This window comes from Salmo trutta, chromosome 12, assembly GCF_901001165.1.
Source record: "Salmo trutta chromosome 12, fSalTru1.1, whole genome shotgun sequence".
Lineage (NCBI taxonomy): Eukaryota > Metazoa > Chordata > Actinopteri > Salmoniformes > Salmonidae > Salmo > Salmo trutta.
The window spans coordinates 1,235,495-1,307,583 of NC_042968.1; the positions used below are offsets into that span (position 1 = coordinate 1,235,495).

Here is a 72,089-nt window from a genome sequence, read left to right on the forward strand (position 1 = left end):
CATTTTTGTAACCATGAGTACGCTGCATAGGGATGGGAGAATCTGTGGCCAGGAACATCAAAAAACAGAAATCATAATGGATTACAATGCCACAAAAGGAGAAGTGGACAATTTAGACCATCTGGGTGACTGGCTACAGTTGCAAAAGAATAACCCTACGCTGGCCACTTGTGATATTCTTCAACATCTTGGACATCTCAGAGTACAACGCGTTTGTCATCTGGATGGCATTGAACCCAGATTGGAACAGAGGGAAGCTCCAGAGGAGACGCCTCTTTCTCGAGGAGCTGGGAAAGGCATTGGTAAGACCTCAAATCCAGAGTAGGCAACATATCCCAAGGACCCCAGCTTCTGCAGCCATCGTGAGGAGGATTCAGAAGGAGGATGCCAGTGCCCCATCCGCCCAACCCACAGAACCAACAACTCCAATACTGGAAGTAAGTGTGAATGATGTTGTTGCATGTGTATATGTCTGACTCTCCTACCTTGGCCTGAGAAATACTGCACCAAACAGCTTTGTTTAATGTGAAAATATATTACTGATATTTTGATTTATCTTAGATTAATTTGGACGATTTTGAGGAAGTTTATACTGGCTATGTTGTTGCTACAGCATCTCAAGAGGGACAAACGGTAATATTGCAGTAAAAAAATAAAAAGGAAGCATGCGAGGCACAGACGTTCGCTTCGCCAAGCTGAGTTTTGCTGAGAGCAACTGAACCAAGTATGTGGTCGCCTTTATGATCAGCGGTGCTTAGTGGAGCCTTCTGAATAGATTTGTAGGCATGGTCAATTTTGTTGAAGCAAAGATCAATTGTTTTACTATGCCTTATAGCACATGTAACATATTGCTGATAAGAAGGCTGTCTTTTTGAGCTTACCAGTGATTTTGACTATGCGCTGCATGCACGATCATGTGATAAAATCTGCTGTTCGAGTGACATTGGCTGTGGGTGGAATATACACTAGAATGATAAAGAACTGACCGAATTCTTAAAGAGCTCCACATCTGATGAGCAGTGATATCTGCTCCACGCTTTCTCAAAATAAATGCAAAATCTGCCTCTGTGCTTTTTCCCATTGCTCGCATAGTCTCTGTCAAGCCTGTATGGTGTACCGAATGTCCAAACTAAGCTCGGAGTCAATGATTGTCTCATCTAACCATGTTTCAGAAAGTAAGACAGATAAGGCTGGCCTCTCGGTATGCCCATTGGAACATAACGTTGGCATGTAGCGTATCCATTTTATCACAGAGAGATCTTTGTTTGTAAAGAAGTATTCATACAAAAAGCTATGTTTTAAGTGAAATATTAGCACGTGTTGGGTGCTCTGGATTGATGTGTACAACAGCGTGTTCCAGTTCCCGCCAATATCCAGCAACTTCGCACAGCCATTGAAGGAGTGGGACAACATTCCACAGGCCACAATCAACAGCCTGATCAACTCTATGGGAAGGAGATGTTGCACTGCATGAGGCAAATGGTGGTCACACCAGATACTGACTGGTTTTATGATCCCCGCCCCTACCCTTGTTTTTAACGGTATCTGTGACCAACAGATATATCCGTATTCCCAGTCGTGAAATCCATAGATTAGGGCCTAATTTATTTATTTTGACTGATTTCCTTATATGAACTGTAACTCAGTAAAATCTTTGAAATTGTTACATGTTGTGTTTATATTTTTGTTCAATGTATGTAAATGCATTATTTATACATTCTGTCTGTATATTCTGTGTATTGTCTGTATTTTACGTTTATTGTGTACATTCTGTTAATTGTGTATATTCTATTTATTGTTGCAGCAACATTTGACCATGTCAAATTCCTGGTACATGCAAATGTACTTGGTGAATAAAGGTGTTTATGATTCTAAATATTATTTCCATTATACCCATTTTCACCAGATTTGACCTTTGACCATTGAAAATGCCCTTAAAAATCTAAATTTAACTGACAGCAGATCTATTATGGATGACAGCCTGTAACAAAAATAAATTCAAGCACTCCTTTCAGGCTGGTCTACTATTATACTGGGTTATATTTGTAACTATTTTAACTTGTGCATGCACTAAACTAGTAGGCTAAATGGTATTTAGTTGTACTATGCCTTCATCTTGTGGCAACATTAATAAACTAACTTCCAGCTGTCTTCATTATTCCATATATCACGGAAAAGTTACTGCATATTAATTAAAGGTTTTAATTATTTTATGAGCCGTGTTAATATAGCAAAGTCCAAATTAAACATACATTTGCATATGTATTGAACTGCGGTGCTTTACATTTCTGTACAGTCTTACATAATACGACGTGGGCAAAGATATGTATAACTAACCCAAGATAGTTCATCTGTGTAGTTTACAGTGGGAGCAAATTAAGCAGAGTGGGCAGAACAAGCAAGGACGTGGGCAAAGCCATGCACGAGCTAGAGATCCTATTGGCGAGTTGTAGCATATATTTGCATATTTCCGTTAGTGAACGCCTCTTCTGAAGTGCGCGTGTGCACAAACTCAATTCGACCTCGCACTCTTTCTAAACAACACCATTTTTTTAAACTTTGGCAAAGCGTCAAGTCTATAAAACTTAGTCCACTGTGTTCGTAATATATTATAGTTATGGGAACATAAAAATGTATTGAGATCAGATGTTTCATCGATGAGAGAATTTGCAGAATGTCGGCCCAGTCTCACTGAGTTCCATCCTCTCCCACTACCCGCGACTGGACTTTCTCTCACTACTCCCATATATGGTGGTGAGAACACGTTCTAAACGGTTGCTTAGCTGTTGAGCCCTGACTGACGTAGCTGGACGCTCCCAGTCGAGCAGTTTTTAGAGGTGGCTCTTTATTTCCTCACTTCAGTGGCCGTGCCTTGCTGCTCACCGCACACACCAACAACCTAGCACTCCTCGGTCTTCTAGAGGTAGATATCCAAGCAAAATGACCGACCAAGGGTTATCAGACGAGGCCGCGGCAGCAGCTTGCAAAGATGGAAACCCACTTACGAAGGTGAGTAGCTATATCTAGCAGTCCACACTTGAATTCTGCCCAAATGCAACTCGCAATACTAAAGTTAGGCACATAGGCCGGTTATGCAGTTTCATAGTTTTACAACTGGGCTCACGCGCAGGTGAACGTCTTATGCCAGTTGCAACGTTTGCGAAAGTGAAATTACTATTGCTGTTTGCGTCTTATTTATAGACTTAGTGCAGTCTACTGGTACACCGTCCGCAGTGCTACTGACTATGAAACTCTATACTTCGAAGTGACATTTGGACTTTGGAGGGGTACATCCGACCATGTATGTTTGTTGTGCCACTGCCAGCACTGATAGTGTATGCAACTGCAAAACAGGAACTCAGTGTAGATTTTTTTTGCACACTCTCCTATAGAAATTGGCACACACACTTATAGATAGGCTTTACATTTACTTACTTTACTATATTTCTGTTATGTAATGATGCTGTTAGTATTTTTGTTTATTTGCCAGCCAGACCTAGGTCTGTGATAAGCAAGTCCGTGTTGAGCGCTTGTGTAGGCCAGAGCGTCCCTGTATTACTGATACTTGACTATATATCATGCTATTACAAAATCGCATCTACAGTGTTTGCAGTTGCAACAGTTTTTTTTTTAAATAAAAACTTAAATGCTTCGTTCTCGTGCACATTTCCGGCCATTAAGGAACGACGTGCTACCTTTCTGTAGCATTTCTAAGTAATATAACACCAGATCGGTTGCTCAGCAACAACACAGCTGCTTGCACCACGCTGCCACCCATAAGAATTGAATGCGAACAAGCCTAGGCTATTGTGTATATAGCTAACTGGTCAATCAATAAATGCAAACAGGTATTTTGATTAGCTAGCTAACGTTAGCGTGCTTGGACAAAGTACAGCAGCTAGCCTCTGACTGTAACTAGCTAAAACCAGTCAGCTGAAAGCTAACCTAGCTAACGAACAGGCAAGTAGTTAAAGGTAGCTAGCCAATGAATGTGTTTTTTAAAAATTATCTAGCAAAGGTAACGTTATACCAGTCGGATGAGAGCTGACATTCCCTGTGGCTCAGTTGGTAGAGCATGGTGTTTGCAACGCCAGGGTTGTGGGTTCGATTCCCACGGGGGCCAGTAGGGAGAAAAAAGAAAAAAAATGTATGGATAAGAGCGTCTGCTAAATGACTAAAAAGGTAAATTGGCTAGATGTCGGCCCAGGCAGCATCCCTAGACGTGTCCTCAGAGCATGCGCAGACCAGCTGTTTCCTGACATATTCAATCTCTCCCTATCCCAGTCTGCTGTCCCCATTTGCTTCAATATGTCCACCATTGTTCCTGTACCAAAGAAAGCAAAGGTAACTGAATTAAATGACTATCGCCCCATAGGACTCATTTCTGTCATCATGATGTGCTTTTGAGGCTCCACCTTACCTGACACCCTAGACCCACTGAAATTTGCATACCGCCCCAATGGATGATGCCTGCACACTGCCCTATCCCATCTGGACAAGAGGAATACCAATGTAAGAATGCTTTTCATTCACTATAGCTCATCAACCCCGTCCTGTGCAACTAGGTCCTGGACTTCCTGACGGGCCGCTCCCAGGTGTTGAAGGTAGGAAACAACACCTCCACTTCGCTGATCCTCAACGCAGGGGCCCCACACGGGTGCGTGCTCAGCCCCCTCCTGTACTCCCTTTTCACCCATGACTGTGTGGCCACACATGCCTCCAACTCAATCAAGTTTGCAGACGACACAACAGTAGGCCTGATTACCAACAATTACGAAACAGTATACAGGGAGGAGGTGAGGGCCCTGGGTGAGTGGTACCAGGAAAATAATCTCATTCAACGTCAACAACGAAGGACCAGATTGTGGACTTCAGGAAACAGCAGAGGGAGCACGCCCCTATCCACATTGACGGGGCCGCAGTGGAGAAGGTGAAAGCTTCAAGTTCCTTGGCGTACACATCATTGACGATCTGAAATGGCCCACGCAGACAGTGTGGCAAAGAAGGCGCAACGGCGCCTCTTCAAACTCAGGAGACTGAAGAAATTGGGCTTGGCCCCTAAAACCCTCACAAACTTTTACAGATGCACAATTGAGAGCATCCTGTTGGGCTGTATCACCGCCTGGTAACCTACCTGCCCTCCAGGACACATACAGCACCCGATGTCACAGTAAGGTCAAACATATCAAGGACAACAACCACCTGAGCCACGGCCTGTTCACCCCGCTATCGTTCAGAAGGCAAGGTCGGTACAGGTGCATGAAAGCTGGGACAGAAGCTGTTTTTCGGTCTGTAACTCAAGGCCATCGCTAGCCAGCTTCCACACGGTTACTCAACCCTGCATCTTAGAGGCTGCTGCTGCAAAGACTTGGAATCACTGGCCACTTTAAATATGTTTACATACTGCTTTTCTCATCTCATATGCATTCTATTCTATTTGAGCAATGTTGGAGTGGCATTTACTAAATCTAATATTATTTTTCTTCCAGTCTTTTACTTAGATTTTTGTGTACTGTTGTAAATTGTTAGATACTACTGCACTGTTAAAGCTAGGAACACAAGCATTTTGCTACACCTGCATTTCGCTACACCAGCTATATATACATACATACATACATACATACATACATACATACATGCATACATACATACAGTTGAAGTCGGAAGTTTACATACACCTTAGCCAAATACATTTAAACTCAGTATTTCACAATTCACGACATTTAATCCAAGTAAAAATTCCCTGTCTTCGGTCAGTTAGGATCACCACTTTATTTTAAGAATGTGAAATGTCAGAATAAGAGTAGTGATTTATTTCAGCTTTTATTTCTTTCGTCACATACACTCAATTAGTATTTGGTAGCATTGCCTTTAAATTGTTTAACTTGGTTCAAATGTTTCAGGTAGCCTTTCACAAGCTTTCGACAATAAGTTGGGTGAATTTTGGCCCATTCCTCCTGACAGAGCTGGTGTAACTGAGTCAGGTTTGTAGGCCTACTTGCTCGCACACGCTTTTTCAGTTCTGCCCACACGTTTTCTGTACGATTGAGGTCAGGGCTTTGTGATGGCCACTCCAATACCTTGACTTTGTTGTCCTTAAACCAGTTTGCCACAACTTTGGAAGTATGCTTGGGGTCATTGTCCATTTGGAAGACCCATTTGCGACCAAGCTTTAACTTCCTGACTGATGTCTTGATGTTGCTTCAATATATCCACATCATTTTCCTGCCTCATGATGGCATCTTTTGTGAAGTGCACCAGTCCCTCCTGCAGCAAAGCACCCCCACAACATGATGCTGCCACCCCAATGCTTCACAGTTGGGATGGTGTTCTTCAGCTTGCAAGCCTCCCCCTTTTCCCTCCAAACATAAAGATGGTCATTATGGCCAAACAGTTATATTTTTGTTTCATCAGACCAGAAGACATTTCTCCAAAAAGTATTGTCTTTGTCTCCATGTGCAGTTGCAAACCGAAGTCTGGCTTTTTTTTATGGCGGTTTTGGAGCAGTGGCTTCTTCCTTGCTGAGTGGCTTTTCAGGTTATGTCGATTATAGGACTCGTTTTACTGTGGATATAGATAATTTTGTACCCGTTTCCTCCAGCATCTTCACAAGGTCCTTTGTTGTTGTTCTGGGATTGATTTGCACTTTTCACACCACAGTACGTTCATCTCTAGGAGACAGAACGCGTATACTTCCTGAGCGGTATGACGGCTACGTGGTCCCATGGTGTTTATAGTTGCGTCCTATTGTTTGTACAGATGAACGTGGTAGCTTCAGGCATTTGGAAATTGCTCCCAAGGATGAACCAGACTTGTGGAGGTCTGCACATTTTTTTTTTTCTGAGGTCTTGGCTGAGTTCTTTTGATTTTCCTGTGATGTCAAGCAAAGAGGCACTGAGTGTGAAGGTAGGCCTTGAAATACATCCACAGGTACACCTCCAATTGACTCAAATGATGTCAATTAGCCTATCAGAAGCTTCTAAAGCCATGACATCATTTTCTGGAATTTTCCAAGCTGTTTAAAGGCACAGTCAACTTAGTGAATTGTGTGATACAGTGAAATAATCTGTCTGTAAACAATTGTTGGAAAAATGACTTGTGTCATGCACAAAGTAGATGTCCTAACCGACTTGCCAAAACTATAGTTTGTTAACCTCTCTAGGGTAGGTGGCACCAAATCGTCCCACCTACGTAACAGCCAGTGGAATCCTGTGGCGCGTTATTCAAATACCTAAGAAATGCTATTACTTCAATTTCTCAAACATATGACTATTTTACAGCATTTTAAAGACAAGACTCTCGTTAATCTAACCACACTGTCCGATTTCGAAAAGGCTTTACAGCGAAAGCAAAACAGATTATGTCAGCAGAGTACCCAACCAGAAATAATCAGACACCCATTTTTCAAGCTAGCATATAATGTCACAAAAACCCAGAAGACAGCTAAATGCAGCACTAACCTTTGATGATCTTCATCAGATGACAACCCTAGGACATTATGTTATACAATGCATGCATGTTTTGTTCAATCAAGTTCATATTTGTATCAAAAACCAGCTTTTTTACATTAGCATGTGACGTTCAGAACTAGCAAACCTCCGGTGAATTTACTAAATTACTCACGATAAACGTTCACAAAAAACACAACAATTATTTTAAGAATTATAGATACAGTACTCCTCTGCACTCGATATGTCCGATTTTAAAATAGCTTTTTGGTGAAAGCACATTTTGCAATATTCTAAGTACATAGCCCGGCATCACAGGGCTAGCTATTTAGACACCCCGCAAGTTTAGCCTTCACCAAACTCCGATTTACTATTAGAAAGTTTGATTACCTTTGATGTTCTTCGTCAGAATGCACTCCCAGGACTTCTACTTCAATAACAAATGTTGGTTTGGTCCCAAATAATCCATAGTTATGTTCAAACAGCGGTGTTTTGTTCGTGCGTTCAAGACACTATCCAAATGGTAAATAAGGGTTACAAGCATGGCGCATTTTGTGACAAAACATTTCTAAATATTCCATTACCGTACTTCGAAGCATGTCAACCGCTGTTGACATAATTATATGCATATTCTAGTTACTGGGTAGGAGTAGTAACCAGATTACATCGGGTACGTTTTTTATCCGGCCGTGTAAATACTGCCCCCTAGCCCTAACAGGTTAACAAGACATTTGTGGAGTGGTTGAAACACTTAGGTTGAAGTCATTAAAACTTGTTTATGTAAACTTCCGACTTCAACTGTATATTTCACTGGTCATCCCCAAAGCCAACACCTCCGTTGGCCGCCGTTCCTTCCAGTTCTCTGCTGCCAATGACTGGAACAAATTGCAAAGATCACTGAAGTTGGAGACTTAGATCTCCCTCGCTAAGTTTAAGCTGCTCTGACAGCTGATGCTTACCGATCGCTACAGCTGTACGCAGCCCATCTGTAAATAGCCCATCCAACTACCTACCTCATTCCTGTTATTTTTGTCTTTTTTTTCTGCTGTTTTGCACACCAGTATTTCTACTTGCACATCCTCATCTGCACATATCACTCCAGTGTAAATTGCTAAGTTGTAATTACTTCGCCACTATTGGCCTATTTATTGCCTTACCTCCTTACTTCATTTGCACACTGTATACAGATTTTTCTATTGTGTTATTGACTGTATGTTTGTTTATCCCATGTGTAACTCTGGTGTTTTTGTCGCACTGCTTTGCTTTATCTTGGCCAGGCCGCAGTTGTAAATGAGAACTTGTTCTCAACTGGCCTACCTGGTTAAATCATTTTTTATATATTTTTTATAAATAACTGGTGAGTTGACTAATGTGCAACACCTGTTGAATATGGGAAGTGTCAGTGAAGTGTATCAAAAAAACGGAATTAAATTGTTGCTAGCAGCACAGTTGGTCTCATGCTCTGGATAACATGAAAACAGCCTAACTAGTAGCTAGGCAACTTTAGTCCGTTTATGCTCATGATTGCCTTCGTAAGGTCAGAACACTCGCATCAACCCGACTCCTCGGCCAGAGCGTCCAGTGTGCACTCTAAACACTCCGAGCAAAACGCTTTGAATTTACGAACGGAAAATCTGACTACGCTCTAAATTTCCGAACAGCGCACTCTGACACACTGAAGGCAATTTTAGGAACGCACCTTAAAGGCGCTACATGGCCATGCAGCATTTGCGTTGTTTTGGCCTCTGCAGAAGTCAGGGCTATCTGGCTATTCCTCCGGAGGCTTCGCAATTGCATCACACCATCCATACCAGATTTTCAGATCAAGAATAAATTCTTTTTGCCAATTCAAATGCTCGAGGTACACATGGTACTTTTGTACACTATCAATACTTAAAATGTATGTTATGTTCCAAATCTGAGTTCTCCCACCTGTTTTCATATTTATGCTGCCATTTATAAATGAGTCCATGTGCTCTTTTACTTGAGTTGGACAGCTGTGTACTACATTATTTAGGACAGTACTACATTATTTAGGACATTTTTGTAGCTGAAGTTCTTTATTCAAGGATTTAGAGCACTTGTCCAATTTCAGATTTGTAAATAAGTCTAATTGTTCAAAAGTGTTGTACACATTTAATTACTATTTTACAGGTGTTTCTCAGCAGTTTAGTTTTGTTGCAGTGTTTGTACCAGGAGTTAACAACATTGCTCTTGATGATCCACAGCGGTATGCAGGCTTTTCTGTTCAAGCCCAGTGCTACCGCACCTGATTCTACCACTCAGCTGTTCATCAAGACTTCAGCTCTTCAACGAGACCATCAATTTGGTGTGGTTAGAACTGGGCTTGAACAAAAAAGCATGTATAAACCTGTAGCTTGTCAAAAGCAATTGTGGCCATCCTTGAGTTATATTTCCAAAGTTGACTATATCTGATGAATGTACGTGTGGTTGTACATTTAAAAAAAAAATGTTTTTGTTCCAACTCGGTTTTGTTTACAGGTAATGTAGTACTAGTCTTTCTTCAGTAAACTATAAGGTACACTTTCATGTTTTTCGCTTCCCAGTGGAAAATCAGCTGTTAATATTAAATCAATACTATCTACATTATTTGACACATTTGTCATTATTGTTTAAGTCTACTTTTATTGCTGTATTATGTTGCATAATCACCAAGGTTTTCCAGCATACAGCTTTGCCCTACTACAGTAGCTGTGTTGGTATTGCACTTACAGCTATATGTAGGCAGGTTGCTTAGGATTCAAACCTTCTCAAACAGCCCAATTCATAATCTTCAGTGATAAAGGCCGTTACAGTGTCCTGCTGTTAAAAGGATGGGGGGGGGGGGGGTTGCCTGAGCTGCAGACGGCTGTATTGGCCATCTAATACAGGAGTATTTAAAGGCCCAGTGTACGAAACAAAAACATTATTTATTTAGGACAGTATGACAAATCCTGCAAAGCACGACTGTTTCGGAATGTACAACGTTAGACTCCCATTACTGTACTGAAACATAATGATTAATCTTAGATCATTGTTGTTAGGAGGATGTTTGCTCCAAAACACGTCAGCAAGCATGAATGATTATTGAAGGAAATCAAGTTGCCACCCTGAATTTACAGGTGTACCTGTTTTTTTTTTTTTTTTTTTCAATGCTCACTACTTTTTGAGGTGAAACATGAGTCCTAGAATTAAGAATCATTTCTAGAATTGGGAATTCTTGGTGTTCCAGGATTTCATGATGCAGCAGACCATGCTGAGGGTGAAGGATCCAGTGAAATCCTTGGACTTCTATACCCGGATCATGGGAATGACGTGAGTGCCAACCGTAGCCCCACCAATGTTGTCTGGTCATTGGATCACAAGAAATACAGTACCTCTACTTTAATAACTAGATTAATTTTATGCAAAAGTTTTAACCAAAGTAAATTGATTTAGGACGAGCAGTAATAGAAATAGAACGAGCTGGAGGCACTTATTTACTAACTTCACAGTTAATTAAATGCTACGATAAGCTAGCTTTGGTACCTGACTGGTCCTGCACTTCTTGGAATGAAGATGACAAGTTGGCTAAAGTATTAAACAAATGGCATAACCCTGAAACCAGCCTGAACTCTGTGCTCAACACGTGGCACATGTATTGAGCGCAGCTGTCAGGCTGGTTCATGAGACTACTGACTGGCAATAAGCAAATGGTAAAACACTACAATCCTCCTGACGCGTCAATAGAGCAGATACTTTGTCATTTTCCAATATGTAGTGCTGTGTCTCCTCAAATGCAGTCATGTAACACGGGTGACTTTTTTTTTTGTCCCTTCCCTCTAGGTTACTCCAAAAGTTTGACTTCCCCTCCATGCACTTCTCCCTTTACTTCCTGGGTTACGAGGACAAGAAGGAGATCCCTGGCGACGTGAAAGAAAGAACGGCCTGGACCTTCTCCAGACGAGCCACCATTGAGCTCACCCAGTAAGGCCGCTTTGGATTTTGGGCGATAGGCAATAGCGCTCCTCACTCTTCATAAGAGACCTGGGCATGATCAGAAGGTCTATGATAGGCTACTCTTACTCCAGTCCTAGAGATATCCTTGAAATGGTTGTTAGTGCTGGCATGGTGTGAATTATTAGAGGAGCCAGGGGGGCTCAACTACCCTGAAAGAGACATTGGCCCCCGTAAATGCAACAAAAGTAAAACTGGGGGATCTCCAAAATAATTCAAATTTAACCATTCTCCTATTTGTTGAAAATGCAGTGGTAAATATGAAAATTAACCGAACACCCCCACCTCTCTGTCATGGTTTAAAACGTTTTATTTATGTGGCGGCGATGTCCATTCAGTAGTGCAGATTATTTAATTTTTTTGCCTCGGCTGAGATTTCCATTTTCACCATTTGTTTGACATGCGTCCTTGATAAAAATAGCCTTTATTCCAATGCATTAGATGTACAGTGCATTCGGAAAGTATTCAGACCCCTTTACTTTTTCCACATTTTGTTATGTTACAGCCTTATATTAAAATGAAGTACATTTTTCCCTCGATCTACACATAATACCCCATATTGACAAAGCAAAAACTGGTCAAAAATCTGAAATATCACATTTACAGATGTATTCAGACCCTTTACTCAGTACTTTGTTGAAGCACCTTTTACATTTACATTTAAGTCATTTAGCAGACGCTCTTATCCAGAGTGACTTACAAATTGGTGCATTCACCTTAAGATATCCAGTGGAAAAACCACTTTACAATAGTGCATCTAAATCTTTTGGGGGGGGGGGGGGGGGGGAAGCAATTACAGCCTCGAGTCTTTTTGGGTATGACGCTACGAGCTTGGCACACCTGAATTTTGGGAGTTTGTCCCATTCTTCTCTGCAGATACCCTCAAGCTCTGTCAGGTTGGATGGGGAGCGTCGCTCCACAGATGTTTGATTGGGTTCAAGTCTGGGCTCTGGCTTGGCCACTCAAGAACATTTAGAGACTCGTCCCGAAGCCACTCCTGCGTTGTCTTGACTGTGTGCTTTGGGTCATTGTGTTGTTGGAAGGTTAACCTTTGCCCCAGTCTGAGGTTATGAGCAGATTTTCATCAAGAATCTCTCTGTACTTTGCTTCGTTCATTTTTTTCCCTCGATCCTGACTTGTCTCCCAGTCCCTGCCGCTGAAAAACAACCCCACAACATGTTGCCACCACCATGCATTACCGTAGGGTTGTTGCCAGGTTTCCTCTAGATGTGACGCTTGGCATTCAGGCCAAAGAGTTCAATCTTGTTTTCGTCAGACCAGAGAATCTTGTTTCTCATGGTCTGAGAGCCCTTTAGGCGCCTTTTGGCAAACTCCAAGCGGGCTGTCATGTGCCTTTTTTTAATTGGCTTCCGTCTGGCCACTCTACCATAAAGGCCTGAGATGCAGAGATGGGAGAACTTTCCAGAAGGACAACCGTCTCCACAGAGGAACTCTAGAGCTCGGTCAGTGACCATCTGGTTCTTGGTCACCTCCCTGACCAAGGCCCTTCTCCCCTGATTGCTCAGTTTGGCTGGGCGGCCAGCTCTAGGAAGAGTCTTGGTGGTTCGAAACATCTTCCATTTAAGAATGATGAAGGCCACTGTGTTCTTGGATCTTCAATGCTGCAGAAATGTTTTGGTACCCTTCCCCAGATCTGTGCCTCGACACAATCCTGTCTTGGAGCTCAACAGACAATTCCTTCAACCTCATGGCTTGGTTTTTGCTCTGACGTGCACTGTCAACTGTGGGACCTTTGTATAGCCAGGTGTGTACCTTTCCAAATCATATCCAATCAATTGAATTTACCACATGTGGAGTCCAGTCAAGTTGTAATAACATCTCAAGGGTCATCAATGGAAACAGGATGCACCTGAGCTCAATTTTGAGTCTTAGTAAAGGGTCTGAATACTTATGTAAACAAGGTATCTGTTTTTTGTTCTTAATACATTTGCAAACATTTCTAAAAAGCTGTTCGCTTTGTCATTATGGGGTATTGTGTGTAGATTGAGGAAAAAATGTATTTAATCCGTTTTAGATAAGGTTGTAACGTAACAATGCGGCAAAGGGGAAGGGGTCTGAATACTTTCCGAATGCACTGTATCTGTTGATTTATCGTTGTTAAATCAGCTGTTTATCAGGTGCGTGCAGGTGTTTTACTTGAATACCTGATGATCGACTATTACTAGACAACTAGCTACAGCTAGACAACTATGCATCCAATCCATCCAAGTATATATTGATGACATTAGGCCCATAGTTGACTCTTTCGGTCAGAAGCATTACATTTTGTAATGGCATTGGCATACATTATTTTGGATTTGTGTGCCCATGAGAATTGTTTTTACGGTGAAATGTAATTAAATGTTACACAGTGCATTTTTGAAATCTCCAAGATATATGATTCGTACAGGGTTTAAGTTCTCTTTAAATTACTAAATGCTTAATAATGACATTGTCGATAATGTAAGGAAAGGTCACACAATCTGAAGACGCCAAGCGTTAACTCATGAATTATGGACAACTCCTGAACTAGGGTGTAAAACATGTTTTGAATCAATTCTTGTATTATATTGAATGTGGGCTACCTATTCTGCGTGTGTTCGTGTTTAAAATTGCCTTGGCTGAGAGGGTAGGCTACCGGCAGTGGTGTAGGCCTAGTGGGGATTTTTGTTTTGTTGACTTAAAACGCAATTGAAAGCATGGTGAGTTACTTTTTTGACTGCGACAGGCAAATCAGTCAACACTACATCACTGGCGTCTGGTAGGCCTATTTGAAGTTTACAGTAATGCACATTGTAGCCTAGCCCAATAAGTTGACCTTGTGTTTAGGGTGACCATCCTGTTTTTCCCAGAACTGTTTCAGCCTCATTTCAGGTGTCCCAACTTCTCAGGCTACATTTGTTTTCAATTTGTCATCAAGACACACATGTCTATTACCATTCATCAAATGGCATGAGTAAACATGCAGTTTGGATGCTGGAATTGTTTTGAAATGGACGAACATGCTTACTTTTTAAAGTGATTTCTTTGACAATCGGATAAATGTAATGTGTTTTGTTCATGCCACATTAAAAGATCATTTATTTTTTTACAATTTCTAAATATCGGATTGAATGTCTTATCTTACATTCCTATAATTTGATAAAGTTGTATTGCATTGTTTTTTTTCTGTGCCTCCTAGTAACTGGGGCTCTGAGAGTGACGCTAGCCAGTCTTACCACAATGGCAACTCGGACCCTCGTGGCTTTGGTGAGTCTGTACTCTACACTGAAGCTCAGTAATCATCCCATAGTACCTTGCCGTACCACTGTACATAAAGTCTGCTGGAATAATCCATTATTTTTTTTCAGTTATAATGCATTGTAAGACTCCTCATTGACATGTTTGACCCACTTTTGTCTTATTGTAGATCTGTAAGAAGTACACTTTAAAAGGCCCATGCATGCTTATAACAAGTTATAAAGCATAATATCTGCAGGCTTCGTTGTTACCCACCCTGCCATTTATATGTTTTGGATTGTTAGTCATCCTAATGGATTAAGTTTTTGTTCAAGACTTGGATAACAGCTGGGGGTATATATATCTAAGTCGTTGCGTAACTGCATAAGTGGCGTAAACTAGTTAGTCAGCAATGTGTTATGTTCATTTTCACGCATCATAGGGCACATTGGAATTGCGGTGCCTGACGTCTATGCTGCCTGCAAGCTGTTTGAAGAGCAAGCAGTCACCTTTGTCAAGAAGCCTGATGATGGTAAGAGTAGCCCCACAGTACTACTCATACTTGGCTTTTTTTGTAAGCAAGATTTGGGTGTGTGTGTGAAACATTTGCTTGGTTTCATAAAATTTGAGACAAGATTGAGAAAGTGGGTTAAAAAAAAAGTGTGCGTGTGTTTGGACACCTACCGTAATTTCCGGACTATTGAGCGCACCTGAATACAAGCAGCACCCACTGAATTTAAAAAATATTACTTTGAACATAAATAAGCCGCACATGTCTATAAGCCGCATGTGCTGTTTCCAACGTCTTAAAATCGACTCATTAAGACCAAGCTCCCGTGCAGCAGCACTATTTCCTTTTCCAACAGCCAGATCAATCGCCTTCAACTTGAAAGCTGCATCATATGCATTTCTCCGTGTCTTTTCCATGAGGGTGACAAAATGACTACCGTAATCAGAATGATGGGAAGTTTGAGCGCGCTCGATTTAATCTAAACAGTAAACAAAAAAGTTGTTTGACCTTAACCCGTTCGGCAATTTCATTGGTCTAATGAAAGCTTCATGCCGCCAAAAAACTGAGCACGTCACAATGTGTTTTTTTTTGGAGAGAAATAAATTTGAAAGCGGGAAAAATCCATATATTAGCCGCGTCGTTGTTTAAGCTGCGAGGTTCAAAGCGTGGGGGAAAAAGTTGCGGCTTATAGTCCGGAAATTACAGTACTCATTAAAGGGTTTTTTATTTTTGTAGAATAATGTTGAAGACAACAAAACTATGAAATAACTCATATGGAGTCATGTAGCAACCAAAAAAGTGATTTGTTTAACTATCTATTTTTGATTCTTCAAAGTAGCCACCCTTTGCCTTTGACAGCTTTGCACACTCTTGGAATGAGTAGGTGTGTTCAAACTTTTGACTTGTACTGTATATGCAAAGGAAAAACCAAAGTTTGATAACATGACAATTCCCACTCTTCGCCTGACTCTGCCTTCTGGATACTTTCCTGATGGGTTCCACAAAAATGAAGGCCCTAAGAAACCTCATGCTTTCGCTGTCTTCCCCGTCAGACCCCAGGCTCCCAGAGGTGTTCCCAAGCCATTTTTTCACTTTGCTCTCGATCTCCTTCCTCCATAGCCACCTGATATATACGTGCGGGGGGCCTTAATCAACTTTACTTCAAGGTGAGGTAAAGTTGATTAATTCAGCACTGTATATCCGTTTCAAAATCAATGCCCTCAGAGGATGATATCCCAATTTTTTTTAATTTTTTTTATTTCACCTTTATTTAACCAGGTAGGCTAGTTGAGAACAAGTTCTCATTTTACAACTGCGACCTGGCCAAAATAAAGCAAAGCAGTGTGACAGACAACAGAGTTTGTTATTGGCTTGTTTATTCCATGTGTAACAAGTTAATGACACAGTAAGAAAAAAGTCTATATACAGTGTGTGCAAAAGGAATGAGAAGGTAGGCAATAAATAGGCTATAGTAGTGAATAATTACAATTTAGCAGATTAACAATGGAGTGATAAATGAGCAGATGATGATGTGCAAAAGAGCAGAAAAGTAATAGTGTGGGGATGAGGTAGGTAGATTGGGGGGCTATTTACAGATGGACTATGTACAGCTGCAGTGATCGGTTAGCTGCTCAGATAGCTCATGTTTAAAGTTAGTGAGGGAAATGTAAGTCTCCAGCTTCAGCGACTTTTGCAATTCGTTCCAGTCACTGGCAGCAGAGAACTGGAAGGCGGCCTAAGGAGGTGTTGGCTTTGGGCATGATCAGTGAGATATACCTGCTGGAATGTGTGCTACGGGTGGGTGTTGTTATCGTGACCAGTGAACTGAGATAAGGCGGCGCTTTACCAAGCATAGACTTATATATATGACCTGGAGCCAGTGGGTCTGGTGACGAATATGTAGCAAGGGCCAGCCGACTAGAGCATACAGGTCGCAGTGGTGGGTGGTATAAGGCGCTTTGGTAACAAAACGGATGGCACTGTGATAGACTGCATCCAATTTGCTGAGTAGAGTATTGGAAGCTATTTTGTAGATGACGTCAAGGATCGGCAGGGTAGTCAGTTTTATTAAGCTAAGTTTGGCGGCGTGAGTGAAGGATGCTTTGTTGCGAAATAGGAAGCCGATTTTGAATTGGAGATGCTTAATGTGAGTCTAGAAGGAGAGTTAACAGTCTAGCCAGACACCTAGGTATTTATAGTTGTCCACATATTCTAGGTCAGAACCGTCCAGGGTGGTGATGCTAGGCGGGCGGGTGCGGGCAGCGAATGGTTGAAAAGCATGCATTTGGTTTTACTGGCGTTTAAGAGCAGTTGGAGGCCACGGAAGGAGTGTTGTATGGCATTGAAGCTCGTTTGGAGGTTAGTTGGCACAGTGTCCAAGGAAGGGCCAGAAGTATACAGAATGGTGTCGTCTGCATAGAGGTGGATCAGGGAATCTCCCGCAGCAAGAGCGACATCATTGATATATACAGAGAAAAGAGTCGGCCCGAGAATTTAACCCTGTGGTACCCCCACAGACTGCCAGAGGTCCGGACAACATGCTTTCTGATTTGACACATTGAACTCTGTCTGCAAAGTAGTTGGTGAACCTGGCGAGGCAGTCATTAGAGAAACGAAGGCTATTGAGTCTGCCGATAAGAATACGGTGATTGACAGAGTTGAAAGACTTGGCCAGGTCAAGGAAGACGGCTGCACAGTACTGTCTTTTATCGATGGCGGTTATGATATCGTTTAGTACATTGAGCGTGGCTGAGGTGCACCCATGACCGGCTCGGAAACCGGATTGCACAGCGGAGAAGGTACGGTGGGATTCGAAATGGTCAGTGATCTGTTTATTAACCTGTTGGGGATAGGGGGCAGTATTTGCACGGAAACGTTGTTAAAAATTTAAGGGTGACGCGCCCGACGCGTTTCGTGACAAAAAAAATCTAAATATTCCATTACCGTACTTCGAAGCATGTCAAACGCTGTTTAAAATCAATTTTTATGCGATTTTTCTCGTAAAAAAGCGATAATATTCCGACCGGGAAACCCTGTTTTAGTTCAAACACGAAAAAATAAAAACATGGTGTCGCCTCGTGCACGCGCCTCAGTCTTATTGTCCTCAGATCGACCCCTATCTAAATGCGCTACTGTTTTTCAGCCATGGCCTGCAAAGTCACCATTCATCATTCTGGCGCCTTCTGAGAGCCTATGGGAGCGTTAGAAAATGTCACGTTATGCCAGAGATCCCCTGTTTTGGTTAGAGATGATCAAGAAGGCCAAGAAATAGTCAGAGCGCTTCCTGTTTGGAATCTTCTCAGGTTTTGGCCTGCCAAATGAGTTCTGTTATACTCAGACACCATTCAAACAGTTTTAGAAACGTTAGTGTTTTCTATCCAAATCTACTAATTATATGCATATTCTAGTTACTGGGCAGGAGTAGTAACCAGATTAAATTGGGTACGTTTTTTTTTTTATCCGGCCGTGCAAATACTGCCCCCTATCCCCAACAGGTTAAGAGAGGGTTCAGATTGTCTAGCCCAGTTGATTTGTACGGGTCCAGGTTTTGCAGCCCTTTCAGAACATCTGGAGTTAGAGCTACAGGATGCAAATTTCTGCTTGAAAAGGCTAGCCTTTGCTTTCCTGACTGACTGCGTGTATTGGTTCCTGACTTCCCTGAACAGTTGCATATCACGGGGACTATTTGATGCTATTGCAGTCCGCCATAGGATGTTTTTGTGCTGGTCAAGGGCCGTCAGGTCTGGAGTGAATCAAGGGCTATACAGTGGGGGAAAAAGGTATTTGATCCCCTGCTGATTTTGTACGTTTGCCCACTGACAAAGAAATGATCAGTCTATAATTTTAATGGAAGGTTTATTTGAACAGTGAGACACAGAATAACAACAAAAATCCAGAAAAACGCATGTCAAAAATATTATAAGGATTTGCATTTCAATGAGGGAAATAAGTATTTGACCCCTCTCAATCAGAAAGATTTTTTTTGTCAGTGGGCAAACGTACAAAATCAGCAGGGGATCAAATACTTTTTTCCCCCCCACTGTATCTGTTCTTAGTTCTGCATTTTCTGAAAGGGGCATGCCTATTTAAGATGGTGTGGAAAGCACTTTTAAAGAACAACCAGGCATCCTCTACTGATGGGATGAGGTCAATATCCTTCCAGGATACCCGAGCCAGGTCAATTAGAAAGGCCTGCTCGCGGAAGTGTTTTAGGGAGTGTTTGATAGTGATGAGGGGTGGTTGTGCATCCATAAAGGCTGCAGGCAATGAGGCAGTGATCGCTGAGATCCTGGTTGATAACAGCAGATGTGTATTTGGAGGTCAAGTTGGTCAGGATAATGTCTGAGGGTGCCCATGTTTACGGATTTAGGGTTGTACCTGGTGGGTTCCTTGATGATTTGTGTGAGATTGAGGGCATCTACTTTAGATTGTAGGACGGCCGGGGTGTTAAGCATATCCCAGTTTAGGTCACCTAACAGAACGAACTCTGAAGCGAGATGGGGAGCGATCAATTCCCATATGGTGTCCAGGGCACAGCTGGGAGCGGAGGGGGGTCGGTAACAGGCGGCAACAGTGAGAGACCTATATTTCTGGAGAGATTCATTTTTAAAATTATAAGTTCGAACTGTTAGGGTATAGACCTGGAATGTATGACAGAACTTTGCAAGCAATCTCTGCAGTAGATTGCAACTCCTCCCCCTTTGGCAGTTCTATCTTGATGGAAAATGTTGTAGTTATGTATGGAAATCTCAGAATTTTTGTTGGCCTTCCTAAGCCAGGATTCAGACACGGCAAGGACATCAGGGTTGGCGGAGTGTGCCAAAGCAGTGAGTAAAACAAACTTAGGGAGGAGGCTTCTGATGTTAACATGCATGAAACCAAGGCTTTTTTGATCACAGAAGTCAACAAATGAGGGTGCCAGAGGACCTGTAGGGCCTGGGTTTACCTCTGCATCACCCCAGGAACAGAGAAGTAGGGTGAGGGTAAGGCGAAAGGCTATAAGAACTGGTCGTCTAGAGTGTTGGGGACAAAGAATAAAAGGAGACGATTTCTGTGCGTGGTAGAATAGATTCAGGGCATAATGTGCAGACGGGTATGGTGGGGTGCGGGTACAGCGGCGGTAAACCCAGGCACTGAGTGATGATAAGAGGTTGCATCTCTGGACATGCTCGTTATAATGGGTGAGTTCACCGCATGTGTGGAGGTGGGACAAAGGAGGTATCAGCTGTACCAACTGTGGCTCAGTTGGTAGAGCATGGTGTTTGCAACGCCAGGGTTGTGGGTTCGATTCCCACGGGGGGCCAGTACAAAAAAAAAATGCATGAAATGTATGCATTCACTACTTTAAGTCGCTCTGGATAAGAGCGTCTGCTAAATGACAAATGTAATGTAAATGTATGATGAGTGGAACTAGGGGCTCCATTGTAAACTAAAACAATGATAACTAACCTAAACAACAGTATACAAGGCATATTGACATTTGAGTAAGACATAAAGCAATCACGTGTTGATTGGGAGAGCTTGCTAAGACAAAAGAGAGTAAGACAACAGCTAATCAGCTAAACAACAACAGGTAAAATGGCAATGAATGGGCAGAGAGGGTCGGTTAACTACACACAGAGCCTGAGTTCGCGGCTGGGCCGACAGACAGTCCAGCAGGCATCAGCTATGTAGCCAAGTGATCATAGGGTCCAGGGGACAGCAATAGATGGAAGCCGCGGAGTAGTTGGAAGCCGTTTAAAGTTAGCAGCCCGGGGCTAATAGAAGCGTCTGTGCCAACGTCCGGCGGCCGGTTGAAGCACAGCGGATGGAGTATTCATCAGCAGACCAGTCGTGGTGGTGCGGCGGGGCGCCGTGTCGACAAAGGATCCAAGCCAGGTGGTGAAAGAGGTGTTGTAGTCATTTAGTTTGCTAGCCGGGAGATGCGCCTGGCTCACGGCTAACTGGTGCTAGCTTCAGGGCAGGGGGGTTAGCCACTATAGCATCTCGGTAGCAGCGGTGATCCGGTGCCAAGGTCCAGAGCTTACGGCAAGGATCCGGTGGAGTAGTGGGTTCTAGCCGTGTTTGGGTGGAGTCCGGGTGAACAACTGAGTAGGCCGGGAGGTGGGCCTCAGGGATAGCTTCGGTACTGGGTCACTCGGTGGCAGCTAGCTAGCTGTGAAGATCAGGAATAATGGTTCAGGGTTTACGGCAGGAATCCGGCGTTGCAGTGGAGAAACAGTCTGATACTGGTAGGCTGGCGAGAATTATCCAGGGTAAAAAAAATAAAGGGCTGGTATCTGTGCAGAAGGCAAAGGCTGCTAGCAGTGACTAACAATGACTAAATAGCTTGTAGCTGGTTAGCTTCTGATGGCCAGGTGGTTCTGGCTATAAGGTCTAAAAAATAATAGCGGTTCCGTATCACATTGGGTGAGGCAGGTTACCGGAAGGTATAATTTAATTAAAATGGAAAAGAGATTGAATATGAAATGTATACAAAAGGATGAAAAATACAAAAGTACACGAGAGGACGAACAAAACACGTCTGCACTGCTACGCCATTTTGGATTTAGTGCTACCATTTTGGATTTAGTGCTACAATGCACTGCTACGCCATTTTGGATTTAGTGCTACAATGCTACTTCAAAATACTCATAATTTGCGCTGTAGTCCAGTTCATGCTGGACTATTTGTGGTTCACTGATAGGTCTCGGACTCGCCCGTTCAGACACTCCCTGCCTGTCTCCCAACTCATACCCGGTTCCCTAGCCACCAACATCTCCATTGACCTCTTGTACTCTGCTACAGTCGGTACCTGTGGATAATACTTTCCTGTGCTCAGGTTAGGTACACATCGCTCATCCCAAGGTCGATCTACACCCCACCCCTTTGAACACCCTCGTTATAGTGTGAATGTTGGGTCCCAACAGTTGATAAGCAGCCACCTTTGCCGTCACTCGGTCCCAATCTTCTGGGAGAAATGTCAAGTGTTATCTGGCTGTTATGAATGGGGGAGATATTAGTGGCGTTGGAAGTGTCCAACCTTACAAAACTCTGAGTCACATGTTTCTTAATCACACTCTGCAGGAGATGTGATGCTATTATTACAGCAAACTTCCCCTTCGGTGATGTGGCCTCCTGTATACAGGGATCTGTGACTATTATTTTAAGCTTTGTACCTTCTTTGACGAACCCCCCCATTGAAAGTTGACTATAGTGTCTGAAATGACAACACTATCGCTGCTACTCTCACCATGATCTGGGTATGTGTGACATTCAGTTTGACTTCATAGTAGTCTATATTGTGCACAGTTAGCTGTCCTTCCTCTCCTACGAGCTATCCCCTGTAACAATATACATAGCGAAGTGGTTTAGTTCCCCAGAGACTCTATTACCCACTTCCTTCATTTATTAGCCACACAGATCTCCGCCCCAGTCACATTCCATTTCGCTTTCCCACTTCCCTATAATGTTAATGCCTTGGTTTTTGGGACTCCACAGACATTTTCCCAGATTTTTCCAAGTACACGAGTCTCTCACCTGAGCCGCTACCACCATTCTGTACAGTCTATTCTGTCTGGTTATTTTTCCCACCAGTACATCAGCAGTATGAGAGGAGTTTGACCTTGATCTCACTCCACATGCACAGCCTCATGCCACACTCCTGCTGCTTGTACTTAGGTTGCTGGCTCAGACTCGGGTCACAGGTAGGAGTAGTGAGAAACAAGGTCGTAGTGAACGCCTTTGTCGCTATTCTTCAGCCAGTTAGGGAGGGTTGCGGTTCACAATGTTCTTGGTCAAATTATCCACTCTATGCATCAAGACACCATCTGTGGTCACCTTTGCCATCACACAGAGTTAGCTGGTCAGGGAGTTGGAGCTCTAACCCTTCGGGAGAAATCCCAACAATACAGCAGACCCAATCTGGTGAGATTTGTATCGAAACAATGAAAACAACAGCAATACACATCACAATCCATTTGGAGTAACTGTCAACCATTATTAACAAAAATTTTCCTTTTTATATGCAGACTGAAAAAAATAAATTTGCATATTTACCAATGGGCAGGGCCCCAGCGAACTGGTTATTTCCCCTTGAACACATGACCGTCATCGTGATTAAAAAAAACACTGCCTGTTAAATCAAAAATAAACTAATTCGAATAACAAATCACATTACAATTACAGCTCTTGATAGACTATAGACAGATGTCCCTCATTCATATTAAACTTCTCACCATTTCTAGTGAGGTTGATCAGGCCTCACCAGAAAGTCAGGACAACAGTCATTCAACACCATTAAGTGTTTTCTTTCCCTGTACTTCATAAACCTTTTAACAACATTTCAAACATTTTCCTTCATTCTGCATACCCAGTTCACAACCAATTTTTAAGAAGACCCCATACAATAATTCAAACACGATATTAACACCACTAACACATAGTCATAACCGATGAGGTGTGTGTGTGTGTGTGTGCATGGTAAACCCTAGGGCTAAAGCACACAAATGGCCAGGCCTTACTTATCTGGGAGCTCCCTTTTATAGCCTAATCCGGATACCTTTTATACTAATAAAACTGCAGAATTTCACTAACTGTTCTCCCAAGACCACAGTCTCGGGAAACATTCCAAAAAGATAATGACACCCCCTCTCCTGGAAGAGAAAATGTACATTTCGTTAGCATTCACTATGCTGCATCTTAATCAGCAACCCAAAAATTAATTAAACCAAACATGATAAGTCCACTGTCCACCCGCCAATCATCGCTGTCAGAGCAGCTCACCGATCACTGTACCTGTACACAGCCAATCTGTAAATAGCACACCCAACTACCTCATCCCCGTGATGTTATTTATCTTCTTTCTCTTTTGCGTGCCAGTATCTCTACTTGCACAGTGTTTGCTAAATTGTAATTATTTCACCTCTATGGCCTATTTGTTGCCTTACCTCCCTAATCTTCTACATTTGCACACACTGTACATATATTTTTCTATTGTGTTATTGACTACATTTGTTTAAATCTTGTTTTTGTCGGACTGCTTTGCTTTATCTTGGCCAGGGTGCAGTTGTAAATGAGAACTTGTTCTCCACTGGCCTACCTGGTTAAATAAAGGTGAAATAAATAAAAACATCATTAATCATTTGTTTTAATCCACCCCTTCAATGTATCATTTATTTAGCATGTACTACCCTTCGACACGGCAACTTTCATCTCGCCACCGAGTCTAACGATTTACTCCCATATATATGACTAGTCTCTCTTCCCGATCATTTTTTTTTGTATCCACAGGACCACAATGCCCTTCATGAACAAACATTTTAAATGGTAATTTTAGGTTTGGTAATCCCAATGCTGTCACTTGACAGAATTGCTTCTTTAAACTCCACTAAGAATTACTCACACTAATTTCTCGTGACCCCTCCCTCCCTCCATTTTATTATATATATTTTTTTTGTATAGCACTTTGTGACGTTGGCTGGTGTAAAAAGGGCTTTATAAATATATTTGATTTCATAATATACAAAATAAAACATCTCGCAAGATTTAACCCCCCCCCCCCCCCCGTCTTTTTAGGATCTATTCCCCTGGCATTTTGCATAGATTCTCCAACCCCAAAATCAGCTCCACTTCCTCCCATGTAAAATGATCTGGCTATTGTTACTGGTCCTATGATCAGAGACATGGGTAGTAGCTGGATCGCTTTCGATTCTTCCCTGGTTACCTTGCTGGATGTAACACTTTTCCCTGTCGTAAATTTAGCATATTTCTCATTGTAAGGAATCAGATATATTTGATCCCAGGCATCTATTAGAAAGTTGTGAGACGTGGCCTCCTATGTCTCCCTTCACATAGAAACTGTCATCTCTATGAACCACTATTGATTGAACGAAGGCCATACACCGCTATGTTTGAGTTTCCTGCCCCACTGCTTTCAATAGTGTTTGCTGCTGGTTCTTTTGTCACAAATGCAAATGCTCACATCGCAGCATTCCCTCCGAATGCAGCCGGTGCAGTCGTCTCATTACCATTCTACGCTCGTTCTTCCAATGGCCCCACATCTAAAGTGGGGATCTGTCACCCTACGCTACTTTTCCCTCCCTGTTTCTTTGTCTTATCTTGGCCATTGAAACACTGTTAGTGACTTTCACTAGCTGTGTTAACCCCTCGCATGACTGCGATGTGAGCGGAGTTAGATTCCACTCTCAAAGCATCCTGCTCCATTTCATCCACTACCCCCGCAACTGCAGTTTTGTCAAACCTGCCATCAAAGTAGACGTACAAATTCTGTCAATGTACTCACATACCCAGTCTTTTTGCAGCTGAGTACATCTACTAATTTTGGTTTATCTTTTTTTTTTGCTAGAATGCTGACATCAAAACGCTGGTGTCTTGAACATTCGAATATCTTCTTGCTTTATTTATTTTTTTACCATGAATGTGGCTCTCGTGAACACGCTGTGCTCCAGTCTAATCTATTAGGGGGCTAAACCCTCCTACGTATGCAGTACCTAGTCCTAAATCTCAACTGGGTTGAGGTCGGGAGGATTTGTGGAGGCCAAGTCATCTGATGCAGCATTCCATCACTCTCCTTCTTGGTCAAGTATCCCTTGCACAACCTGGAGGTGTGTTTTGAGTTATTGTCCTGTTGAAAAACGAATGATAGTCCCACTAAGCGCAAACCAGATGGGATGGCGTATTGCTGTGGTAGCCATGCTGGTTAAGTGTGCCTTGAATTCTAAATAAATCAGACAGTGTCACCAGCAAAGCACCATCACACCACCTCCTTCATGCTTCACGGTGGGAACCACACATGTGGAGGTCATCCGTTCACCTACTCTGCATCTCACAAAGACAAGACCAAAAATCTAATTTGGGAAAAAATAATAATATTGACTCATCAGACCAAAGGACAGATTTTCACCGGTCTAATGTCCATTGGTCGTGTTTCTTGGCCCAAGCAAGTCTTCTTATTGGTGTCCTTTAGTAGTGGTTTCTTTGCAGCAATTTGACCATGAAGGCCTGATTCACGCAGTCTCCTCTGAACAGTTGATATTGAGATGTCTGTTACTTGAACTCGGAAGCGTTTGTTTGGGCTGCAATTTCTGAGGCTGGTAACACTAATGAACTTATCCTCTGCAGCAGATGTAACTCTGGGTCTTCCTTTCCTGTTGAGGTCCTCATGAGAGCCAGTTTCATCGTAGCACTTGATGGTTTTTGCGACTGCACTTGAGGAAACATGAAAAGTTCTGACATTTTCCAGATTGACTGACCTTCATGTCTTAACTTCTTGGGGCTATGTGGGACGTTAGCGTGCCCCCCGTGGCGCACCTTATCAACAGCAGGTGCATTTCAAGAGCGGCAAATTTGAAACCAAATAAATGTCAAAATTCAAATTTCTCAAACATACAACTAACTTACAGCCTTTGAAAGATAAACATCTCCTTAATCTAACCACGTTGTCCGATTTCAAAAAGGTTTTACGGGGAAAGCATAAAGTTAGGTTATGTTAGGAGAGTACATTGATAATAGCTGTGTGTAATGCATTGTCGATTCAAAGACAGGCGTCACCAAAACCATAAAATCAGCTAAAATTATGCACTAACCTTTTACAATCTCCATCAGATGACACTCCTAGGACATTATGTTAGACAATGCATGCATTTTTAGTTCTATCAAGTTCATATTTATATCTAAAAACAGCGTTTTACTATGGCGTTGATGTTCAGGAAATCGTTTCCCTCCAATACCGGCAGTCAAGTCATGACAACAAAATAATTAATTAATATTAGAAAACATTGGTAAAATATTATATTGTCATTCAAAGAATTATAGATTTACATCTCTTGAACGCAATCGACTTGCCAGATTTAAAATTAACCTTACTGGGAAATCACACTTTGCAATAATCTGAGCACTGCGCCCAGAAAAATACGCATTGCGATACAGACTAACCGCCATGTTGGAGAGATCTAAAATCGAAAATACTATGTAAATAATCCATTACCTTTGATTCTCTTCATCAGATGTCACTTCCAAAGAATCCCAGGTCCATAACGAATGTAGTTTTGTTCAAAAAAGCTCATCATTTATGTCCAAAAACCTCTGTGTTGTTAGCACATGATCTAAGCCAGCCGGACTTCACTTCACATCACGAACGGAAAAATATATATTTACGTTCGTTCAAACATGTCAAACGTTGTATCGCATAAATCATTAGGGCCTTTTTTAACCAGAACATGAATAAAATTCAAGGCGGACCATTGGGTTCTCTTTTAAAACGTTTTGGAATGAGAGTACCCACCATCAACTCGCGCGCAAGGTGTCTAATGGGCCATCACTGTTCCAAGGCTCTTCTTCAGTCAGATCTCAGAGTAGAAGACTCAAAACACTTTGTAAAGGCTGGGGACATCTTGTGGAAGCAATAGGAAGTGCCAAAACATTCCTCAGCCCTTTGTTTTTCAATGGTATAGGCTTAAAGTCAATTCAACACATCAGGTATCCACTTCCTGTCAGAATCTGTCTCAGGGTTTTGCCTGCCAAATGAGTTCTGTTATACTCACAGACACCATTCAAACAGTTTTAGAAACTTTAGGGTGTTTTCTATCCATATATAATAAGCATATTGTAGTTACTGGGTAGGATTAGTAACCAGATTAAATCGGGTACATTTTTTTTATCCAGCCGTGAAAATACTGCCCCCTATACCCTAACAGGTTAAAGTAATGATGAACTGTCGTTTCGCTTTAATTATTTGAGCTGTTCTTGTCACAACTGATTGGCTGAAACGCATTAAGAAGGATAGAAATTCCACAAATGTACTTTTAACAAGGCACACCTGTTAATTGAAATGCATTCCAGTTGACCACTTCATGAAGCTGGTTGAGAGGATGCCAAGAGTACAAAGCTGTCATCAAGGCAAAGGGTGGCAACTTTGAAGAATTTTAAATATAACATATTTTGATTTAACACTTTTGGTTACTACATGATTCCATGTGTTATTTCATAGTTTTGATGCCTTCACTATTATTCTACAATATAGAAAATGGTAAAAACTAAAAACCCTTGAATGAGTAGGTGTGTCAACTTTTGACTGGTACTATATTATATTTATGCCAGATGCATAAACAGACTCTTGAGGATTGTTGTGCTAGCTAAGCTGCTGACATTCCTCAATGGTGTTAGTGTTCATAGCTTAGCGTGTTGCCAAATGGGTGAGGGAATCGTCATATTTGTCTAGAGTTCTCTGTAGTCAGGTAGTTAAAACATCAGATTTGGGTTACATGTAAACATTACGAGAACTGTCTTGGCAACATGACATACTTTTATGTGAAATCAATGGAGGCAGTTTTGGTCAATAACATTACCACTTCATGGCCACGTGATTCCTTATTCAACATGTCAGAGGCATGTTCTATATGACATATCAAAGTTCACAATGTTGGGCCCTGCTGAATGTGGCCCAGGTGTTACTGTTGGTGGGTATGATTAACACCTTTTCAATGTGTATTGCTTCAGTCACAGGGAAATCATCATCATCCTGGTGTTTTTATGGGTATTTATGTATGAAACTAGGAAGAGAATTTCCCTTTACTGTTTGGAGCTTACAGAAAAGTTTTTGTAAATTCAATAAAGTAAATGGGTAATGCAATTATTCTATAAATAACTTTTCTTAGATGCAACAGTTCATTTAGGATATTTCTTTCTCTGGAAATATTTTAATTCAGCTCATGTGCTCTTTGGATGTTAAAATTCTATTCTTGCTCCAATGTGTATCCAGGAGCATTTCTATCTCATGGTGTTGTCTTCTACTCCTCTCTCTATCACCCTCTGCTCTTCTCTCAGGTAAAATGAAGGGGCTGGCGTTTGTACAGGACCCTGATGGCTACTGGATCGAGATTCTCAGCCCCAACAACATGGTCTCCATCACCTCTTAAAGAGGCAAGAAGGATCCCTCCCCCCAACGGGATACAGTGCCGTGGCGTTATTTGGGATGTAGATTTTGCCAACAATTTAGGAACACCCACCCAGTTCCATGAAGGATACTTATGGGAGTAGCAGTGATGGGACAGAAGGACAAGGCTCACTTTTCTACTGTCATGAGAGCTCGTGGCAATGAAATGCAGCCGGCATTGGGAAAAGGGCCAATCGTAAATAATTAGGGTTGTATTTCTCATTGAGTTTAATGGCTAAGTGCAGGTTTGGTGGACATTTTGTTTTGAGTATACAGCGATGCCTAACTTAACCTTCTAATGTGCAGTAAAGCTAAACGCCACTGTTCAAAGCTACAGTTACTGTTGTCATTTTTTCTTTACTTAAACTCTGTTTTACATGAAGGTAGAGTGAGCAGTATAACATTAGTGGTAGTCTTGGCAGATTGGAATTCTACTGTGGACCCCGCCACAATGCTGTCTATGAAGATGTCATATTGTGGAGTCAACCTTTTACTGCAGACTTATACAATCAACAAACCTGTCTTTCAGTTTTACTAGTCCTGGTCCCGGTTTCCCAAAAGCATCTTAATTAAGGCTAAGTTTATTGTTAGGATCCCATAGTTCTATTCTAACGATGAGCTTTGCCTTAAGATGCTTTTGGGAAACTGGGCCCAGGGACTGTATCCACAAAGCGTCTCAGATGGAAAATTTGGTCTTAAGTGCTGAGAAAATACATTTTAAAAGCTATGCATGAAGCCTCTAGTCATAGGGGTCCAACCTAGTCGACATATGTAGGATACCTCATGAGGAGTTTAGTTGAAAGAATGTTTTGATATTTCTGTATGAGTAATCTGGACCTACATGCTTTTGAAAATGATTTCACATGAGCCATATGATATGCCTAAATACTTGAAATTATTTTTTGTCACCTACACCAGAGAAGTGCAGTGAAATGTGCTAATTTACAGGGTCAGCCATAGTAGTACAGAGACCCTGGCGCAAATTAGGGTTATGTGCCTTGCTCAAGGACACTGACATATTTTTCACCTTGACATTTTGGGTATTCGAACCAGTGACCGTTCAGTTGCTGGCACAACACTATAACTGCTAGGCTAACTGCTGCCCTATAACTGCAGGTTAATAAATAACATTTTTTTTTGTATTTAATTAACCTTAAGATGTAGGTTATGTCAAATATCTATTTGTAGCGCAATAACATGTTTTAAATAAGTGCCTAAATTGGGCATGCCTATAAATTGGGAAATTAACATAGGCCTAGATGCCTTTAACTTTGATTCTGTAAGATGAAAAATGATATGCAACATTATCGGCAAGTGAAATGATGCCAACGGTACCAAAGCGTGTGTTGATATAACTAACGGCCGCAAATTTAGTTTTAGAAGTGGGGGGGGCATAATTAATTTTTTCAGGGGAAGATCAGCTTTTATATTGCAGATTGTGGTTTACAGCAATGTAATTGTCTGCATTTCCAATCCCCCATATTTTTTTGTAAATATATATTTTCATTTTATTAACCCTACCATTCCTCCACTAATTGAAGTAAACTAATGGACACTTAGGCTTCCAGCTTATACATACTATATACATTTCACGGACACAGTATATTTGACAATAGTAGTTTTGTTTTTAGTCCCATCCTTCAGCTCCACTCAAGCCCTCCCATATCTGAACACTATTGCCATCTATTTTTTTCAACTGTGCTGTGATGTTTCACAAGTTCTACAGTGAGGGGGAAAAAAGTATTTGATCCCCTGCTGATTTTGTACGTTTGCCCACTGACAAAGAAATTATCAGTCTATAATTTTAATGGTAGATTTATTTGAACAGTGAGAGACAGAATAACAACAAAAAAATCCAGAAAAACGCATGCCAAAAATGTTATAAATTGATTTGCATTTTAATGAGGGAAATAAGTATTTGACCCCCTCTCAATCAGAAAGATTTCTGGCTCCCAGGTGTCTTTTATACAGGTAACGAGCTGAGATTAGGAGCACACTCTTAAAGGGAGTGCTCCTAACCGCAGCTTGTTACCTGTAAATAAGACACCTGTCCACAGAAGCAATCAATCAGATTCCAAACTCTCCACCATGGCCAAGACCAAAGAGATCTCCAAGGATGTCAGGGACAAGATTGTTGACCTACATAAGGCTGGAATGGGCTACAAGACCATCGCCAAGCAGCTTGGTGAGAAGGTGACAAGTTGGTGCGATTATTCGCAAATGGAAGAAACACAAAAGAACTGTCAATCTCCCTCCGCCTGGGGCTCCATGCAAGATCTCACCTCGTGGAGTTGCAATGATCATGAGAACAGTGAGGAATCAGCCCAGAACAGCGCCCGCAAGGTCCCCCTGCTCAAGAAAGCACATATACATGCCCGTCTGAAGTTTGCCAATGAACATCTGAATGATTCAGAGGACAACTGGGTGAAAGTGTTGTGGTCAGATGAGACCAAAATGGAGCTCTTTGGCATCAACTCAACTCGCCGTGTTTGGAGGAGGAATGCTGCCTATGACCCCAAGAACACCATCCCCACTGTCAAACATGGAGGTGGAAACATTATGCTTTGGGGGTGTTTTTCTGCTAAGGGGACAGGACAACTTCACCGCATCAAAGGGACGATGGACCGGGCCATGTACCGTCAAATCTTGGGTGAGAACCTCCTGGATGGGTTTTCCAGCATGACAATGACCCAAAACACACAGCCAAGGCAACAAAGGAGTGGCTCAAGAAGAAGCACATTAAGGTCCTGGAGTGGCCTAGCCAGTCTCCAGACCTTAATCCCATAGAAAATCTGTGGAGGGAGCTTAAGGTTTGAGTTGCCTAACGTCAGCCTCGAAACCTTAATGACTTGGAGAAGAGTGGGACAAAACCCCTCCTGAGATGTGCAAACCTGGTGGCCAACTACAAGAAACGTCTGACCTCTGTGATTGCCAACAAGGTTTTTGCCACCAAGTACTAAGTCATGTTTTGCAGAGGGGTCAAATACTTATTTCCCTCATTAAAATGCTAATCATTTTATAACATTTTTGACATGCGTTTTTCTGGATTTTTTTGTTATTCTGTCTCACTGTTCAAATAAACCTACCATTACAATTATAGACTTATCATTTCTTTGTCAGTGGGCAAACGTACAAAACCAGCAGTAAATCACTGTAAATCTTTTTATTCTCATAGATTATACATATTGTAAATTACGTCCCCGCCTACTTCTGGATTGACTGCAACTCTGCCACCTGTACTGACACACGTGATTGTGTAAGAGAGAGAGCGAGAACCTGCGACTCTGACAAGTCCAAAATCAATGTCTTCCTTCTACCTCTCAACATAGATGTTATTTAACTTGGCAAGTCAGTTAAGAACAAATTCTTATTTACAATGACGGCCAAGCAAAAGGCCTCCTGCTGGGACGGGGGCCTGGGATTAAAATAAATAAATACAATATAAATACAGGACCAAACACACATCACAAGAAGAGACACAACACTACATAAAGAGACCTAAGATGATAACATAGCAAGGCAGCAACACATGACAACACAGCATGGTACAAACATTATTGGGCACAGTCAACAGCACAAAGGTCAAGAAGGTAGAGAAAACCATACATCACACAAAGCAGCCACAACTGTCAGTAAGAGTGTCCATGACTGAGTCTGAATGAAGAGATTGAGATAAAACTGTCCAGTTTGAGTGTTTGTTGCAGCTCGTTCCAGTTGCTAGCTGCAGCGACCTGAAAAGAGGAGCGACCCAGGGATGTGTGTGCCTTGGGGACCTTTAACAGAATGTGACTGGCAGAACGGGTGTTGTATGTGGAGGGTGAGGGCTGCAGTAGATATCTCAGATAGGGGGGAGTGAGGCCTAAGAGGGTTTTATAAATAAGCATCAACCAGTGGGTCTTGCGACGAGTACACAGAGATGACCAGTTTACAGAGGAGTATAGAGTGCAGTGATGTGTCCTATAAGGAGCATTAGTGGCAAATCTGATGGCCGAATGGTAAAGAAAATCTAGCCGCTCGAGAGCACCCTTACCTGCCGATCTATAAATTATGTCTCCGTAATCTAGCATGGGTAGGATGGTGTTCTGAATCAGGGTTAGTTTGGCAGCTGGGGTGAAAGAGGAGCGATTACGATAGAGGAAACCAAGTCAAGATTTAACTTTAGCCTGCAGCTTTGATATGTGCTGAGAAAAGGACAGTGCACTGTCTAGCCATACTCCCAAGTACTTGTATGAGGTGGCTACCTCAAGCTCTAAACCCTCAGCGGTAGAAATAACACCTGTGGGAAGAGGGGCATTCTTTTTACCAAACCACATTACCTTTTTTATTGCTCTGTTTATCTGGTACCGGGTGCATCTAAATAGTTTAGTTTCTCGATTCACACTATGTATATTTGCCTGCGCTGTTATGTATGACTGACAACACCCCATCCATCTTTAAGGCGTTAGATGCCCATTTAGGGTCAGCTGAGTCACTGGGACTGACTGACCTTTGAGCGAGGCCCACACACAGAGGTCGGCCAGGGTCAGGCTGTGGCCCACCAGTAATGTGCGCAGAGCCAAGGCCTTGTCCAGCTCCTCCAGGGCCGTAGCTAGGCCCGACTGGCCACACGCGCCGCGTACTGAACTCCAGCCAGTGGTCCACCTGGAGAGAGACAGGGGAGGGTATTGAAAAAGAGAGGTTGAGCAATAGTAAGGAGGGGAGGGGACCGAATGGCACACAATCTGAAATGCCTTGGATATAGCTGCATCGCAACTGATAAGGCTCAAGTAATAATAAGTTGATCCATTAAATAGCAGTGAATGGCTGAATTAATTAATTTAGTGAGGGCCTCCCGAGTGGTGCAGCGGTTTAAGGCACTGCATCGCAGTGCCCGCTGCGTTACTACAGACCCTTGTTCGATATCGGGCTGTGTCTCAGCCGGCCACGACCGGGAGACCCATGGGGCGGCGCACAATTGGCCCAGCGTTGTCTGGGTTAGGGGAGGGTTTGGCCGGCAGGGATGTCCTTGTCCCATCGCGCTCTAGTAATTCCTGTGGTGGGCCGGGCACATGCACGCTGACATGGTCGCCAGGTGTACAGTGTTTCCTCATACACATTGGTGCGGCTGGCTTCGGGGTTAAGTGTGCATTGTGTCAAGAAGCAGTGCGGCTTGGCTGGGTTGTGTTTCGGAGGACCTTCGCCTCTCCTGAGTCTGTACGGAACTTCCAATTGGATATGATGAAAATTAAGGAGAATCTTTTTTTTTCTTCTTTTTTTTAAATAAAAATGTATTTAGTGGGGCCTCCAAGCTCTGAGTGGAGTAGCCATAACACAGCGAGAGCTAAAGCTAATAATGCTGGGTAAATTATATTGATCGAATGACTATGACTTTTTGTAAATTACCCAGCAGTGCTATTTGTAGAGGGGGACATAACTTGGCAGGGGCTCTGGGGGTCCTCCCGTTTTTTGAGGCAACTTAAGCACATTTCCTGCATTTCTACACAATCTAATATGACCCATCGCCCTTCAAGCCGTCTATTTAGAACAACAAAAAGCAAGCAAAAATGCCCACAGTCATCAAGCCAGGTAAGAGGTTATTAAATGTTTGATAAGACTGAACTAGATCCATGATAATTCAATAATCAATATGGTATTGCACCTTTAGCCAACAGCCTAACAAATGAACAACTCTTACAAATAAAGTACAAAGACAACTCTTGATTCTTAAGACATCCACATTTCAGCCAGACCGCCCAGCCAACCCAAGCCGCCTACATGCCTGATCCCCACCAGTTTTAGTCAATAACTCAACTTTCTCCAACACAACTTCTATCCCATCTTTTTCTCAAATGAAAGTTTTAGAAAACAAAAGTTGAGTTAAAACACATACACCGACACTATAACAGTACACCCTCCGTATAATTAATATCATAGGCCTAATAGTACTGTAGAGCTATTTTTACTTGCACAGAATATATAGCTGGGTCACCCAGTCCTGCTCCTAGGGGTCCACGGCCCTCTAACGCACCCAACACACAACACTCAGCTTTAGGATCTTAGTAAAACATTCCTTACTGGTTTCATGTGTGATAGGCGAAGGCCGGAGTGACAACAGTACAAGAGACCCACAGGGCCAAGACTGAGCAGCACAGCAGCTAGGGATTGCCTAAATCTCTCCTGACGTGGGCATGTTTTCAATACAGACGATTTATTTTGTACAGTATTCCAAAGAAGGCATCCAGACCTTATGAAAGTTGCACAGTATACCCTTAATCTTAAAACAAATCTAGTGATACTGAACATAACTTGACATTTCTTCCATACATTGTGGGATGAAAACCAACCTTCCAATTAATGGCAATGCATTTATTAGCCACTATAAATGCTAGGTTACACGGTTTCTTCTGATAAATCTCCTGTATCAACATTTCTAAGCAAACAAAAACAGGGAGAATCTGTAGACAGAGTATGTTCTCAGAATTCAGCCAGCCTTCACAAGACCACAACATATGCAAATGTGTCCCCTTTTGTGCTTTACACCTCCAGCAGAATAATACAATTTCTGAGTGCATGATATTCAGTTTCACTGGCATATAGCACATTCTATTGATGGTCTTAAACTGCAGTAATTTATGTCTGAGATTATATGAACGTGACTGGGCATTCTAACATATTTGTATCCATTCATCATCAATACTGCCTTTCTCACATTTTTGTATCACATGTTTTGTGTCATCGGGAAAAGCCTCTATCAACCCTTGATACAGTTTGGAAATCAACTTGAGGTTTGTCCAACTGCCTTAAAATAGCATCTGTCTTGTCCAGTGTTTGCTGGACAGAGAGAATAAAGTGTTGTGTCTGCAAAAATTCGCCTCACCTCTGTCACAGTCTGGTTTTCCCTGGCTGCCTGACTCTGCTGAGACCCCTGTCACCATCTGATCCTCCTAAAATGAGGCATCACAAAGAATTACCATGGTGTACATTTATACATTGTATAATCCAACAATAGAATCAATGGTTCAATAACTGAAATTACCATTATTCCCAGATCCCAGTCTGTACAGTGGCTTGTGAAAGTATTCACCCCCTTGGCATTTTTCCTATTTTGTTGCCTTACAACCTGGAATTAAAATAGATTTTTTGGAGGTTTGTATCATTTGATTTACACATGCCTACCACTTTAAAGAGGCAAAATATGTATTGTAACACAAACAAGAAATAAGACCAAAAAACAGAACTTGAGCGTGCATAACTATTCACCCCCCCCAAAGTCAATACTTTGTAGAGCCACCTTTTGCAGCAATTACAGCTGCAAGTATCTTGGGGCATGTCTCTATAAGCTTGGCACATCTAGCCACTGGGATTTTTGCCCATTCTTCAAGGCAAAACTGCTCCAGCTCCTTCAAGTTGGATGCGTTCCGCTGGTGTACAGCAATCTTTAAGTCTTATCACAGATTCTCAATTGGATTGAGGTCTGGGCTTTGACTAGGCCATTCCAATACATTTAAATGTTTCCCCTTAAACCACTCAAGTGTTGCTTTAGCAGTATGCTTAAGGTCATTGTCCCGCTGGAAAGTGAACCTCCGTCCCAGTCTCAAATCTCTGGAAGACTGAAACAGGTTTCCCTCAAGAATTTCCCTGTATTTAGCACCATCCCTCATTCCTTCAATTCTGACCAGTTTCCCCGTCCCTGCCCATGGAAAAACATCCCCATAGCATGATGCTGCCACCACCATGCTTCACTGTGTGGATGATGTTCTCGGGGTGATGAGAGGTGTTGGGTTTGCGCCAGACATAGCGTTTTCCTTGATGGCCAAAAAGCTACATTTTAGTCTCATCTGACCAGAGTACCTTCTTCCATATGTTTGGGGAGTCTCCCACATTCCTTTTGGCAAACACCAAACGTCTTTGCTTATTTTTTTCTTTAAGCAATGGCTTTTTTCTGGCCAGTCTTCTGTAAAGCCCAGCTCTGTGGAGTGTACGGCTTAAAGTGGTCCTATGGACAGATACTCCAATCTCCGCTGTGGAGCTTTGCAGCTCCTTCAGGGTTATCTTTGGTCTCTTTGTTGCCTCTCTGATTAATGCCCTCCTTGCCTGGTCCATGAATGTTGGCGGCCGGCCCTCTCTTGGCAGGTTTGTTGTGGTGCCATATTCTTTCCATTTTTTTATAATAAATTTAATGGTGGGATGTTCAAAGTTTCTGATATTTTTTATAACCCAACCCTGATCTGTACTTCTCCACAACTTTGTCCCTGACCTCTTTGGAGCGCTCCTTGGTCTTCACGGTGCCGCTTGCTAGGTGGTGCCCTTTGCTTAGTGGTGTTGCAGACTCTGGGACCTTTCAGAACAGGTGTATATATGCTGAAATCATGTGACAGATCATGTGACACTTAGATTGCGCACAGGTTTATTTTATTTAACTAATTATGTGACTTCTGAAGGTAATTGGTTGCACAGATCTTATTTAGGGGCTTCATAGCAAAGGCGGTGAATACATATGCACGCACAACTTCTAAATTTTTTTGTTTTATAGAATTGTTTTAAACAAGTAATTTTTTTCATTTCGCTTCACTAATTTGGACTATTTTGTGTATGTCCATTACATGAAATCCAAATAAATATCTATTTAAATTACAGGTTGTAATGCAACAAAAAATGAAAAACGCCAAGGGGCATGAATACACTGTATGTGCATCCTTTCAGTTACACCCTTCTCATTAACCTGTGGTGAGTTATTCACAATTTTCATTGAACAAATAAAGTTTTATATGTAAGATGGCTAAATAAACAGCAACATAATTGATTATTGTATTATTATTTGTGCCCTGGTCCTATAAGAGCTCTTTGTCACTTCCCACGAGCCGGGTTGTGACAAACTCACACTCATTCTTATGTTTAATAAATGTATCATGTAGTGTGTGTGTGTGGCAGGCTTGCAATGATGGCAAAAAAACATTTGAGAGTGCGCTGACCCTGGTGCTAGAGAAGGTACACAGCTGGAGGTTGAATGTCTGAAGGGGTACAGGACTATAGAAAGTTTGGGAACCACTGTGCTAGTGTATAAGTCTGGGCCTTCTTATCAAAGCTCCAGCAATAAACTGAGGAATGACAAATTTCAAACAAACACGTTACAGTATGTGTCAGTGAGATGATTTTAATAACTAGATGAATAGCGGAGCTGTACTTCAGCACCTCAACATTTTTCCCACCATTTGTAGTTGAAATGACAAATAGACATTTGCTTACATTAAATATTGCAGTGTTTAGAAACCTCAACATGATTAATTTTACCTGTTTTACAAATAGTTTTTTTTCTGTACTACTTGTTAATTGTTGTTTGTGACTGTTTTGTTCCTGCTATTAACAGGCCAACCTCCCTGTTAAAACTATTAAAGAGATTAAAATGTACTTTTATTGGTCGTCTAGTAAATGTTGGTAAACTTTAATTGGTAGTCTGCAACCACAGACCTCAATGTTAACTTTTCTTGCACTGAACATTCCACATTCAATCCATTTAAAATAGTAGTGCAACCACACTTTTTACATGTCTTTAAAATTGGAATGTATTGGAGCCAAAACTGGAAGCCATCTTTTACTGACAGACAGAATGCCATTTCTGCCTGGGTTAATCCCCATTCAAAATAAAAACGGATGTGCTGATCCACCGTGGGCTCTGCCGCCTCAGCCATACTGTCAATCTATCATCAAATTGTTTCGTGATCTCGACAAAACAAAGGAATTTTTAAATGTTAGCTTGTAGCCTGTTAGCTAGTAGCCTGCTTCAAATTTGCATGAGCTAAATATCGTTAGCTTTCATAGTCACTTACTTGGCTAGGTAAACACCATTATCTCACTATCTAGCTAGGTTGTTAATATTAACTACAATTGGGCTTGTGTAGTTAACTACATTGGTCATTGCATCTACATTGCTTGATTATGCTGCAATAGTTTTTTTTCGGGGGGCTAGGGTCAGTCTGTTATATCTGGAGTATTTCTCCTGTCTTATCCGGTGTCCTGTGTGAATTTAAGTATGCTCTCTCTAATTCTCTCTTTCTTTCTCTCAGAGGACCTGAGCCCTAGGACCATGCCTCAGGACTACCTGGCCTGATGACTCCTTGCTGTCCCCAGTCCACCTGGCCGTGCTGCTTCTCCAGTTTCAACTATTCTGCCTGCGGCTATGGAGCCCTGACCTGTTCACCGGACGTGCTACCTGTCCTAGACCTGCTGTTTTCAACTCTCTAGAGACAGCAGGAGCGGTAGAGATACTCTCAATGATCGGCTATGAAAAGCTAACTGACATTTACTCTTGAGGTGCTGACCTGTTGCACCCTCTACAACCACTGTGATTATTATTATTTGACCCTGCTGGTCATCTATGAACATTTGAACATCTTGGCCATGTTCTGTTATAATCTCTACCCGGCACAGCCAGAAGAGGACTGGCCACCCCTCATAGCCTGGTTCCTCTCTAGGTTTCTTCCTAGGTTCTGGCCTTTCTAGGGAGTTTTTCCTAGCCACTGTGCTTCTACACCTGCATTGCTTGCTGTTTGAGGTTTTAGGCTGAGTTTCTGTACAGCACTTTGTGACATCGCCTGATGTAAGAAGGGCTTTATAAATACATTTGATTGATTGACAGCAAAGTTGTTTGACACAATGATGAAAACTTGGTCACCAAGATGAAAACCAAGATGAAAACTTGGTCACATATTATGTGGTGGGGGGCTTTTGTGTCTTCAAATGGGTATAAAATAGGATATAACCTTTTAGTGTCAATTAAGGATCTACATTTGAAGAATGCGCTCTTGTTACATTATTTTGTGTTGGGACACTATGTACTTCTACTAGTAACCATTTCACTGTCCGTTTATTTTGTTACTAGGGATGTTGTTCTTTCTTTGAAATGTTTAGTATAAATTGAAACGGCTATGCAACTAATAAAAAAAGGATTGCTTCCTTTTCTAGCCTACTATTAAATACATATTTTTCCACAGGTTTCCTTTTCATGACAGGCCAAGGCTGTAACAGTGGGTAGAAAATGTCGGGCGGATGGATTGGGAACCCACCCGACACTCAACTCTGTGCCCATCACTTTGAAGATGAGTGTTTTCGCCGTGATGACATGAGAACAGTCAGCCTCACCCGGATTGCTGTGCCCACCATTTTCTCCTTTCCAGTTCATCTACAAAAGCGGCCACAAGGCCCCAGGGAAAAACAAAGGAGTAAGGTAAGCACAGAGGTAAGTGACAATGTTTATCATGCTGCCCATGATCACACTTACTGTGCTGAGGTTGAGGATCTTGATGAGGTAGTTGATAATGTTGATGTAGACATTGATCACAGCAATGTCACTGTGATGCTGGATATGCATGATGATACTCATTTTGTGTCAGATGTAGGCCTACATCACAATGATATAGCTGTGATGGTGGATGTATGTGAGGAAAGTGTGGCGTCAGACTATCGATCATAGTTATGCCGTTCAGGACACCTGTTCCTGAACACAACGACACTGTGTAGGATGGAATCACCCAGAACACTCACGCGTAACTTGAGGTCAGTAGGAGACAAACTGGAAACATGTCGAAAGAAGTTTAAATTGGAGAAGGAAAAAAACTAAATATCCACTTTGTTTCCGCCAATGACGGCATCCTGCATTCGTTGTATTGATCTCTTTACTGTATCTTTGTTACAGGGATTGACGTCCCATCAACGGGACAGTTGTAAATCATGCTGCGCCTTGTGTCACCAACGCAGATTTTAGAGAAACAACAAATGTCGGTACATATAAGTGTCTTATATCGGTTGAAAGCTTAAATTCGTGTTAATAATGTAAATGTAAATGTAAATATAACTGCACTGTATTTACAGTAGCTTTTACTGCCAAAAATGCCATGCTATTGTTTGTGGAGAGCTCCTAACAACAAAACACTTTTTTCACCGCGATAGGTTTGATAAATTCACCTCTGAAGGTGAAATATGTACTTACATTCTGAAATCTTGCTCTGATTTATCATCTGACGGGTCCCAGAGATAACATGAAGTGTTGTTTTGTTAGATAAAATAATTTTTCATATCCTAAAAAGTTCCATATAGAATGCACGATCGATTTTGTATTTCCACTCGTTCAATTTGTAAAGAACGGAATCTGTGAAAATCTCACCCTAAACGTTGTTTCAACCAGTCAAATCGCATTCGTATGTATTCCTCAGAGATCCTAGAAACGTAACCAGACTTCACTATATCATTAGGGATGTAGTATATCCTACAGGACACCATATTTGGTCAGAGAGCAATACCTTCATGGCATGCCAACGACGCGGGCTGTCTTCACTTGAACGACTGTATCTTTGTCAAATAAGCACCAATCGGGGTCAAACAAAGCTAGCTAGATAGCCAACGAGCTGGGCTTCAAGTTATCCATCTGAAACTTTGCACATGCACTGCCATCTTGTGGACACCATCGGAATTACAACCAGAGTGATGAACAGGGACCTTTCTGCTGCATTTCAAAGATGTTGGTAGAAAAAAAAAGTATTTTTTTTCTTTGTATTTTCTTCTACCAGATCTATTGTGTTATATTCTCCTACATTCAATTAACATTTCCACAAACGTCAAAGTGTTTCCTTTCAAATGGTACAAAGAATATGCATATCTTTGCTTCAGGGCCTGAACTAACATTGTCTTTGTCTACTAACAACCCACTCGTACCTTGACGTGGTGAGTGGGCTTCAAACCAAGACAGGCGATTCATTTATAATTTCTTTAAAATGTTTAGATAACCACCTGTGTGTGTGTCCTTTCCCTCTCCCTTCTGCAGGACTACCTTCCGTATGGATCCAGGTGTGACTGTCACAGCTGCAACATAACTATTCAACATGACCGAGTGAGTAGTTATCGGACATTGAGTGTGACTTCAACTATGAATATTGCTCCAGTGTTAATGTTATGGTGTGGCACTGGGTGTGCTGTGTTTTGGTAGCTTTGGTAATATTCAGGCGACCTGACTCGGACACAGTGTGGCAGCTCTACCCACCTGGTGGCCTGTAATTGGCTGTTATCTTATCTGCAATAAGAATGGAGGCAACAGAGACAATGGGAGGATGTCGCCCAGGAGGAAGTCCTGCAAAGAGCTAATATTTTTTCCATACTTCCTTATTGGCACGTGAGTGTCATTTACGGTTTATGTTCACATGCCACTTACCTGAGGTCCTCCTGTGTGTTCGTTTTCTGACCCCTGAAGCAACGCTGCCACCACTGCTGCACCTTCAGCACAGACAAAACTTCATACTCCGCTAGCGTCTCACGTAAACATAAAGGATGGACATTTCAAATTCCTTCATTAGAGTGTGACCGCTTATGTTGTTAATCACATGCCATTTATCCTACTTTCACTTGTGTGTTCCAGGCTGCCTGTTGCCGGAGCTCCAGAGACTTTGCTTAGCTGACTACAGTGGAGCTGCAGGCCGCTGATGTCACCAGGCTAAGTTCCCACACTTTGTCTTAGCAGAGAGGATCCGAGATGGACAAACTTAGCAGAAAATCAATGGTACATTAGTACAGCATATTGGTTAAGTGCAAAGATTCTCTTTTCTATATTTTACGCTCTACATTTGGTTATGTGTTGTCTGACTAGTACACCCTACTGTCTTTCAGTTGGCTTTAGTTCTGCATTGACTGAATACATCTTTATCATCGAGTTTAGTTTTGCATTACATACATACAGTACATTTTAAATGTTCTGTATTCTAGTGTCCCTGTGTGTCTGCTCCCACTGTCACTGAGGTTGCTGAGCTGTTGGTGAGAAACAGGGCATCGGTCAACGTAGCTGACCTGTGGAATTTCACCCCCCTCTTTGAGGCTGCAGCCAAGGGAAAATAGCGAAGAGATCTGCTGATGCTCAAGGTTAGTCTTCCTTCCTTTGCCTTTCCTATTGGCTCTTCAAAAATAATTGTTTGATTGACTGAAGGCTACTTGGATGCGTTTAAAAAAATTGTCATTACCATGCAATATATATAACGATACCCTTTTACGTGAAATGCATGACAATGTATGCATTGTTCAGTTCAGAAAACCATCCCGTCAATCACATAAAATATCACCCATTCTGTGATGTGACATAGTGGAAAGCCAACATATGTATTAGTGTGAATGTCATCAGTCTTTAGGCATGTCATGAGGATGTTAAATCATTTCCTCTCTCTCTTGCTTTTTTTCTTCTGTCCTCTTCTCTCCTGTCACTTCTCTCCTCTACAGCACATGCACATTGCGGCCCTCCTAATCAAGTGCAATGTCCGTATGAACGCCACAGACAAGTAGTGAGCCTCCAACCTGCTCCACATGGCAGCTCAGAATGTAAACATAGTGAATGTATGCATGTGTTATCTCTCTAGTTGAACAAAGTCTTCGTCTTGCAATGACGTAGTCTGGTCACAATAATTCCAATCCAATATATTTTGACACACATGGCTAGAGAAACCCCTTATCACCCAGTAACTCTCCCTCTGATCATGTTCTCCTCCTTCCTCATGCTGATGATAATGTATATGTGCCCTGTTGATAGACACTATTCCACCGAGATGCAGAGAAGAGGGATCACCAGCTCAGCTCATCAAACTGTCCAATCTTTGGAGGGGACAACAGACATTTCTCAAATCTGCAACATGATCGGGACCATATCCCTGGCCAACGCCAGGGAGCTCCCTCATCCTTATACCATTCCTCCTCCTGTATGTCCTACTCGCCCATTAGGAGTGCCCACTGAAGCTCCCTTGTCTTCTCCTGCATCACCCCAGGGTGCCGGTGGAGGGGTGGCAGGCCATCCAAAAGAGACACTTGAAGTGAGTTTACATACACTTACAGTGAGGGAAAAAAGTTTTTGATCCCCTGCTGATTTTGTATGTTTGCCCACTGACAAAGAAATGATCAGTCTATAATTTTAATGGTAGGTTTATTTAAACAGTGAGAGACAGAATAACAACAAAAGAATCCAGAAAAACGCATGTCAAATTTTCTTTATAAATTGATTTGCATTTTAATGAGGGAAATAAGTATTTGACCCCCTCTCAATCAGAAAGATTTCTGGCTCCCAGGTGTCTTTTATACAGGTAACGAGCTGAGATTAGGAGCACACTCCTAAAGGGAGTGCTCCTGATCTCAGTTTGTTACCTGTATAAAAGACACCTGTCCACAGAAGCAATCAATCAGATTCCAAACTCTCCACCATGGCCAAGACCAAAGAGCTCTCCAAGGATGTCAGGGACAAGATTGTAGACCTACACAAAGCTGGAATGGGCTACAAGACCATCGCCAAGCAGCTTGGTGAGAAGGTGACAAGTTGGTGCGATTATTCGCAAATGGAAGAAACACAAAAGAACCTTCAATCTCCCTCGGCCTGGGGCTCCATGCAAGATCTCACCTCGTGGAGTTGCAATGATCATGAGAACAGTGAGGAATCAGCCCAGAACTACACGGGAGGATCTTGTCAAAGATCTCAAGGCAGCTGGGCCCATAGTCACCAAGAAAACAATTGGTAACACACTACGCCGTGAAGGACTGAAATCCTGCAGCGCCCGCAATGTCCCCCTGCTCAAGAAAGCACATATACATGCCCGTCTGAAGTTTGCCAATGAACATCTGAATGATTCAGAGGACAACTGGGTGAAAGTGTTGTGGTCAGATGAGACCAAAATGGAGCTCTTTGGCATCAACTCAACTCGCCGTGTTTGGAGGAGGAATGCTGCCTATGACCCCAAGAACACCATCCCCACTGTCAAACATGGAGGTGGAAACATTATGCTTTGGGGGTGTTTTTCTGCTAAGGGGACAGGACAACTTCACCGCATCAAAGGGACGATGGACCGGGCCATGTACCATCAAATCTTGGGTGAGAACCTCTTTCCCTCAGCCAGGGCATTGAAAATGGGTCGTGGATGGGTATTCCAGCATGACAATGACCCAAAACACACGGCCAAGGCAACAAAGGAGTGGCTCAAGAAGAAGCACATTAAGGTCCTGGAGTGGCCTAGCCAGTCTCCAGACCTTAATCCCATAGAAAATCTGTGGAGGGAGCTGAAGGTTTGGGTTGCCAAACGTCAGCCTCGAAACCTTAATGACTTGGAGAAGATCTGCAAAGAGGAGTGGGACAAAATCCCTCCTGAGATGTGTGCAAACCTGGTGGCTAACTACAAGAAACACCTGACCTCTGTGATTACCAACAAGGGTTTTGCCACCAAGTACTAAGTCATGTTTTGCAGAGGGGTCAAATACTTATTTCCCTCATTAAAATGCAAATCATTTTATAACATTTTTGACATGCGTTTTTCTGGATTTTTTGTTGTTATTCTGTCTCTCACTGTTCAAATAAAGCTACTATTAAAATTATAGACTGATCATTTCTTTGTAAGTGGGCAAACGTACAAAATCAGCAGGGGATCAAATACTTTTCCCCCCCACTGTATATGTAGATGATACAGTCTTATACTCAGCTGGCCCCTCCCCGGATTGTGTGTTAAATGCTCTACAACATAGCTTTCTTAGTGTCCACCAAGCTTTCTCTACCCTTAACATTGTTCTGAACACCTCCAAAACAAGGGTCATGTGGTTTGGTAAGAAGAATGCCCCTCTTCCCACAGGTGTTATTACTACCTCTGAGGGTTTAGAGCTTGAGGTGGTGAATGCATACTAGTATTTGGGAGTATGGCTAGAAGGTGCACTGTCCTTCTCTCAGCACATATCAAAGCTGCAGGCTAAAGTTAAATCTAGACTTGGTTTCCTCTATCGTAATTGCTCCTCTTTCACCCCAGCTGCCAAACTAACACTGATTCAGAAGACCATCCTACCCATGCTAGATTACGGAGACATAATTTATAGATCGGCAGGTAAGGGTGCTCTCGAGTGACTAGATTTTCTTTACCATTCGGCCATCAGATTTGCCACCAATGCTCCTTATAGGACACATCACTGCGCTCTATACTACTCTGTAAACTGGTCATCTCTGTATACCCATCGCAAGACCCACTGGTTGATGCTTATTTATAAAACCCTCTTAGGCCTCACTCCCCCCTATCTGAGATATCTACTGCAGCCCTCATTCTCCTCATACAACACCCGTTCTGCCAGTCACATTCTGTTAAAGGTCCGCAAATATCACACATCCCTGGGTTGCTCCTCTTTTCAGTTTGCTGCAGCTAGTGACTGGAACGAGCTGCAACAAACACTCAAACTGGACAGTTTTATCTCAAGCTCTTCATTCAAAAACTCAATCATGGGCACTCTTACTGACAGTTGTGGCTGCTTTGTGTGATGTATTGTCTCTACCTTCTTGACATTTGTGCTGTTGACTGTGCCCAATAATGTTTGCACCATGTTTTTGTGCTCCTACCATTTTGTGTTGCTAATATGTTGTGTTGCTACAATGCTATGTTGTCATGTGTTGCTGCCTTGTTATGTTGTCTTAGGTCTCTCTTTATGTAGTGTTGTCTCTCTTGTTGTGATGTGTGTTTTGTCCTATATTTATATTGTATTTATAAAAATATATATATCCCAGACCCCCGTCCCCGCAGGAGGCGTTTTGCCTTTTGGTAGGCCGTCATTGTAAATAAGAATTTGTTCTTAACTGACTTACCCAGTTAAATAAATAAATAATTTTACATTTGGACTCATCAGACCAAAGGACAGATTTCTACCGGTAAGATGTCCATTGCTCGTGTTTCTTGGCCCAAGCAAGTCTCTTCTTATTATTGGTGTCCTTTAGTAGTGGTTTCTTTGCAGCAAATCGACCAACAAGGCCTGATTCACGCAGTCTCCTCTGAACAGTTGATGTGATATGTGTTACTTGAGATCTGTGAAGTATTTATTTGAGCTGCAATTTCTGAGGCTAGTAACTATTGAACTTATCCTCTGCAGCAGAGGTAACTCTGGGTCTTTCTTTGGCGGTCCTCATGAGAGCCAGTTTCATCATAGCGCTTGATGGTTTTTGCGACTGCACTTGAAGAAACTTTCAAAGTTCTTGACATTTTCCGGATTGACTGACCTTCATGTCTTAAAGTAATGATGGACTGACGTTATCTTTGCTTATTTGAGCTGTTCTTGCCATAATATGGACTTGGTCTTTAACCAAATAGGGCCATCTTCTGTATCCCACCCCTCCTTTGTCACAACACAACTGATTGTCTCAAACATATTAAGAATTAAAGACATTTTTAAAACTATTTTGTTTACCCTTTATCTCCCCAATTTTGTGGTATCCAATTGGTAGTTGTCTTGTCTCATCGTTGCAACTCCCGTATGGACTCGGGAGTGGCAAACGTTGAGAGCCGTGCATCCTCTGAAACATAACCCAGCCAAGCCACACTGCTTCTTGACACAATGCCCGCTTAACCCGGAAGCAAGTCATACCAATGTGTTGGAGGAAACCACGTACACCTGGTGACAGTGTCAGCGTGCATGCGCCCGGCCTGCCACAGGAGTCGCTAAAGCGCGATGGGACAAGGACATCCCTGCCGGCCAAACCCTCCCCTAACCCAGACGATGCTGGGCCAATTGTGCGCTGGTCCAATTGTGCGCCGCCCCATGGGTCTCCTGGTCACGGCCAGCTGCGACAGAGCCTGGACTCGAACCACGATCTCTAGTGGCACAGCTAGCACAAATTAACTTTTTAACAAGGCACACCTGTTAATTGAAATGCATTTCAGGTGACTGCGACTGCGAGCCAGACCTAATCACCCAACATCAGTGCACGATGTCACTAATGCTTTTGTGGCTGAATGCTGCAGGGACTTGCTTCCAATGTTCCAACATCTAGTAGAAAGTCTTCCCAGAAGAGTGGAGGCTGTAATAGCAGCAAAGGGGGACCAACTCCATATTAATGCCCATGATTTTGGAATGATGTTCGATGAGCTGGTGTCCACATACTTTTAGTCATGTAGTGTATATGCTTCAGTAAGATTGGCTTTTTAGCGTGCTTAGCGATCAACTGTACCACAGAGATGGAAAGTTAGTGACAGAAAATAAAGGTTGTGGCGGGTGTACGAGATTTGACGTCAGAAGAGTTAGAGGGTGTTTTGAGTGGTGGAGTCCCGTCCTCCCAGGCCATTGGCCTGAGGTAGGACCAGATAGGTTTAAATAGTGGAATAGGGTGGTGGGTTTTCAATGAATGTAGGGTTAGATGACAGGGCATTTTCTATTTATATTTTCCCTTTCCATTTATTCCATGCAAAGTATAAGGGATTTATACCCCAGTCTAATTGGTGGCGGTAATGCAACATTTATTGGATTCCAACCGCCATTAAACCTCATCATTATATCCAAATCTCTGGTTGATTTTACTGCTGGTTTAGACTTTGTCTGGGCAGTGTCTTAACATCATCCTACAGCCTCTGAACTGGGATTTTTCTTCTTCTTAAAAATAGGTTTTAACAGGATTCCTAGAACCTTTTCTAAGATTCTTTGTGGATATGGGCCCTGGAATCTATCTCGTAAAGAAACTACCATTTCTGAAGACTTTCAACACTTGTGTTTGAAGTGTAGTAGGATTTCATAGAATCTGCAGAGCATTTGCAGCAACCAGCATACCATCCTGCATTCCACTGCTGCATTACTGCTGACGCTAAGCAGGGTTGGTCTTGGTTGGTACCTGGATGGGAGACCAGATGCTTCTTGAAGTTGTATTGGTGTGTGAGTAGGAGGCACTCTTTCCTCTGATCCCAGTGCAGTTATTGGGGACATTATCCTTTGTGGGGTTCTGTCTTTTGGATGGGACATTAAAAGGGTGTCCTGACTATCTGTGGTCACTTATCGTAAGAGTAGAGGTGTTAACCAAATCAAATGTATTTATATAGCCCTTCTTAAATTAGCTGATATCTCAAAGTGCTGTACAGAAATCCAGCCTAAAACCCCAAACAGCAAGCAATGCAGGTGTAGAAGCATGGTGGCTAGGAAAAACTCCCTTGAAAGGCCAAATCCTAGAGAGGAACCAGGCTATGAGGGGTGGCCAGTCCTCTTCTGGCTGTGCCGGGTGGAGATTATTACAGAACATGGCCAAGATGTTCAAATGTTCATAAATGACCAGCATGGTCAAATAATAATAATCACAGTAGTTGTCGAGGGTGCAACAAGTCAGCACCTCAAGAGTAAATGTCAGTTGGCTTTTCATAGCCGATCATTGAGAGTATCTCTACTGCTCCTGCTGTCTCTAGAGAGTTGAAAACAGCAGGTCTGGGACAGGTAGCATGTCCGGTGAACAGGTCAGGGTTCCATAGCCGCAGGCAGAACAGTTGAAACTGGAGCAGCAGCACGGCCAGGTGGACTGGGGGACAGCAAGGAGTCATCATGCCAGGTAGTCCTGAGGCATGGTCCTAGGGCTCAGGTCCTCTGAGAGAAAGAAAGAGAGAATTAGAGAGAGCATACTTAAATTCACACAGGACACCAGATAAGACAGGAGAAATACTCCAGATATAACCTGTGCAACTGGGTCCTGGACTTTCTGACGGGCCGCCCCCAGGTGGTGAGGGTAGGTAACAACATCTCCACCCCGCTGATCCTCAACACTGGGTCCCCACAAGGGTGCGTTCTCAGCCCTCTTCTGTACTCCCTGTTCACCCACGACTGCGTGGCCATGCACGCATCCAACTCAATCATCAAGTTTGCAGACGACACTACAGTGGTAGGCTTGATTACCAACAACGACGAGACGGCCTACAGGGAGGAGGTGAGGGCCCTCGGAGTGTGATGTCAGGAAAATAACCACCCGATGTCACAGGAAGGCCAAAAAGATCATCAAGGACAGCAACCACTCGAGCCACTGCCTGTTCACCCCGCTAACATCCAGAAGGCGAGGTCAGTACAGGTGCATCAAAGCTGGAACCGAGAGACTGAAAAACAGCTTCTATCTCAAGGCCATCAGACTGTTAAACGGCCATTACTAACATTGAGTGGCTGCTGCCAACATACTGACTCAACTCAAGCCACTTTAATAATGGGAAAATTGATGTAATCACGGTCCTGTGTGGCTCAGTTGGTAGAGCAGGGTGTTTGCAACGCCAGGGTTGTGGGTTCGATTCCCACGGGGGACCAGTACGGATAATTTTTTTTGAAATGTATGCATTCACTACTGTAAGTTGCTCTGGATAAGAGCGTCTGCTAAATGACTAAAATGTATATCACTTGCCTATTTATATTAGATAATGTTTACATAACCTTCATTATTCATATCATATGTATATACTGTACGCCATACCATCTACTGCATCTTGATGTAATTAGATGTATCACTAGCCACTTTAAGCAATGCCACTTTATAAAATGTTCTCATACCCTACATTGCTTATCTCATATGTATATACTGTACACTATACCATCTACTGCATCTTGCCATCCTGATGTAATGTATCACTAGCCACCTTAAACAATGCTGCTTTATATGTTTTCATACCCTACAACACTCATCTCATATGTATTTACTGTACTCCATACCATCTACTACATCTTGCCTATGCCATTCGGCCATCACTCATTTATATATTTTTATTCATTCCTTTACACTTGTGTGTACAAGGTAGTTGTTGTGGAATTGGTAGATTACTTATTAGATATTACTGCATGGTTAGAACTAGAAGCACAAGCATTTCACTACACTTGCATTAACACCTGCTAACCATGTGTATGTGACAAATACATTTGATTTGAACTAACCCTAGCCCCCCGACACAAACTACTGCAGCATAAATACTGGAGGCTGAGACAAGAGGTGTCAGGAGACACTGTGGCCCCATCCGATGATACCCCCGGATAGGGCCAAACAGGCAGGATATAACCCCACCCACTTTGCCAAAGCACAGCCCCACACCACTAGAGGGATAGCTTAACCCCAGTGTCTTGGTTAAAATTCCCAATCTGACCATCATGGCCACTTAATCATTCCCAGTTTCCAATTGGCTCATTCATCCCCCCTCCTTTCCCCTGTAACGATTCCCCAGGTCGTTGCTGTAAATTCATGTGTTCTCAGTCAATTTACCTGGTAAAATAAGGGTAAAAGAAAAACAATTAGCTAATCTACAAAATATTATTTACAATATTTTAGCTGATTCAATTTCAAAATGCTTTATAGTCAAATATAAAAATGCATTAATTTTAGTTCTAGAAAGATTTTTTACGAGCACACATTTTGCTGTTAGGTAGGATATGTATGTGTCCTCGCCACAGAGGCGCTCATAAATGACTGATTACGTATTTGCCGCATTTCGTTACTTAACAACATCCGGTTAGCATCCATAGCTACTTGTTTGCAACTGAAATCCCTGTGCTTGATTTTGCATCTATGTTATTTGACGTTTGCCACTGACAGTTCAGGTTTGCTAAAAGAAGGTGCTGTCACTTGAAAGGGGCAGACAAAATAACGACTTTAGCTCAGGTAAGGAAATCGATTTTGTTTGCTTGTTACGTTAGCAGAGCAAGCTAGCTAACCAGAACTAGCTGGCTAACGCTGGTAACTTTACATCGCTAAGCCTCCCGTGGCGTATGGCTATTTAATAGGGTCAGTGATAAATAAACTGGCTAATTAACGTTAGATGGAAGCGACCTCAGTTGAACTAACTATGGGGTGACTAACGTCAAGATGGCGACAAGTGCAGTCGCAACAACCGTGTGCGCCTAATTTAAACTTTAATATCCCTCAAACTTTTTTGGGGAATCCATGAAAAAACTTTAAAACTAAGACTATAAAGCAATTCCTCCATTAGTCGAAAGAACCTTCTAACATGTTGCAAGACGAAAATGTAAAGAAGGCTAAGCTAGCCACAAGGATGCTGTCAAGAATAGAAATGTTAGCTAGCCTAGTTACTGAACATGATTACTCGACAGACATCCCCTTGGCCCTGACTCATCTGAGGACGAAATGCTTACTGATGCGGAAGGAGTTTTAAGTGACTCGGATATCGCAGTGAACAGACCCAAATAAAGCTCTGCCCACAAGATGAAGCGAAATGATATCGCCCTTTATGATCTGCATGCGAACATCATCCAAGGAACTACGCGGTTAAAATAGACGAGAGGGCTGACAACCTGGAGAAGTTGGTAAAGGAGAACGCATTATGCGTCTGTGAATGTTGCATTTAGCGAGATTCAAGTTGTCAAGAAACGGGGTTCCAGAAGAGACCAACGAAAATGTAAAGGTGATATCAGCCTGAATGTGGCACCTGAGCTTTGAAAGAAGTACATGGATAATGCTGTAGATTTTGCCCATCGCCTTGGGAGTCAAAAATAAAACGGATGGTGGTAATCGTGTTTTGCATTCCGTTTAGCGAGTTTTTTTGTAAACCGTTTAATCACTTAATCCCAGATAAGTTATTTATTTCTCTTATTTTATTTGACTTTTAATGGATTTGAATCTGGTTACTATTTTGTATTTTGGAAAGACTGCGATGCGTATCTTATTTTTGTACAAGAGACGCATTCATGTTCGGAAGACAATACTTTTTGGAAATGTCAATGACATGGTTAGCGAACGGCTCTCTTCATTCAGTGGGGGTTGCCATTCTAGCCCACAATTTTAAAGGCGAAGTTTTAATTTCTAAAGCAGATACTAAATGACAGGGGTCATTGATATTCCTGATAGACAATGTGTAATACACTGAATGTACAAAACATAAAGAACACCTTCCCTTTTGCCCTCAGAACAGCCTCAATTCGATAGGCCATGGACTCGCGTCAAAAGCATTCCATAGGGATGCTGACCCATGTTGACACCACAGTTGTGTCACGTTGGCTGGATGTCCTTTTGGTGGTGGACCATTCTTGATACACACGGGAAACTGTTGAGAATGACACAAACCTGTGCGCCTGGCACCTACTACCATACCCCTTTCAAAAGCACTTAAATATTTTTCACCCTCTGAATGGCACACATACACAATCTGTCTCAATTGTCTTGAGTCTTAAAAATCCTTTAATCTGTCTCCTAATCTTTTAATACATAAAATGTACTTAATGGGTACATTTTTTTTAAACTTCTCTAGGGAAGGGGGCAGTATTTTGACTTCCGGATGAAAGGCGTGCCCAAATTAAACTGCCTGCTACTCAGGCTCAGAAGGTAGGATATGCATATTATTAGTAGATCTGGATAGAAAACACTAAAGTTTCTAAAACTGTTTGAATGATGTCTGTGAGTATAACAGAACTCATATGGCAGGCAAAAACCTGAGAAGATTCCTTACAGGAAGTGTGGAAATCTGAGGTTTGTAGTTTTTCAAGTGATTGCCTATACAGAATACAGTGACTTAGGGCTCATTTTGCACTTCCTAAGGCTTCCACTAGATGTCAACAGTCTTTAGAATGTTGTTTCATGCTTCTACTGTGAATATGGAGCAAACAAGAGGGCCTGGAAGTTGATGAGTGAGAAAATGACATGAGCTCAGAGGCGCGCGCTCACACGAGCGTTGGTTGTGTTCCTTTCCTGAAGACATTGGAATTGTCCAGTTGGAATATTACTGAAGATTTATGTTAAAAATGTCCTAAAGATTGATGCTATAAATCGCTTGACATATTTCTACGAACGTAAATATAACTTAACTTTTCGTCGTGACATTTTGTGCACGCTTCCTGCATTTGGAGTAGTGGACTGAACGCGTGAACAAAAAGGAGGTATTTGGACATAAATGATGGACTTTATCGAACAAAACAAACATTTATTGTGGACCTGGGATTCCTGGGAGGGCATTCTGATGAAGATCATCAAAGGTAAGTGAATATTTATAATATAATTTCTGAGTTTTGTTGACTCCACAAAATGGCGGGTTTGGTTTCGTGTCTGAACACTGAACTCAGATTATTGCAAAGTGTGCTTTCGCTGTAAAGTTTTTTTGAAATCTGACACAGCGGTTGCATTAACCTGTTATGGTATAGGGGGCAGTATTTTCACGGCTGGATAAAAAAATGTACCCGATTTAATCTGGTTACTAATCCTACCCAGTAACTAGAATATGCATATACTTATTATATATGGATAGAAAACACCCTAAAGTTTCTAAAACTGTTTGAATGGTGTCTGTGAGTATAACAGAACTAATTTGGCAGGCAAAACCCTGAGACAGATTCTGACAGGAAGTGGATACCTGATGTGTTGAATTGACTTTAAGCCTATGCCATTGAAAAACAAAGGGGCTGAGGAATGTTTTGGCACTTCCTATTGCTTCCACTAGATGTCACCAGCCTTCACAAAGTGTTTTGAGTCTTATACTGTGAGATCTGACCGAACAAGAGCCTTGGAACGGTGATGGCCCATTAGACACCTGGCGCGCGAGTTGATGTTGGGTACTCTCGTTCCAATACGTTTTAAAAGAGAACCCAATCGTCCGACTTGAATTTTATTCATGTTCTGGTTAAAAAAGGCACTAATGATTTATGCGATACAACGTTTGACATGTTTGAACGAACGTAAATATATTTTTTCCGTTCGTGAAGTGAAGTCCGGCTGGCTTAGATCATGTGCTAACAACACGGAGGTTTTTGGACATAAATGATGAGCTTTTTTGAACAAAACTACATTCGTTATGGACCTGGGATTCCTGGAAGTGACATCTGATGAAGACAATCAAAAGGTAATGGATTATTTACATAGTATTTTCGATTTTAGATCTCTCCAACATGGCGGTTAGTCTGTATCGCAAAGCGTATTTTTCTGGGCGCAGTGCTCAGATTATTGCAAAGTGTGATTTCCCAGTAAGGTTATTTTTAAATCTGGCAAGTCGATTGCGTTCAAGAGATGTAAATCTATAATTCTTTGAATGACAATATAATATTTTACCAATGTTTTCTAATATTAATTAATTATTTTGTTGTGATGACTTGACTGCCGGTTATTGGAGGGAAACGATTTCCTGAACATCAACGCCATAGTAAAACGCTGTTTTTGGATATAAATATGAACTTGATAGAACTAAAAATGCATGCATTGTCTAACATAATGTCCTAGGAGTGTCATCTGATGGAGATTGCAAAAGGTTAGTGCATAATTTTAGCTGATTTTATGGTTTTGGTGACGCCTGTCTTTGAATTGACAATACATTACACACAGCTATTGTCAATGTACTCTCCTAACATAACCTAACTTTATGCTTTCGCCGTAAAACCTTTTTGAAATCGGACAACGTGGTTAGATTAAGGAGATGTTTATCTTTCAAAGGGTGTAAGATAGTTGTATGTTTGAGAAATTTGAATTTTGACATTTATTTGGTTTCAAATTTGCCGCTCTTGAAATGCACCTGCTGTTGATAGGGTGCGCCACGGGTGGCACGCTAGCGTCCCACATAGCCCCAAGAAGTTAAGGAGAAGTGTATCTATAATTCTTTGAATTACAGTTTAATATTTTATCAACGTTTATGATTAGTATTTCTGTAAATTGATGTGCTCATTCAACGGAAGTTTTGGAGGCAAAACATTTCTGAACATTACACGCCAATGTAAAATGGGCTTTTTGGATATAAATATGAACTTTATCGAGCAAAACATACATGTATTGTGTAACATGAAGTCCTATGAGTGCCATCTGATGATCATGAAAGGTTAGTGATTAATTTTAGCTGTATTTCTGGTTTTTGTGACGCCTCTCCTTGCTTGGAAAAAAGCTGTGGTTTTTCTTGTATAGGTGCTGTCCTAACATAATCTAATGTTATGCTTTTGCCGTAAAGCCTTTTTGAAATCGGACAATGTGGTTGGATTAACGAGAAGTGTATCTTTAAAATGGGATATAATAGTTGTATGTTTGAGAAATTTGAATTGAGATTTTTGAGATTTTTGTTTTGAATTTGCCGCCCTGCTATTTCACTGGCTGTTGAATAGTGTGTCCCACGGGTGGGACGCTAGCGTTCCACATACCCCAGAGAGGTTAAAAATATTTTTGGCATTGATTTTACTATATTATTTAACATCCCTAGGTATAAATCGCAAATGATCAAAGTATCTAGTGTTTGTCAATGTAACTTGTCTATAGTGTAAAATGCTTTTTTTGTGTGTCTCTGGTTTTATGCATGTGCTTTTGTTGTGGTGTTTTGCACAATGTTTGTGTGACGCAATACAAAAAAAACCAGCTAGGTAGCACAAGTTATCTAGAACAGTGTCAGGTAGCTAATGTAATGTTGATGTCAACAATTTGATATCTAGTTAACTAACAGTTGGTATGGTCAAAGTGATTTAGAACTAATCCAAGATAGACCATAGCCTGTTTCCAATGGTTGCAAATTAATTATAGTGGGCAGAGCCAAGCATGAGCTAGTGGGATCCTATTGGCGTGTTCTAGCATTTATTTGCATATTTCTGTTAGGGAACGCCTACTCTGAAGTGCACGTGTGCAATAACTCAATTAGCCTTGCACTCCTAAACTCATTTAAAAAAAATTTTTTTTTTTACTTTGGTAATGGGTAAAGTTTTCAAAACGCAGTCCACTCTGTTACAGATTTTGGTTTTGGGAAACAGAAAACTGTATGGAGATTAAATGTTTCATCGATGAGAAGATTGGCAAAATATTGGCCGACATCTATCTTAATCCATCTTCTCCCACTTGCTGCCCACTGGGCTTCTTTGCATCACCATATTTGGTAGTGAGTGGAAACTCCAACCGGATGCTTCAGTTATAGATCCAGTGAAATGTCTGTCTCATTGTTCTATCTGTGGTATGGCTGTGATAAGTTTACTGTACGTTCTCCATCAGATAGCTATGTCATCATTGCCATCTCACACCCCTTGTATCATTGCCAAATGATCAGTACTTGAACTGCACGAGTAGCATGATCTGCTGTACGTTTGACAAGTGAATTTTGTTAACGGCAGCTACTTCCTCAATAACAAGGTTACTTTCTTGTCTTGAGACTGACTTTCTGGAGCCCTTGACACACTTTAATTAGTAAAGGTGGTGTCTTATAGGCCTAGATTAACCTAACCTAATTGTTACTTTTCAGGAAATGGCCATACTGTGCATGAAATCCAAATTGCAGGTGTGGTTCTGAATAATCAGTGACTCATTCAAGAATTCTGATCGCTTTGTAGCCTATAGGCCTATCTCGGATACCAATGCCAAGAATGTGTTCAATAACATTCTCTAACCCAGTTAGTCACGCGACTTGGCTTTGATTTAAACTGAAATTCATTGAAAAACAAGCAGTGAATGTAAAATTACTCCTCTCTCTCGCTCCAGATGTGACGGCGCCGTCTTGCTGTGTGCCATGAGTAACAGCCACCCCCTGCGGTCACTGACCTCGGTGTCAGAGATAGACCATCTGCACCTGCTGTCGGAGCACCTGGGCGCTCTGGTGTCTGGCGAGGAGTACAGTGATGTCACATTTGTTGTCGAGGGGAAGCGCTTCCCTGCCCACCGGGTCATCTTGGCGTCACGGTGCCAATATTTCAGGTAACTAGTAACTAGGGCTGGGACAGTTATTGGTCAGCCAAATTACTGCGGTTACCGTAATACTTTTTTTGAAGACTCACATTTTATCCTCTCCTCTGTTCATGACTGCATGTGCTGCTGCAGGAGAGGGGCGATGCCTAGGCATCCAAAGACTTGTTTGCAACAACATCTTGCATGTTTCAGCTAGGAGCAACAACATTTCATGTCCATGTTAGTGTAGAGTCCATGTTACAGCAGAAACTGACTCAACCACACAAATCACGGCTGTCTGCTTTGTCAGCTGTTATGAGGCTTATTTTGTTTTTATGACGGTCTTCATCCATAATTGTTGGTAACACAGTTATACGGTAATTGTGCCAACCCTACTAGTGACTACAGGTTACTTTAGTCACTGTCTCTGAAGTCTAAACCATGAGTAGGCAAGGCTGGGTTGTGTTCATTTAGGGCATGGAGATTAGCGCGTTCTAGCCAATTAGTCAAGGTAATCCCTCCCTGTTTGTTTGGTGCCTAAGGAACATGACACATGTCCTTGTATCTTAACCAATGTATCCATTCGAGATTGACCCAACAAGCCTATTTGAATCAGGTGCTGCAGTGCTTGGTTGAAATCCTCCCATAGCTCTTCAGGTTGAAGGTGCACCCAGCTCCCTACCCCTTTACACAAACCTGACAAGCGTCCCTCCATCCCTCCACAGAGCCATGCTCTTTAATGGCATGAAGGAGTCCCAGCCCCAGGCCGAGGTGCCCCTGGAGGACACGCAGGCTGAGGCATTCTCCATGCTCCTGCAGTACCTGTACACGGGCCGGGCGAGCCTGAGTACGGCCCGCGAGGACGTTTTACTGGACTTCCTGGGCCTGGCGCACCGCTACGGCCTCCAGCCACTAGAGGACAGCACCTGTGATTTTCTGCGCACGGTGCTGCACACGCAGAATGTATGCTTGGTGTACGATGTGGCCAGCCTCTACTGCCTGGGGGGCCTGGCGCAGGCGTGCTGCGCCTACATGGACCGGCAGGCGCCCGAGGTGCTGGCATCAGACTGCTTCCTCACTCTCTCTAAGGTGAGACAGTGGCAAATGTGGAAGGGAAGGGTGATGTGGAAATACCTAGTAATAAAGTGCTCTATATGGACAGATGGATAAAAGGTAAAACTGTATGAAAGAAGTTGAAAAGGCATGATGAGATGGATGGCTGGACAAACTAACAGTTGAAAGAAGTTATGATGACGGTATGGATGGATGAAAGTATGATGCATGGATGGATAAAAGATGACGCTATGTTACGGTGGATGGATGAAAGCATGTTTTGATGGATTTAGATGAAAAGGGTCCATGTCCTTTCTCCCCCTCTGCAGACTGCTCTTCTGGCTGTGGTGCAGCGAGACTCGTTTGCCGCCACCGAGCGGGACATCTTCCAGGCGCTGTGCCGCTGGTGCCGGCACAACTGTAACAACGAGGTGGCAGCGCAGGAAGTGATGTCGGCAGTGCGCCTGCCCCTCATGAGCCTGATGGAGATGCTAAATGTGGTGCGGCCCTCTGGCCTCCTCAGTCCTGACAACTTGCTCGACGCCATTAAGACGCGCTCGGAGAGCCGCGACATGGACCTTAACTACCGAGGCATGCTCAGTGAGTAACTGGTCAACTATCCAGCCATAATTACACTATTAAACGTGGACATCAATCTTTGCCAAAACTGTGGTGGTGTGTAAACTTGTTGAAATTACACTGAACAAAAATATAAACGTAACATGTAACAATTTCAAAGATTTTACTGAGTGACCGTTCATATAAGGAAATCAGTCAATTTTAAATAAATTCATTAGGCCCTAATCTATGGATTTCACATGACTGGGAATACAGATATAGTGAGGGGGGAAAAGTATTTGATCCCCTGCTGATTTTGTATGTTTGCCCACTGACAAAGAAATGATCAGTCTAATTTTAATGGTAGGTTTATTTGAACAGTGAGAGACAGAATAACAACAAAAAAATCCAGAGAAACGCATGTCAAAAATGTTATAAAATTATTTGCATTTTAATGAGGGAAATAACTATTTGACCCCTCTGCAAAACATAACTTAGTGGCAAAACCCTTGTTGGCAATCACAGAGGTCAGACGTTTCTTGTAGTTGGCCACCAGGTTTGCACACATCTCAGGAGGGATTTTGTCTCACTCCTCTTTGCAGATCTTCTCCAAGTCATTAACTTCTATGGGCTAGCGTCCCACCCTAGTTAACAGCCAGTGGAATCGCGTGGTGCGAAATACAAATACCTCAAATGCTATAACTTCAATATCTCAAACATATGACTATTTTACACCGTTTTAAAGACAAGACTCTCGTTAATCTTACCACATTGACCGATTTCAAAAAGGCTTTACAGCGAAAGCAAAACATTAGATTTTGTCAGGAGAGTACCCTGCCAAAAATAATCACACAGCCATTTTCAAAGCAAGCATATATGTCACAAAAACCAAAACCACAGCTAAATGCAGCACTAACCTTTGATCTTCATCAGATGACGCATGTTTTGTTCAATCAAGTTCATATTTATATCAAAACCCAGCTTTTTACATTAGCATGTGATGTTCAGAACTAGCATACCCACCGCAAACTTCCAGTGAATTTACTAAATTACTCATGATAAACGTTCACAAAATACATAATTATTTAAAAAATTATAGATGCAGAACTCCTTTATGCAATCGCGGTGTCAGATTTAAAAAAGCTTTTCGGCGAAAGCACATTTTGCAATATTCTCAGTACATTTTAACACCCAAGTTTGGGACTCACTAAACTCAGAATTACTATTAGAAAAATTGGATTACCTTTGCTGTTCTTCGTCAGAATGCACTCCCAGGACTTCTACTTCAACAACAAATGTTGTTTTGGTTCGAAATAATCCATAGTTATATTGAAATAGCTCCGTTTTGTTCGTGCATTCAGGTCACCATCCGAAGGGTGACGCGCGAATGCATTTCGTGACAAAAAAATTCTAAATATTCCATTACTGTACTTAGAAGCATGTCAAACGCTGTTTAAAATCAATTTTTATGCTATTTTTCTCGTAAAATAGCGATAATATTCCAACCGGGCAACGTTGTATTCATTCGAAGGCTGAAAGAAAAAAAATGGAGTAGTCTTGTGACTGCGCATCTCAGTCTCACTGTCCCCAGGCTGACCACTCACAAACTCTGCTGCTGTTCTTTGCCCAGAGACAGCAGACACCCCATTCCACTTTCTGGCGGCTTTAGAGAGCCAATGGAAGCCTTAGAAAATGTCACGTTACAGCACAGATGCTGTATTTTTGATAGATATGCAACAGAAGGACAACAAATTGTCAGACAGGGCACTTCCTGTATGGAATCTTCTCAGGTTTTGGCACTGCCATATGAGTTCTGTTATACTCAAAGACACCATTCAAACAGTTTTAGAAACTTTAGGGTGTTTTCTATCCAAAGCCAATAATTATATGCATATTCTTGTTTCTGGGTAAGAGTAGTAACCAGTTTAAATCGGGTACGTTTTTTATCCGGCCGTGCTGTACCGGGCAGATGCGTGTATGATGTTGTTTGGGCGAGTGGTTTGCTGATGTCAACATTGTGAACAAAGTGCCCCATGGTGACAGTGGTGTTATGGCATTGGCAGGCATAAGCTACAGACAACGAACACAATTGCATTAGGAGTGGGACAACATTCCACAACCACCAAACAGCCTGAGCAACTCTACGCGAAAGAGATGCATCGCGCTGCATGAGGTAAATGGTGGTCACACCAGATAACTGGTTTTCTGATCTACGCCCCTACCTTTTTTTTTAAGGCATCTGTGACCAACAGATGCATACAGTGAGGGAAAAAAGTATTTGATCCCCTGCTGATTTTGTATGTTTGCCCACTGACAAAAAAAATGATCAGTCTATATTTTTAATGGTTGGTTTATTTGAACAGTGAGAGATAGAATAACAACAACAAAAAAATGTTATAAATTGATTTGCATTATGAGGGAAATAAGTATTTGACCCCCTCTCAATCAGAAAGATTTCTGGCTCCCAGGTGTCTTTTATACAGGTAACGAGCTGAGATTAGGAGCACACTCTTAAAGGGAGGCTGGAATGGGCTACAAGACCATCGCCAAGAAGCTTGGTGAGAAGGTGACAACAGTTTGTGCAATTATTCGCAAATGGAAGAAACACAAAAGAACTGTCAATATCCCTCGGCCTGGGGCTCCATGCAAGATCTCACCTCGTGGAGTTGCAATGATCATGAGAACGGTGAGGAATCAGCTAAGACCTACACGGGAGGATCTTGTCAATGATCTCAAGGCAGCTGGGACCATAGTCACCAAGAAAACAATTGGTAACACACTACGCCGTGAAGGACTGAAATCCTGCAGCGCCCGCAAGGTCCCCCTGCTCAAGAAAGCACATATACATGCCCGTCTGAACATCTGAATGATTCAGAGGACAACTGGGTGAAAGTGTTGTGGTCAGATGAGACCAAAATGGAGCTCTTTGGCATCAACTCAACTCGCCGTGTTTGGAGGAGGAGGAATGCTGCCTATGACCCCAAGAACACCATCCCCACTGTCAAACATGGAGGTGGAAACATTATGCTTGGGGGTGTTTTTCTGCTAAGGGGACAGGACAACTTCACCGCATCAAAGGGACGATGGACGGGGCCGTGTACCGTCAAACCTTGGGTGAGAACCTCCTTCCCTCAGCCAGGACATTGAAAATGGGTCGTGGATGGGTATTCCAGCATGACAATGACCCAAAACACACGGCCAAGGCAACAAAGGAGTGGCTCAAGAAAAAGCACATTAAGGTCCTGGAGTGGCCTAGCCAGCCTAGCCATACTCAGATTGTATCACTCATTGTAGAACATTTTGTTTACACCGACAGTAAACTTCACATTCTCAGTCTCCAGACCTCCAGGCCTAGCCAGTCTCCAACCATTAAAATTATAGACTGATCATTTTTTTTGTCAGTGGGCAAACGTACAAAATCAGCAGGGGATCAAATACATTTTTCCCTCACTGTATGCATCTGTTGGTCACAGATGCCTTAAAAAAAAAGGTAGGGGCGTAGATCAGAGAACCAGTTATCTGGTGTGACCACCATTTACCTCATGCAGCGCGATGCATCTCTTTCGCGTAGAGTTGCTCAGGCTGTTTGGTGGTTGTGGAATGTTGTCCCACTCCTAATGCAATTGTGTTCGTTGTCTGTAGCTTATGCCTGCCAATGCCATAACACCACTGTCACCATGGGGCACTTTGTTCACAATGTTGACATCAGCAAACCACTCGCCCACACAACATCATACACGCATCTGCCCGGTACAGTAGAGTGGCCATCGACGGTGAGCATTTGCCCACTGAAGTTGCCGAGCTGCAGTCAGGTCAAGACCCTGGTGAAGACTACGAGCACGCAGATGAGCTTCCTTGAGACGGTTTAAGACAGTTTGTGCAGAAATTCTTCGGTTGTGCAAGCACATTGTTTCATCAGCTGTCCGGGTGGCTGGTCTCACATGATCCCGCAGGTGAAGAAGCCGAATGTGGTCCTGGTCTGGTGTGGTTACACGTGGTCTGAGGTTGAGGCCGGTTGGCCGTACGGCCAAATTCTCTAAAATGAAGTTGGTGGTGGCTTATGGAAGGGAAAGAAACACAAAATTATTTGGCAATGGCTCTGGTGGATATTCCTGCAGTCACCATGCCAATTGCGTACTCTGAACTTGAGACATCTGTGGCGTTGTGTTGGATGACAAAACTGCACATTTTTTGTGTCCTTTTATTGTCCCCCAGCACAAGGTTTACCTGTGTAATTATCATGCTGTTTAATCAGCTTCTTGATATGCCACACCAGTAAGGTGGATGGTTTATCTTGGCAAAGGAGAAATGCTCACTAACAGGGACGTAAACAATTTTGTGGGGGGAAAAACATTTGCAAAAAGCTTTCTGTGTGTATAGGAAATTTATGGTATCTTTTATTTCAGCTTATGAAACATGGGACCATGTTCAGTATAGAGAGTGATTAGTAAATGTGAAGAGCATTAACTGGGTAGCATTTTTTTTAGCAATTAGTGATGGTAACTGATGGTATCTTCTGTGAGGATTGGGTTATGCTTCCTCTTTCTAATGCTTTTGAATACACCACTAGCTGATACCAAAAGTGACCTAAACTGTGCCCCTTGACCCCCCCCCCCACCAGTCCCAGAGGAGAACATTGCCACCATGAAGCACGGTGCCCAGGTGGTGAAGGGCGAGCTGAAGTCAGCGCTGCTGGACGGAGACACGCAGAACTATGACCTGGACCACGGCTTCTCCCGGCACCCCATTGAGGAGGACGGGCGTGCAGGCATCCAAGTCAAGCTGGGCCAACCCTACATTGTCAACCACGTACGCCTGCTGCTGTGGGACCGCGACAGCAGGTAATACCATTGACAAATTGTTGGTGGTGAAGGTTTTTCTTTTTTTTTTCTTGTAATTGCACATCTCCATGATATTAATGCGTTTCCTTAGACAAACACTTCTACAGCCAATTTGAGATCTGATCTCTGCATTGCCACTGCAAAAGAGACAACCCCGTAACACATTTCAAACCTGGGTGAAATTCTTCATTCCTGTTAGGCAGTCTGAAAGTTCACTATTCTGCTTGCATTTTCTTCTTTTGAAATTGATTTTAATAGATTCTGTTTCCATATATTAATGCATCTGTTGGATTGTGTCAAGAAATTAGTATGGCCCTAAGCATGGATTTGTAATACTGTACATCACTCTTTCTCTCTATCTAGGTCGTACTCTTACTATGTGGAGGTGTCTATGGATGAGCTGGACTGGGTGCGTGTAGTGGACCACTCCAAGTTACTCTGTCGTTCCTGGCAGAGTCTATTCTTCACAGCGCGTGTCTGCAGGTAAACTAACACAGAACCGCAAAGCAAAAACTTGCTTCCCCCTCTGATATAAATGAGAATTTTGAAAATCATTGTAAATAAGAATTGGTATTGAAGGTTAAATTAATGAAGTTGACATTTTTCAATGGGGGTAAAATGACAACTGTGGATATATTTGGTTAAATATGATGGTCTAGCATAATAATGCACCTATAGACTTGTGTGATATGGTATCTTTGCATACATACAGTTTGGCTACTTGTCTCATGAGCTGTTTTGTCTCACAGGTATGTACGCATTGTGGGGACACACAACACCGTGAACAAGGTGTTCCACCTGGTGGCCTTTGAGTGCATGTTCACACAGCGACGATACATTCTGGAGAAAGGACTCCTGGGTAAGGATGTTTTTCTGTCAGTTCTTGGGGATATTTTCATAGCTTTTCTATTAGGGATTTGATTGAAAATGTCCCCAGATCAGTTTTGTGACAAAACTGTGACACAACTGCACATTTTAGTGACCTTTTATTGTCCCAGCACACGGTGCACCTGTGTTGACCATGCTGTTTAATCAGCTTCTTGACATGCCACACCAGTCAGGTGGATGGATAATCTTGGCAAAGGAGAAATGCTCACGAACAGGGATGTGAACATATTTGTGTGAGCTGAGCTTGTGTGTATGAAAGATTTCTGTGATCTTTTATTTCAGCTCATGAAACCATGGGAACAACGCTTTACATGTTGCATTTATATTTTTGTTCTGTATATGTTGAGCCTATTCCTGGACTAAAAAGCATGTTTCTAGTCAGCACATGTATTCAAAAGGTCTCTGTTAGAGTGCTGATCAAGGATCTGGTCCTCCTTGTCCATGTCTTATTCCTTATGATCTAAAATGGATCAAATATCACCACTCCTACTCTGTTACTTTGGGAATTTGCTTCCAGTACTTGACTTGGTCCCAGTTTCCCAGACAATTTTTTTTTTAATATAAGAAACCTCTTGGGCCTTAATAGCCCAAGATGATTAAGCTACTAGCCAAATCCCTCACTCACCTCTCCCTCAACACCCCCTACTCAAGTCCCTGACCGTAACGTGGCAACCATCGCATGCGGGGCCAGTGTGATCGAGGGTGTGAGCCGGAGCCGCAACGCCCTGCTCAACGGGGACACCTCCAATTACGACTGGGACTCGGGCTACACCTGCCACCAGCTGGGCTCAGGGGCCATCGTCATCCAACTGGCCCAGCCCTACATGTTGGGCTCACTCAGGTAAGGGGGCTGTGCCTGAAATGGCACCCTATATAGTGCACTAATACAGTGCACTACTTTAGCCAGAGTTGATGCCATTGTCATCCAGCTCAGGTACGGGGAGTGACTGAGACCCTGCCCTCGGCATCAGTCCAATGGTTTGTGTGTTTCTGGACAGACTGCTGCTCTGGGACTGTGATAACCGCAGTTACAGTTACTACATCGAGCTGTCCACCAACCAGCAGCAGTGGACCAAGGTGGTGGACCGTACCAAAGTGGCTTGCAGGTGAGAATGTGAATCCCCCTGTTTCAATGTATTCTTCTCTTGTCTCTCCTCTGCTGGTCTCTGTTATTTGCTTACTGTTTTTTTTTTTTTTTTTGTGGACAACTGTAAATTCTAAGTTTCCACTGTAGGGAAACATGGACAAGGAAAAAGAATGGAGCCTTTTTTTTTTTTTTAATAGGGTTGTGAAAATACCCGTTTTTGTGACAAAAATGAACTCGAGCAGACAACTATTTGGTCCTTTTAAAACCCAGCTTTATGTGAAATGGTATGTGCTATAGCTTAGACAGTAAACACGTGACTCAACATAATGTTAGTTTCCAACATTAGGTCTGCTTTTCTGAAGAAATTTTAAATCTGCTTCATGTTTAAAAAGTTTTATGACCTCTGTTTGGTTTCCTTGCCACACTTTTTCTGAGTATCACGATACTTGTCACAAGCCTACTTCTTGGTTGTCAAGGTTTTGGCTGCTCTACAACTACTTTAATGTTGCAGGAGTAGCATTTTATCTAACCATTTTAGATTGGCCGTTAAAAAAAAAAAAGACAGCCACTTAAGCTTATGACCATGTTGGTCAGATCAGGGCGGCAGGTAGCTTAGTGGTTAGAGCGTTGGACTAGTAACCGAAAGGTTGCAAGATCGAATCCCTGTGCTGACAAGGTACAAATCTGTCGTTCTGCCCCTGAACAAGGCAGTTAACCCACTGTTCCTAGGTTGTCATTGAAAATAAGAATTTGTTCTTAACTGACTTGCCTAGTTAAATAAAGGTAAAGTAAAAACTCTAGAATTTAACAAGAAAAGACAACAATGAGTCACTCACTGAGATATATATATATTTTTTTTAAGGACTAAGCTTTTTGTTTACATTGATTGAACAATGGATTTGTTCAAAATCCAACTACTCTGCTGTCATTATATTGGACACTTTGTCAAATATAATATGATGGACTGCATCCCACATAGCATCCTATTTCCAACAAGTCCTGTAAGGAATGGAGAGCAATTCGGGACATAACCATAGAAATATCAACATTTTATTTATTAATTGGACCATCCTCCTTGGAGGACAAAAGAATATCAACATTGTTTGTCTTGGTGTTGAAGGTCTTGGCAGACGCTGGTGTTTGACAAGCACCCCGCCTCCTTTGTGCGCATCGTGGGGACCCACAACACATCCAACGAGGTGGGGAGAGATGAGCAGGCTCGGGAAGTGAGCTGAACCTTGATGAGTCACACACCCCTAATGGTGTCCCAAAGATCTCTCTTTCCTTATTTTCTCTGTCTTCCATCCCTTTCTTTTTCCCTCTTCCATTCCTCCCCCTCTTTCTCGCTCACCCTTTCTCCCTTCTACATACTACCTAATTTTTCATTGATATCAAAGTAACACACCTGCCTTTCTTTCTCAGGTCATTTGAATATGATGTCTGACCACAACCATGTAGAAAAGCATTTAACAATCTAACATGTGTAAGCAGTTGATGTTATTCTTCAATAACACAGATCCCAAAGCAAATCAGGGGGACAAAAATAGGTTTATTCAAAGAGAACAAATCTTAGTTATGCTGGAAAGTAGGCAATTCTTCCCTGTCCTCAGTGATTCTCCTCCACAGAACAAAGTAACAGGATATAATTTATAACCCAACCCTAGCCTGTGGTTGACCAATTACAATTAATTGCAATAAAACTGGGCTAATGGCCAATACCAAGTATCTTGTTTCAGTCTCAATGTATAGACAATTTGAACCAATAAGAACTTACATTTACATTACATTTAAGTCATTTAGCAGACGCTCTTATCCAGAGTGACTTACAAATTGGTGCATTCACCTTATGATATCCAGTGGAACAACCACTTTACAATAGTGCATCTAAATCTTTTAAGGGGGGGGGGGGGTTAGAAGGATTACTTTATCCTATCCCAGGTATTCCTTAAAGAGGTGGGGTTTCAGGTGTCTCCGGAAGGTGGTGATTGACTCCGCTGTCCTGGCACATGTAGCTATGAGTCCCGCACTGAAATTCCTCCCATGTCTCTGACCCATTACTCTTCAGTTCTCCATTACAGAAAAACAACTATTTCCATTGATCATTAATTCCCTCTTGACCTTAAGTCCTCTGCGTTGTGCATTTATCTTTGAATATTCTTTGACATGCATAGCTGTAAAAGTAACCAAATGTAAACATACTTTCTAAAACAATGAAAATCACAGCACTTATGTTGTTTTATTATTTTAATCTGTATTATAACCCCTCTCTGTCCCTCAGGTGTTCCACTGCGTCCACTTCGAGTGCCCCGCCCAGCTTGACACAGAGGTCAAAGAGGGCAGCCCGAACTCTATGTCCCAGCAGCCTCCGCTACAGCCCCAATCACCCTCCCAGCTCCAACTCCCCACCCGGCCTTCCTCTGCCTCCTCGTCCTCACACTCCCACCCCCTCTAAGGGGGTTGCCAACCCCAACCTCCCCCCTTAGACTCCAGGGGAAAACCACAGAGACTACCCGAGGCATCTCAATCCACACAAGCTTTTGTGATGTTGCTCTACATAATATGCTGCTCAAATGAAATAAATATATATTTATATGAAATTAAACCCTTGTTGAATGTGCTGTTTAAGTTGATGATGTCGCGCATGACAAAGGAAAGTTCAACATTTCTCTTTACTTTTAATGAAGCAGCTGATTCTTCATTTTAATGACCAATTTAACCATCCCATCCATATTGACTCCATTTACAGTGCTTTCTCCATGTGTTTGGAGACTAAAGCTACAATTGTTCTTTTAGCTCTCTGCTCCAGTGTTTTAGATTTGACAAGACAGAATTCAATAACAAGCATGAATTAATAAAGCATTTATGCAAAGTACATTTCATGGAATCAGATTCACAAACTGGGCTAGACTTTAAATCAAATGAACCCTAAATGGTAGGTATGGTGGTGAGCTTTGGGCCAATCTGGAATGGACCCCTAGACGCTATAACATATGCACTTGTGGACATCCTACTAAATTACTTTTGATTCTGTAACTATGCTTGTGGAGATGTAATAGAAGTTGACCGGTGCACCACAGTATCAGCCATAAAACCTAGTGGTCAAACAATGAAATTGTTCCAATAGTTTTTCCACCATTCATTTTTCCTGTAGGGGATTTTAGAAACACTTAAAATAAGTGTTTCGTGTAGGCATACCCATGTGTGCCGTTTTGATAACCTTGTAAATCTCTAGGAAATTGTGACTTATCAATATATTTGCCTGTATTTACCCCCCCCCCCAAAAAATGAAATGCTTATTAGCAGCTAATGTGTTCATATTTTCTGAGATATGAATACCAAGTATGTCTACTTCACCATCCGCCCATTTTATTGGTAAACTACAAGGTAGTGTAAACATTTTCTTTTAATGATCCAATACTTAATATGGTACACTTATAATACTTAGGGTTTAGTCCTTGAGATGCTAGTAAAGTGATCAAGATCTTCAATGAGACTGCAGGGATCCAGATTGCGGATTTAAGAAAAAAGAACTTGTCATCCGCATACATTGACATTTTTTTTTTTTTTTTTTTTATCTTCTGGATTAATAACCCTTTGATGTTCTTGTTAGATCTAATTTTAATAGCTAGCATTTTGATGGCCATATTAAATTCATATGGAGGCAACGGACAGCCTTGTTTTACTCTTAAAGCTCAATACTTCCTGAGAAGTAACCATTATTTACTATTTTACACCTGGGATTGCTGTACATAACTTTAACCCATTGTATAAGAGATTCACTGAAATTAAAGTACTCCAGGCCTTTATATATACATTCTAGACATACTTTATCAAATGCCTTTTCAAAATCTTCTATAAAGACCAGGTCTGGTATCTTTGATGTTCCATAATGTTCAATTAATTGTCATATTATCTCCAATATATTGTCCATGTAAAAAGCCTGTCTGATCAGAATGAAAAATATCTGGTAAAACCTTTTTTATTCTATGCGCTATGCATTTCACCAGGATTTTCGCATCACATTGAAGTGTAAGAGGCATCCAGTTTAAATGGACTGGATCTGTATACTTGTTTAAAAAGTAATGAAATTAGATCACCTTGTTGAGTACCTGAAAGGTGACAATTTTTATAGGAGTAATTAAAACATGCTAATAAAGGATCTTTGAGTACATAAAAAAAAGGTCTGATATACCTCTACTGGTATAACATCAAGCCCTGGTGTTTTTCCAGACTGAAAAGATTTAATTGCCTCAAAGTTCCTCCTCTTTAAATTGTCCATCACACAGGTCTAAGGTGGGCATTGGGAATATTATGGTCAACCCTCAGAGTATCGAATGAGACGAATGTATTATCAACAAATAGGTCACAGAAAAACACCAGACTGTTCCTATGCCAGAACTGGAATGCCGTGTCAATCTGTGATGCTGGGAAGAGATTATTAGATGTTAACGGAGAGAAGCCGCTTGCTTGTTTAAGGCTGAAGTGATTTCGGAATTGGGACCAGATTTTAAGGGAGTTATTAACAATGGGGTTCAACCATGGGTGCCAAGGTTCATGGGCATTGTGGAGTACAGGAGAGAGACCGGAGAAGTTGGAAGGCTGGACTGTAACTCCATGATGGCCCAAATTAGACCATCCTTGTTTTCAAATGTAGAAACCCAATAAACACATTTAGATATATTTGCTGACCAGTAGTAGTGTAAAAAATTGGTAAGGCCCAGCCCGCCTGCGGGCCTAGGTCTCCCTAGATATACACTACCGTTCAAAAGTTTGGGGTCATTTAGAAATGTCCTTCTTTTTTTGTCCATTAAAATAACATCAAATTGATCAGAAATACAGTGTAGACATTGTTAATATTGTAAATGACTATTGTAGCTGGAAACGGCTGATTTTTTATGGAATATCTACATAGGCGTACAGAGGCTCATTATCAGCAACCATCACTCCTGTGTTCCAATGGCATGAAGGGAGTAGTACGCAGCATTGTACGAGATCTTCAGTTTCTTGGCAATTTCTCGCATTGAATAGCCACAGGGTTAGATCGTCTGCATATAAGGACACCTTGTGAGTTATGTTGCCCCTTAATATTCCCTTAATCCTCTCCTACGCCCACAGGGCGATAGCAAGATGCTCAATAGCCATATCAAAGAGGAAAGTGGATAAACAGCAACCCTGCCTGGCCCCCCTGTGGAGAGGGAAGTAGCTGGAGGTAACATTGTTGGTGTAAACAGAAGCCACTGGGGACATATATACACATATATACATACACACATACTTTAAAAACATTTAATTAAATAAATAAATAGGAAAACAAACCCAGTAAAATTCAACATTTCTATAAATGTAACCCTCTGTTAAACATCCCAACAAGCCAGAACACTGAAAATTGACTGGCAAATGCTTGGTATTTAATACCCGTCCTGCAATGTTCGCTCGGCTATACAATCTGCAAACCCGTGCCATCCACCACCAAGCACCAGGGCGGACCAACCAGTCAAATAGTAAAGAATAATATACTCCTTTGGGAGTATAAACTTGTATGTATTGAACATGCTCACAGTATGCTAGTAGGGTATCCTATTAAGGCATGGGAAGAGAGCTCGGTGGCTGGCCTTACAGTGGGGGGAAAAAAGTATTTGATCCCCTGCTGATTTTGTACGTTTGCCCACTTACAAAGAAATGATCAGTCTATAATTTTAATGGTAGGTTTATATGAACAGTGAGAGACAGAATAACAACCAAAAAATCCAGAAAAACGCATGTCAAAAATGTTATAAAATTGTCATGACGTTGGCCTCTTTGGGTACAGGGCTATCAGTTGACCCCCTCCCCTTTGTACCATCCCCCAACATACCTTCCCCCCAACCCAGGCCCTGTGCGAAAGGGTTGTAAAAACTCTAAGAGGAGAATCTCCTCCATGTTTCATAGAGAGACAAAGGAAATTCTTCCAACTCATAGAGAACCGAGCGACATGTGTTTTCTGGAGAAGATATGGAAGATTGGTGAAGAATCCAGCTACGAACTGGTCCGCTTGGTACAATTTTGTGATACTCAGAAGAGACAATATAGCCATATTACCATAAAACTGTTTATATAATAGCCTCAGCGATGAGACTTGCATCATAATGGTTGTATAACATGTATTAATAAGGATAAAGCTATTTGTAATACATTGAGATGCTATGTACTGATGTTAATGTGATAGAATTG

At 42.1% G+C, this 72,089-nt stretch overlaps 2 protein-coding genes across 7 annotated transcripts; both read left to right on the top strand.

The window, feature by feature from the left end:
- The first annotated feature begins 2,781 nt into the window (after window positions 1–2,781).
- On the top strand, window positions 2,782–29,441 carry LOC115202800 (lactoylglutathione lyase). The gene is made up of 6 exons (XM_029766832.1): window positions 2,782–3,009; window positions 10,681–10,763; window positions 11,274–11,414; window positions 14,626–14,693; window positions 15,106–15,195; window positions 28,999–29,441. Exons 1-6 carry the CDS (start codon window positions 2,941–2,943, stop codon window positions 29,088–29,090), a joined length of 543 nt encoding a protein of 180 aa, XP_029622692.1. The 5' UTR covers window positions 2,782–2,940; the 3' UTR covers window positions 29,091–29,441.
- Window positions 29,442–51,312: 21,871 nt separating this feature from the next.
- Window positions 51,313–68,481, top strand: LOC115202801 (BTB/POZ domain-containing protein 9). Of its 6 annotated transcripts, XR_003880063.1 has the most exons (12): window positions 51,313–51,494; window positions 57,270–57,482; window positions 58,178–58,541; window positions 58,835–59,105; window positions 63,685–63,904; window positions 64,268–64,387; window positions 64,654–64,763; window positions 65,444–65,633; window positions 65,791–65,898; window positions 67,000–67,105; window positions 67,302–67,362; window positions 68,158–68,257. XR_003880063.1 is itself a non-coding variant. In XM_029766838.1 (11 exons), exons 2-10 carry the CDS (start codon window positions 57,298–57,300, stop codon window positions 67,112–67,114), a joined length of 1,683 nt encoding a protein of 560 aa, XP_029622698.1. In that variant the 5' UTR covers window positions 51,313–51,494; window positions 57,270–57,297; the 3' UTR covers window positions 67,115–67,141; window positions 68,158–68,238. The 6 variants fall into 6 exon arrangements, 5 of the variants coding, with proteins under 5 accessions (XP_029622698.1, XP_029622697.1, XP_029622693.1 ...); XM_029766838.1 differs by lacking the exon at window positions 67,302–67,362 and having other exon boundaries at window positions 67,000–67,141; window positions 68,158–68,238; XM_029766837.1 differs by lacking the exon at window positions 68,158–68,257 and having other exon boundaries at window positions 67,302–67,597.
- Window positions 68,482–72,089: the final 3,608 nt, after the last annotated feature.

Bases quoted from the DNA above. Each gene is read 5' to 3' on its own strand.
- LOC115202800 (XM_029766832.1), top strand. From the start codon at position 2,941: ATGACCGACCAAGGGTTATCAGACGAGGCCGCGGCAGCAGCTTGCAAA. The intron at 3,010-10,680 runs GTGAGTAGCTAT...TTGGTGTTCCAG, and splicing joins ATGGAAACCCACTTACGAAG to GATTTCATGATGCAGCAGAC. The intron at 14,694-15,105 runs GTGAGTCTGTAC...CACGCATCATAG, and splicing joins CTCGGACCCTCGTGGCTTTG to GGCACATTGGAATTGCGGTG.
- LOC115202801 (XM_029766833.1), top strand. From the start codon at position 57,298: ATGAGTAACAGCCACCCCCTGCGGTCACTGACCTCGGTGTCAGAGATA. The intron at 59,106-63,684 runs GTGAGTAACTGG...CCCCCCCACCAG, and splicing joins TAACTACCGAGGCATGCTCA to TCCCAGAGGAGAACATTGCC. The intron at 67,106-68,157 runs GTGAGCTGAACC...TCTGTCCCTCAG, and splicing joins GAGATGAGCAGGCTCGGGAA to GTGTTCCACTGCGTCCACTT.